General features: G+C 32.6%; 2 protein-coding genes and 1 pseudogene across 3 annotated transcripts; 2 read left to right on the forward strand and 1 right to left on the reverse strand.

The window, feature by feature from the left end:
• The first annotated feature begins 8006 nt into the window (after nucleotides 1-8006).
• Nucleotides 8007-9403, forward strand: LOC147396102 (uncharacterized). Its single transcript, XM_086449731.1, has one exon. The coding sequence runs from the start codon at nucleotides 8043-8045 to the stop codon at nucleotides 9120-9122; it is 1080 nt and encodes a 359-aa protein (XP_086305857.1). The 5' UTR covers nucleotides 8007-8042; the 3' UTR covers nucleotides 9123-9403.
• A 6850-nt stretch (nucleotides 9404-16253) lies between these two features.
• Nucleotides 16254-31286, forward strand: LOC147396103 (uncharacterized; annotated as a pseudogene). The gene is made up of 3 exons (XR_015180363.1): nucleotides 16254-16516; nucleotides 16779-16876; nucleotides 30399-31286. The product of XR_015180363.1 is annotated as an uncharacterized LOC147396103 (transcript).
• Nucleotides 31287-49751: 18465 nt separating this feature from the next.
• Nucleotides 49752-52962, reverse strand: LOC147396104 (uncharacterized). Its single transcript, XM_086451960.1, has 3 exons — nucleotides 52756-52962; nucleotides 52121-52250; nucleotides 49752-50805 (listed from the first exon to the last, which is right to left on the reverse strand). Exons 1-3 carry the CDS (start codon nucleotides 52886-52888, stop codon nucleotides 49905-49907), a joined length of 1164 nt encoding a protein of 387 aa, XP_086308086.1. The 5' UTR covers nucleotides 52889-52962; the 3' UTR covers nucleotides 49752-49904.
• Between the last annotated feature and the right edge of the window lie 19127 nt (nucleotides 52963-72089).

A 72089-nucleotide genomic window follows, 5' to 3' on the forward strand; every position in this document is an offset into this window, starting at 1 on the left:
ATAGAGATAGGGTTGCCTGATTTGTCAAAATCAAAATTTAATGTTGTTATAATTTAAAACTATTTTTAAATATCTTTGTTTCTTTCTCATTCACAGTTCACATTTAAACTTTAGTTAATCTTCATCATCTTTTTCATAACATTTGTTTATAATTTCATGTATGTGAACTTTCAAATATAATTTCAAGATAAATAATTGTAAATTTTGTATTTTTTGACATCCCACTGATCTTTATATAAGTCATTATCATTACTAAGTTATATAATGTTAATGAGGGATGAGCCAACCTGACTATGGTTGGGCTTGGGTTGAACATTTCATGCCCAAAGTCGGGTTAGGCGTGGGCACTGGTTGATGTTTTTCAAGTGTGGGTTGGTTGCAGGTTGAAAAAAACCCAGCCCAATCCTCCTAAGTTGCAACTCTAAGGAGAGTGATCAATGGAGGCCAGAAAGAAAGAAAAGAAAAAAAATAAAATAAAACAAAACAAAAATAGCATAGGGAAAACTATTTGATTGGGATGTCTATGTCACTTTCGGTGAATTATTTATAGTTTAATGATTTCTAACTCAACTCTCATAGGATAACTCAAAAACTCACTGACATGGCATGTGCAGGAACTGTAGATTTTTTCCTTGGGATACGCAATTGCACATGTTTATGGGGATGTACAGTTGTGTATATCCCAGGGGAAAAAATCTACGATTCTTGTATATATGCCACATCAATGAGTTTTTGAGTTATTCTATCAGATTGAGTTGGAAAATCAGCACACTTATATATAAGTTCATCAATTAGTTGGTTATAATAAAAAGATGGTGTCGTAATGCATATTTTCTAGCTTAATTAAAATGTATACTTTCCACACTACTACCACTTGTCTTCCTACGAACCATCGATCTTTTTTCAAGAAAATCTACCCCTCTTCAACCTTGGGTTTTGGTGAGAAGATATTTGTTTTTCTCATGATTTGCTTAATTATTCTATGTTTTCTATTATTTTATTTTTTTTAAATCACTAAGAATAAGATAATAAATCAAGGCTAAGTACGAGGGGCCAAAATTCAGAGTTTTTGAGGGGGAAGGGCCTAAAAATTTGAAGATGTTGAGAGTATGGATTTTTAAAATAGAAGTTTAGTGGCAAGAGGTTGGAGACAAGGGTACTTCAGTCATTTTGTGTACGTATATCATAGAAGTTATTAAGTCAGGGTGGGTATGTAAGTAGTTGGAAAATACGGGTTATCTCAACTATTTACCAAACCCAGAGGGGGGTATTTATCTAGATTGATGTAGATCTGCTCTCTACTCCCCGAGATAGTGCCACGTACCCTGCGATTAGACGCTTAGTTAAGGCCACGTGTTGCTAAATGGTCACACAAAGTCTAGTTTCCGCTCCTCTATATTTTACCGTTGTAAAATTCAAATATTTGAATTTAAAACAACAGTTAGAGAGAGAGAGAGAGAGATGGTGGGAACCAAAAGCAACCCAACCTCTGGTTTGTCTTGGGCAGATGAAGTAGAGAAAGAAGAAGAAGCTCGAGCTCAGCGCCTTCAACAGCAGAAACCCAACCCATTTGGCTCTGCAAGGCCTAGAGAAGTTATTCTTGAAGAGAAAGGCATCGATTGGAGAAAATTAGACAACAAACTACACGAACCCTCCAATCTAAGCTAATTTTCCTTCCAACCCACATTTTGAAATCTTCCCATCATCTCCTTTAATGTTAACAACCATCTAGATCTCTAGCTAGATAAGGAATTCTGAACTTCACTTGTTTGATTTATTTATATTTATATTTTTTAATTCAAGTAATGTGTTTAGCTTAAAGAAGGAGAAACAACTAAAGGAGAACATTCCTGCACCAATAGAACCAATCAGAGGAAAACAGCTTTACCCACAAAGGAATATAAATGGCTGTGATCGAAGCGGCATTCGATCAGTTTGTCGACCACTTCAGAGTCAAAATCTTGATCTATCCGTTCCACCGTTAAAGTATCCACCGAAAAACACCATAGGTCTGATGAAGGAGATACAGTGGTCTAATAATCCTCATAGGGTCGAGATAGGTCGACCTAATTTTCGTGAGTTCCGCGTGGTCGTCGAACGAGATAACATGGTTCGTGAACGTGGGATGCAATGGTCTCTCAATTCCAAGAGATTGGATTTCAGTTTCCAGAGTCATATCAATTGCAATATTGATCTTCAAGAACTTGACATTGAGCGGGAGAGAGAGAACGCGATTGGGCAAAACAGAGGAGCCCATTATATGAGAACCCCAATAATTCATGGAGCAAGAAATTGGGACAACATGAATTCCATGTATGATAGAAGGATAGGGCCCCTTACCAATCATGATATGGGGTGGAGATCAGTTGATGAAGAGTTTGATTGGGAGTACATACAAGATGAACATGGAAGAAGGAATGGTGTTAGGGATGGGTTAGTGGGCCCATCAAGGGGCCACCACAGACTAATATCACCAGCCATTAGAGATAATGTTGAATGGGTGAACATGGAATATGGGTCTGAAAGTAGGAGATTTAATGTTAGGGCATTTGTGGATCCATTAACAGGTGAAATGGGCAATGGGGGGAGAGCAGAAGCTCATCATAATGCAGACATCGCGGGCACGGGTCATGGCAAGAAAAACATGAAGAGAGGGATGAAATCAGGGACCAACAACAGTAACTACCATCAAAGAAGAGGAAGATAAACTCAAAAGAAATCTAAATTACGTTTTTAAGGATCAGTTTAAGATCGTTTTTATGTAATAGGACGCTTAGAAATGTGACTCCTAACTTTTTTTTGGGTAAGAGATATGAAAAATGGCATTTCATGTTTATTTTCTTAATTGTTTGTGATGAGTAGTGCGGGGCTCAAAGTGCATGTTTGTAGCCAAACATAGCCCAAAGAGAGAGATTAATGGCAATATTAGCAATAATAAGGGTGTTTGGATCTTTTGGGGCATGGAGATTAGTTTTGTAATGGTGAAAATTTGACCATTACAAAGACTTGACACACAAGTTGCTAATAAAATGAGAATTTTTAACTTTAAGAAATTTGTATGTTTTCATTGATTTGACTTAAATAGGAGTGTTGATGAGCATTGCTCTTATGTAAATCATTTTTATTATTCTTTTGTATCTATCTTACCCTTTTAAAATCTTCAACTTACATATTCCTTTTAATTGGAGTTGTAAAAAGCCTTCATTGCATTTGAATTAAATAAATATGGAACTTCAACAAGAATCAAATAGTGGAACATGATTTCGTTCAACCCCCTCGAAAAATTCAAAGATGTGGGTTGTGTTACGTAGGATGTCATGTATTCTTGATTTGATTTGTGGATGTAGGCACATTGTCAAATCACGTAAAATTTACCAAGTTAAGCCCATCACATCTAATAATTTACCAATCATTTCTCACTTGCATGGAGATAGTTAAGGTGCAATTCGATCAGATTGTATCGAAAAGAGTGTCAAAACCACTGGAAAGTGTTCCCACATCTTAGATTCAACTCTCTTAGAACCCAATTTCATGATTACCTTCTTTTTAATAAAACGAACAAAGAACTCTTAGTTAAAGTTCAACTGACTGTGGCATGGCATCATTTTTGGCTTCGATGTGCTAATAATCTCAAACCATGGATGCAAAATTTGATTCTTTGCAATCCTTTTGACTAGACAAGGTTTGGTAAATGTGAAACTATGAAACATCCTCGCTTATCAAAGAAAGTAAATAAAAGGAAAATAGAACCATTTTTGTATGAATGTAGTGCTCCATAACTTGTTATGGAGTGGAACTATGACAATTTTTTTCCATTTTATATTTCTTTCAAAACTTGATAATTGTCATACTAAAGCAACGTTTTATTTGAAGGCAATCCATTCAATCGGTAACATTCTAGGTTTTATCAGATTGTGTGAGCTCGAATTAATGTTTAGATTTGAGATGCAGAAAATAAGTCAATGGTTGCCGCAGAAGAGGGACAAAAGGGATGATGATGATGCAAAGAAGTGGTTGGCGAAGAAAGTCTAGGAGGAGATCTTAGGCTTGAGAAGAATGGGAGATTGGATGTTGGTTGAGGTTGTAGACAAGGACATGAGAAGCCATATTGGGACATGGGTTGAGTTCGAAATTTTGATGAATTTGAATTGAATGTTCTTGGTCGGTATAACCAAGGCATTTGATGCATCACACTTGATCCTTGTTACCCAATCACTCTGACTAAGTTACTATCAAATATCTCAACCGATACCAAGTTATCGAAAGAACTTCTATTGTTATTGAATCAAGCAAGCTGTTTCAGCAACAACAACGTTACAAAACAACATTGGCATATGTGGACTTAGTATATCTAGTCCGGATTAGGACCTCACGTCTATGCATATTACTCTTAGAATTAATAAATTATGTCTTTATAATGTTGATCGACCAAAGTGTGTGCTTAAATTCACGAGATTCCTATTTCAGTGTATTATTCATTTTAATTTCAAAAATGACAAATCAAATTAAATTTTATTCAAATAGGGATTTTTTTTCTATAAAGTAAAAAACTTGTTATCGATTTATCAGATTTTAAGAGAGAGAAATATTTACTAATTCTTATTCATACAATATATTTTAATTTGAAAAATGATAGATTTCCCATTTTCAAAACTAAAATGAATATAGTACATTGAAATGAGGATTTTTCACAATTTTTTCAAACTTATCAGATTCTTTTCTAATTTATAATGAGAGCTGCTATTGACACCCCAATCTTTTTACTTCTTACATCTCAATTAAAAATAAATAAAATAAGTGAATGGTTGATAATACATAAAAGTTGAGGTACCAATAATAGAAGCTCTATTGTTTTTTGTTTTTTTGCTAGATTTTTATTTTTTGGGTTCAAGATATTATACGAGCCTAATCATAATTATAAACAACTACTGAAATTGTTTGAATGAGTAGTATAATGTTATGTAATGTTGAGATTATAATTTGAGCCAAACCTTTGTAATGTTTGAAGAGTGTGTTTTAATATGAAATAATTTGAGACATTGGGGTGAAATAAGTAAGAGTTGGGGTCCCAATAGTAGCTCTCATAATAATAAATGTTGTTGCTTTGGATTTGTGCCCATTATTCTTTAGTTGAGATAGGAATAGATAGAATTTAGGGAAAATTATGAAAAAAATCCAAAAAAAAAAATTATTTATCTAAAGGATATAATTTTTGAAAAATTACAAAAAAGATAAAAAAAACTGGCCATTAAAGGGCCGGTATTTTTTTTCTCTCTCTTCTCTTCTCTCTCCTCTTTAACTCACCTATTTAAAAAAAATTCAATTTTTTTTTTAAAATTTGCTATTAAAGGACTAGTTTTTTCTCTCTATATTCTCTTCTCTCTCCTCTTTAACTCACCTATTTAAAAAAAAATTCGAAATTTAATTCATCTATTTCGTGTCATTGAGATCGAGGAGGGAGAGAGAAAAAAATGGGTGAGTTAAATTTTGAATTTTTTTTTTTTTTAAATAGGTGAGTTAAAGAGGAGAGAGAAGAGAAGAGAAGAGAAGAGAAATAGGTAAGTTAAAGAGGAGAGAGAAAAAAATTTGGCCCTTTAATGGCCAATTTTTTTCAAATAAAATTCAAATTTTTTTTCAAAAAATAGGTGAGTTGAAGAGGAGAGAGAAGAGAGAGAAAAAAAAATTGGTCCTTTAATGGTCAGTTTTTTTTTTAATTCTAATTTTTTTAAATAAGTGAGTTAAAGAGGAGAGAGAAAAAAATCGGCCCTTTAATGATCGATTTTTTTTTAAAAATTCGAATTTTTTTTTAAATAGGTGAGTTAAAGAGGAGAGAGAAGATAAGAGAGAGAGAGAGAAATATCAATCCTTTAATGGCTGGTTTTTTTTTATCTTTTTTGTAATTTTTCAAAAATTATATTCTTTTTGATAAATAATCTTTTTTTTTTGGATTTTTTTCATAATTTTCCATAGAATTTTCCCACGAAAATAAATAGAACTGTTACTAACACTCCAATTTTACTTATACACTCCAATTTCTTAAGTTATTTACTGTAGCCTAATTAAACCCCAATTTCTAAGGTGATAGGATCCTATCTCATTAAAGATTAAGAAAAACAAAGAGTTGTGCTGGAGTGTCATTGAAATTGACATTGTGGGGACATTTCTAACATGGATATGTGTCAGAATCATAGATGCTTTTTCACTCATATCTCAATTAAAATATCTATGATTTTGACACACGTCCACATTAGAAATGTCCCCCAAGATGTCAATTTCAATGTTACTTCAACATTTTCCAAAAACAAACTCTTCAAATATTACAAAGGTTTGACTCAAATTATTATCTCAACATTACAAAATATTATAACACTCCTTCAAACAATTTTAATAGTTATTTACAATTATTATTAAATTCATATAAAAGGAAATTTTTTGGTTATTTCAAAAGTGTTCACAGATTTATCGCACAATGTTGACACTTAGATGACTTTTTGTCAATACTATCTAATAACTTTATTAACATATGTAATACTTTTGGTATTTCTAAAATCTACGATAATTATTTAAGAAATTTCCCCATATAAAATCTTAAATCCAAAAAAATTAGAAGGAACTTCTATTGGCACATCCTAATTTTTATTTATTCTCAACCATTTACTTATGGGTAAATCTCTATTTTCTACGTTGAATATGATGAAATTTTGAGTTCAGTATACTCTTCATTTTAAATCCCAAAACATGTATTTGTCATTTTTAATATCTATGAATTTGTAGATATACCAGTGAATTCATTGATTATAAAAGTGATGAATTCATTCAAAATGCATGTTTTGGGAATTAAAATGAGTAGTGTACCAAAACTGGATTTTGGACATAAGCGAGGCACATTTTGGGAAAAATCCCGTACGGGATTCCAACAACAGTTATCAAAATAAGAGAATTGCTATTGACACCCCAACTTTTACTTATTACAACCCATCTCCTTAAATTATTTCACACCCCAATTATAGATTAAAAACACACCATTCAATAATTATAAAGGTTTGGCTAAAATTATTATATCAACATTAGAAAACATTACGACACTCTTTGGTTGTTTACAATTGTGATTAAGTTCATAAAATCTTTCAAAAAAAATCTAATAAAAAGAAATAGAATTTCTATTGGCACCCTAACTTTTATTTATTATAAATCATATACTAATGGGATATTTACGAAAACATGCATGACTTTTGTTTTAATTACAATTTTAATGTATTGGTCATTCCATTTATGAAAATATGCACACGGTACATTATTTACTTTTACGCATCTATAAACTTGTAAATTTAAAAGTGACGAACTTATAAATTTGTAGATGAGTAAAAAATGAATAGTGTATTACGTGAATTTCGACATATTCAATATATGACTAGGAGATTCACCCCTATACTTATTTTTTTTATGAGTCCACATTTTATGCAGTTAGAGTGAAGGATTGAACCCCTCTTCTTCTCACACCTCAACAAATGACACGTAAGTCACAATTCAAGAAATTATAAAAAAGAGATATTTTAGATATTTTTGATTTATGACTAACGTGGCTTGTGTTGAGACGTAGGAGGAGGACGAGGGTTTCAATCCTCCACATAGGTGTCGATTCTTTTTTTATTTTTAATTAGGGTGTAATAAGTAAAAGTTGGGATGAAAATAACAGCTCTCTTAAAAAAAATTAAACCCTAAACAAAAAATTTGGCTCGCAAAATGTGCGTAGAAGTCAGCGTCATGTAAGTTTGGTCGGTGAGAAGCAGCAGCAGAGCCAGAGTGTGGGCAGTCGTACCACTAGCCACGTGCGATCTCGCCCTACCTCCTCTGTCATCTATGCTTTTATATACCGAAATTACCCTTACAAGACTTCTTTCCAACAACTAGCCTTTAGTGCGAGAAAGGTGAATATTATTCATCAAAAATCTATATATATTCTTACAAGATTTCTACGATATTTATTTAAGCTCTGCTCTCGAAGAACGACCGAACTAGCTGCTACACTCTCTCACATAAAAATGGAGCTCCAAAACCCCATAAATGGCGATAACCAGACATTCAAACCAGAGCTTCGAAACCCTTGTAATGGCGAATCCGTCGATAATAATCAAAACCAGCATTTCTACGAAGAGATCGATAGCACTTGCTCTACTCCTTACGTTAGTGCTCCTTCGAGCCCCAGTCGAGTTCCTAACGGTTACTTCTTCAGCGCTCCAGCGAGTCCAATGCACTTTGTTCTATCTTCGTCTTCTAAATCCGAATGCTCTGTTTCTGGATCGTTCGAGTTCGATTTCTCGGCCAGGTTTTCTTCTACCGAGGCTGCGTCGATGATTTCTGCAGATGAGTTATTCTTGAATGGTCGGATCCGTCCTATGAAGCTATCTTCTCATTTGCAGAGGCCTCAGGTTTTAGTTCCATTGTTAGATCTGGAAGAAGATGAAGAAAGAAAGGATTCAAGAGAATTAGAGTTTGTAAATCGTGAGGATTCGATGATTAGAGGGAGAGATCTGAGGTTACGTGATCGATCTCTGCATCGAAAAACTAGATCTCTATCTCCTATAAGAAACGCTTCGTTTCAATGGCACAAAGAACATGAAGATCACGAAGAACGAGAGGGAAACGAGATTGAGATCTCTTCATCAATCGAAACTACACCTTCGGCCTCTGCTTCATCTTCTAGGTCTTCTTCTTCAAATAGAAACTCGAAGAGATGGGAGTTCTTGAAGGATTTTCTCAGAAGTAAAAGCGAAGGGAGAGGGAACAATAAGGAGAAGTTCTGGAATTCTATCTCGTTCTCTCCTAAATCCAAGAAACCTTCGTCCATAACTACTGAAACAAAGAAGCCTAAGCGAACTCAACCGGTTCCCGCCAAAAAGTCCATGACGGGAAAACCTGCAAATGGTGTCTCGAAGCGTCGGATACCTCCATCACCACACGAGCTTCACTACAAAGCAAATAGAGCTCAAGCTGAGGAGTTGAAGAAGAGAACTTTTTTGCCGTACAGGCAAGGATTGCTGGGATGCTTAGGGTTTAGTTCGAAGGGCTATGGCGCCATGAACGTTTTTGCCAGATCACTGAACCCTATTTCTTCTAGGTAAATTAATTTTCTTTCTTCAGTTTTTTTAAAAACAGATTATGTATATTTTTTTTTCCTTTTATTTTAATTAATGAGAGAATACTGCTAGTAATTTTTTCTTCGTCTTTTAGTGTTGGATAAAAGTGATGAGTATGGAATTAATTCCATTTTCCTTTAAAAAGAGAGAACACCAACTTTTACTAAAAGCACACCAATCATTTTGAAGTTAAACGGTGTTATAAGTAAAATTTGTTGCGTTAATAAAAGTTCTCTGGTAAAAACAGACGAGACCCTAACCTCAAACGTTGATAGGGGCTTTCCATATTTCTATTAGAAACAAATTGTCAAAATCGAAAATCGTTTATAGGTATTCTTATTAAATAAACGGTTTAGATGAGAGATTATTTCTAGGGATTCCCACATCTTTAGGCTGTCAAAAGTCGTTTATGGTTATTACACCGATTTTATTCGTTAACGTTGGAAAGTTAGAAAAGATGCAGTTTTGCTTTCTATTATAATTCTTCTCTCACACAAAGCCACTTTTTAGTTTATTTTAGGTAAACTAACTTGACGTACAATAGTTTTGATGGTTAAGAGTATCTGGCCCACAGGTTTCTTGGTAGGTGTGCGCTGTACAGCCTGTCTGACCAATATATTTATTATTATTATTTTTCTTCTATTTTTAATTTCTCAACTCCATTGGGTTCTTCAATCAATGATCTAAGCCCACATGGGGGGTAAGGTGTTTGACAAGGGAGGATCTTTTTGGACATGGACGTAAAGGTGTTTGATATTCTTTGACATGGACTTGATATTGATATATCTGTACTTGTTATTATTTGTGATTAAGCTAATCTCAGTTAGTAAATAAGCTATTTCAAAAGCTAGCTATGGTGTCACGTGACAGAGTATTCGATGTGATGTGACACTTGAAAATTAGTTCTGAAGCATAAGATTGTCCCATGGATTGGACCAAGGCCAATGGGTCATGGTCAGTCTTTAGACTTTGAGAAACTCTATTCCAAAAATAAAATAAAAATAAATGTTGAATCCTAATTGTTGCGAAATGTTCTTCCTCTTACTAACATTACATAATATTCTTGTGAATCTAATACTAGATATATAAGTAGTGATTTCAAATTTAAAATATAATCATTTTAGCAACTTTACATAAAATAGGATTTTGTGTGTGTGTGTGTGGATGCTATCCATATATAGTACCCAAGATTCACAAGCAAAAGAAGTGAAGTCCAAAAAAAATAAAGACATTAATGTCATTGTATGGAGGTGTTCACACAAATATATTGTAGCGAAAGCACAAACAGAAAGTGGTCGAAAGCATGGCTTAAAATATTGGAATGCATCATAATATTTCGCTCAATACGTATCGATATTGGTCAAGACTGATACGAAACATTGACCCTGAAACATTATGTGTTTTGGGAATGTATCGATTTTTTCATCAATTGATCGAAAGCATGGTTCTGCCTCCTCATTCCCCTTTACCAATGATGAAACTTGGCATGTTTAGCTAAGCTTTTTTCTCGCGGGGGAGGGGGGGTTGTTACTCTCCGTGACAATCTGCATACAAATGGGATCTTAAGCACCCCATACAAATGGGATCTCAATCACTAACTGAATACAAGACAACTGTAGACAAGGTATGACTTTATTGGTGTAGTAGTGTATCTTTTGATGATCTTGGTGGGAGCCTCGGGTTCTTGAATGTTAGTATTGATAAGTGGGCACACTTTGATAGCATTAAAGACCGGGGGAAATTTGGATTTAAAAAAGAGGGTTAATTTTTGGCCCATGTTTTGGCAGGGATTTCACATTTCCCCGCCAATAATTTTTATTTTCAATTTATTTTTGAGTACATTAAAGGTTTGCTTCTTATTTTGTAAAAGTTAAAATCCTTTGAGAAATGTGTAGGATGGAAAAAATAGATGGAAAATGCTGAAATGACACAGTATTTACTGTGACGCTTTGTGTCACCCCCAGCATGATTCAAAATAGATTTCCCTGTTTGGAAGTGAGAGGAGAGATTGGAAAAATGAATTCAGTCGAGAGTGGATTTTTAAATGAGGGATGAAAAATCATTTACCATGGAGAATATGCAATCAAGTACTAAAAAATACAAATTTTCATAAACAATACATTTTTTTTTGGTAAATTTACACGCTTGAGAAAACCACGCAAAGTAAAGGGACCATGTATGAAAGAAAAAAAATAAAATATGGACAACTGTCTTGAAAAAGGAAAATAAAAAAGTAAATGGAGGTGGGATTCATTGGAAAAGTACAATGTTTCCCCACCCCAAAAAATATATTTAGCTTTATGGTTTTTGTACTGATGGCATAATTTCTCATAACCAAAGTCTTCTCTTGAATGATAATTAGAATGATCTAATTTTTTTTTAGAGAAATCATAAAAGTACCACATAAATAAATTAGGGCAACCCACACTATAGTCGAATTGTTTTTTTCTTATATGGGTTAATCTTATATGGGTCAAACATTTTAGAATGAACTGATTTTTGATTAGGAGATTCATAAAAATTATCCTTACCAAAAATCAGCTAATTCCAAAACTTCTAACCCCATCAAAACAAGTTCAAGAATCGTAAATTGTCCATGTTTTTTGTTAATTAATTTGGATAGGGTTAGAAGTTTCAGAATAAATTGATTTTTGGTGAGGATGATCTCCAAACCATAGAGATCATCCTCACCAAAAATCAGCTCATTCTAAATTTTTTAACTCATATAAGACAAAAAAATTGACTATGGTGTGGATTGTCCTTATTAATTCATGGGATGCTTTTATAATTACCATTTCTTTTATGTATAATCTCGAGCTAAAACCCCTTGATTTTTTCTCCCTAAGTGACTTAAAAGTTTTTACAATCACCTTCCTTTTCAATTTACTATCTCGTTATTAACTTCAAACATCAAGAATTAGATTGAATTTTTGAAAAAATTTAGGAGAAAATTTATCCGTTGTTGAATTTTGAGGGAAAACAATTGTACCTATAAATGCAAAAAGCTTACACTACCTTGAGATCTGTGATGTTGCCTTGCGATCTCCTCTTCTCGTTTCCCTGGGTGTGTCTGCAACAACACCTTTTTGACGTCCAAATAATAAGTTTAGTACAAAAATAATATAAAATTTAGAGGGGGGAGAACTCATACCCTTTCAGTACCTCTATCCATCTATATACAGAGATGAAATCCTTTGATCCCTTTAAATCCTATTATTGATTTGACTCTTATCCGATTTAGAAGGTAGATCTTAATTAGTAATTTGGAATGTATCTAGTAAATATCCTATTCCTATACATTCCTCATTTTTTGGGATTTTCCCTAACAAGAATTTTAACCTCTTTTGATCTAATCCTTGATTTTCTCCAATCAAGACCCAAACCCATGGTTGGTTTGTAACCGAGCTGTTGAGCTTACCCTCATATCTCTGTACCAAACTTGAATCCTTAGGTGGCACATGTCACCCTTTGGTAAGTAACAAGAAATATCTTCCACAATACCCTATCTCGGGGGTTTGGACTTTTAGTCTAAGCACCTGAGAACTAATAAACATGTGGCATCTCGCTGTTAGACCACGTACCCCATAAATTTTCATTTCGAGGTCTAAGACTTATTCAATTAATGTTTATGTCATGCGTCATCCCATTGTTTTGACCTTCGAAAGTGTGATGATTATAATTATTTCGATTTATTTGAATTGTTGATTTTGTTTTATGTTTCGAGGTATTTTTCTTTCATAAATATATTGTCTTATTCCGCCCATTTTTTGTTATTTCCTTTTATCGATCGGGTTTGATGGCATTATGAATCAAAACCACTAAACCAATAGATATAACCCCTTATGGTCGGACTTGGAACAAAAATCAATTTAACCCACCTCCAATAGTTGGGCTTGGCTCCCTTATGAATTAGTCATTATTAAAAACATAACGAATTAACCCGACTCTCATTGGTCGAGTTTGGTTCCCTTTATGAGCCAAGACTTTCGTTAAACCAACCATCACATGGTCGGGCTTGGCTCTCATAATGGGCCAAGGCTTTCACTAAACCGACTTCCTTAAGGTCAGACTTGACTTCCATGACAGGCCAAGGTTTTCGTTAAACCAACTTCGCATAGTTGGACTTCGTTTCCCTAACGGCCTAAGATTTTTGCTAAATCAACCCCTTTAACAGTCTGGCTCAACTCCCATAATGGGTTAATGCTTTCGCTAAATGATAGAAGAACCAACTGAAATCTCATATTGGACTTGGATCCCAAAACAATTCAAGACTTTAATATATAATAGATGAATCAACTAAAATCATAGATCGAGCTTAGATCTGAAAACGATCAAAGACTTAGATAAATAATAGAATAGCTGACCGAAATCTTAGATCGGGTTTGGATCCCAAAATGATTCAAGACATTATAATTAATAAAAGAATTGAATAAAATCCCAAATCAGGCTTGAAACCTAGAACAATCCAAGACTTTGATTAATAATAGATGAACTAGCCGAAATCTTAGATTGGGTTTGGAACCCAAAACAATCCGAGATTTTGATAAATAATAGATGAACTGACTAAAATCTCAGATCGGGTTTGGATCCCAAAACAATCCAAGACTTGATAAATAATAAGATGAACCGAACAAAATCATAGATCGGACTTAGATCCCAAAATGATCTAAGACTTAGATAAATAATAAAATAATCAGTACCTTTGCCTTGTAAAAACTCGCTTCACTCCCTTTAGAGTGAAGTTCGATCCACGTAGAACTGACTTTCTTACCTTAAAAAAATTTATTTTACTCTTCTCGGAGTGAAACTTGATTCACATAGAGCCGACCTTATTGTATTTTTAAAATTTACTCTACTCCCCTCAGATGGAAGCTTAGTTCACATGGAACCGACCTTATTAAAAATCTTAAAGAAATTTTTTTTTAATACAATCCTTCTGAAAATATTTTTTTTGTACAATCCCAAATCCAAGTCCTTGATTATACTTGGACCAAATCCCCAAGTATGAATTAACCATTCACTGAGCCCCCTTGTATGCCTTTCATATCATGACCCTATTACCCATATGGGGTCTCAATGGAAAATAAAACTGCTGTACACCTAAGGCATCCAACAACCCCTAATTTATTTTGACAACTTATTTATTCTTTACCCATAATTTTTCAATTGAGGGAAAGGGAGTCAAATGTCAATCATGATGTATAGGCCAAACACCGAACTCGACCCAACCTTCACATGCTTCAACCAAGGGTAATATGTGTATTGAGTTTAAATCAATACGCATCAATCTTTGATGAGCATGCTTCACACCTTATTTTGACCCTTTTACATTTTTATTATTATACAATTTGAGCAATAGACATGAGTCCATCCATGTGCCCAACGATTATTTGACCAAACCACTGGATAGTGAGTTAAAAGATGTTACCTTGAGTAGTAACTGTTTATGATCTCTTACCATGTTGTTTCTTTTTCACTAAATATGAACAGAGAAGGGGTAACCACGTTTTCTATCTTTGTTCTTTATTTTAACCAAGGGCACGTGTATCCTTTTACAACTTACAACACCACCCATTCCCCTCCTCATACGTTACCCCAAACCTTTCCCCCCAACCTCGTCCTGATGTGGGTCCCCAATATACTTATCAATCCAATTGTGGTTACGTTGTTTACTGCAACCACCTCTGATTCTGCACGCTACCACACATGCATACCCACAGCACAACCCTCCTTCCTTCTTCCTCTCTCTCTCTCTGACTTTCTGTCATGGTAGCAGACACGCACACACACACACCTCATCTCACCTTATGGTGTACACCATATAACTTGTCACATACATCAAGAATGAGTAGCAAATCTAATTCAACCTCTTTAGCCTTCTGATGCCTGTATTTCTATTAAAAGATTTATCCATACCTTTTTTGTTTGCTGCTATAGAACAAGGACGGTGGACCTCACATGGAACTCCCAACGCGAAGGGGAAATCAATCACCATCTTACCTCTTCCATTGTTGATTTTGATTGTAGAGGAATAGACGTCAAAACACCAATGCCTCTAATCATTGGAACTCACAACATCTCATATTTGCTTGGTCAAAAATGGATCTAACCCTTTCTTCCACTTGAAACCCAAAACACTGAGTTTAGTCTTCCTCATCTTTTTGAGTAAACCTCATGATCAATGAACTGTATTGACCAATCTTGATCATCACATAAAAAAGGAAATCCTAAAACTGCACTGGTTGATATTGACAACAACCCCCAATTCCTGATTTGGAACCTCGATCACACCATGTGATTTCTCGTGATTCCTTGTTCGTACCCATAGATGACTCTAAATTGTAGATGTAAAAACTTACACTACCTTGAGATATGTGATGATGCTTCGTGATCTCCTCTCCTCATTCCCTTGGGTGTGCCTGCAACAAAACCCCTCTAATGCCTAAGTCAAAAGTTTAGTACAAAAATAGTATAAAAATTAGAGAGGAGGGGAGAGGAGGGGAGGGGTAGATAACTCATACCTTTTAGAATATCTATCTATCAATATATAGAGATGAAATCCTAGGATTCCTTTAGATCCTATTACTGATTTGATTTTTATCCGATTTAGAATGTAGATCTTAATTAGTGATTTGAAATGTATCTAATAAATATCTGATTCCCATATATTCATATTTTTTTTTGGGACTTTCCCTAATAAGAATTTTAACCCCTTTTGATATAATCTTTGATTTTCTCCAATTGAGACTTGAACCCATAGTTGGTTTGTGATTGAGCCGTCGAGCTTATCCTCATATCTCTATACCAAATTCAAATCCCTTAATGCCATGTGTTGTCCTTTGATACCTAACGAGAAATATCCTCCACAGTACCCATTAACGATCAAAAGCACCCATTGAATCCAGGCCATGATATAAGAGCAGATCTAGTGAGGTGTTACTAGGCTTTATAAACAGAACATATGTGGGCCTATGCCCATGGTGAAATACAGCTCAAATGAAATCTTTATAAATTACCAATCAGACTAACTTTCTAGGCTTGCAACCACAAATAAGATGCCAAAATTTTGGGGGCCCACCACTTGCTACACGTCCTATGGTTTGGAGGCCCACCACCTTCAGAGTATGGAACCGCAATTATGGGTTTTGATTCATTGTGTGTGCGTGTGTGAGCCTGTAAGGATGAATTTCTTCTTCTATTTTTCATTCTTCTGTAATTTTTTTATTATTTTATTTTAAAGAAAAATCTTTTTGTTGTCGATGAGAGGAGATATGGGTTGTGAATTGAGCTCATCATCTCCGAGTGGAAAGCGAAGCAGAGATGCTGAAGATGAAGTTTATCTCGACAATTTCCACTTTCAAAAACGCTACCTAAGCGAGGTTTCTCTCTTTTTATCTCCATCCCTAACAAACATATTTTGAAATTTCTCCCATAGATTTCATGGTATTTCAAGATGGGTTTTGTTTTTTGTATGTTTTCTTGAATCTTCCCAGTAGTGGTTCTATGGGTGTTTATCAGACATGTTTTTTAATGCAATTTTGGGATTTTTGGTAAAATTATTTTTCTCATCTTTGGGGAAGTTCAAATGATTTAATTTTTTTTTTTTTTTTACATTTGGATTTTAATGGGTTTCTTTTGCAGTTAATGGCGACCAGTTTGAATGGATTAACAGTAGGTGACACTCTACAAGAAACTCTCTTGGAATCTCCAGCCAGTTCTGAAAGCATGTGTAACCTCAGGTCCCATTATGTAGATTATCTCTTTTTATCTGTTTTCATTCCTATTTTTTTAAATTAATTTTTTCTTTTTAATAATGCTTATAAGATACTGAGAGACTGGTTCACTAAAATTATGGGGAAAAAAATTGGGTTTAAATTCATCATAAGCTGGGAAAATTTAGAACAATTAGTAGTCTTCATCTCAAAGAAGGCACACTATAAGGTATTCGGGGGGCCTAATTGTTTGATACAATTTAGTGGTTAGTAACGTTTTACGGGTAGAGTTATGTCCATGATCATGAGATTCTGCATGTGGTGCCATCAACGAATCAAGCCATTAGAAGTACTTAGATGGCAATGGTGACAAAGCTAAATATAGATGAGTGCACAAGCAATTCTAGTTGAGTCAGAAGATGCTTGGGTATGGACACCTTGTCTTGTTTTTTCTAATAATGGGTCCTGAATTCATGTTGACTATCTCCACTGCTACACATTAAGTATAACAGTTGTAGTCTAACTATATTTGTGTGTCCAAGTTTTAGTGTAGTTTTTCAATCCCCAACTGTCGATGATGCTTTGCCACATTGATTTGGTTGAGTATTTGTAGCAAGAGCAAGATTCTGCCACTAACTCAAGTACCCTCTGTGGACATAAACTCTTCTACCAAGCCCTTTGGGGTTGGTGGATGTTTGGAATCTACACTTTCTGAAGCCATATAAAGAATCATGAGAATAGGGATTTAAAATCAACCTATATAGACTTGAAGCTAACAAGAGGCTAAATTGTACTCTAAAATCAACTTTTATTCACTAAAAATTCAAAGCTCCATAGGGGTGGACATCCAACCCGTTACATAGGGGTCCTTGGACTCATTTAGTCTTATCCCTATCATTTCTTACATTGAATTTGAGCTCTTTATTCTCAATCTTTCTTACACTAGACTTTCTTATGATCTGATTGTAGACACCCCAATTTGTCTGGACTTAGCTTGAGCTCCCTAAACCCTGAAGAAGAAGGGCTTGGCCCAAGAACCTATTAAAAATGCCAAAGCCCAATCAAAAGCCTTTTGAAAAAAAAATGATGCCTGAAGAAGAAGGGCTTGGCCCAAGAACCTATTAAAAATGCCAAAGCCCAATCAAGAGGAGACCCAAGGCTTCAAAAGCCTTTTGAAAAAAAATGATGTTTACCTGGTCATGGGTAACCCGCGGACTAGGCTATTTTTAGCTTGGTTCCTACCTTACCCAAGGACCAATACAATTTTTGCTTGGTCATTCACTTACTCAAGGACCATATTTTTTTTGTTATTTTCTTGGAATTCTAATCCCATGTGTTACAAATTTTGTTAAGGTTGCAGATATGTGAGGTTTAATGGTTTAAACCTCATCTTCTTGGATTTGGGAGTTACCACCATTCAAAGAGTTTAAGGTATGAATGGACACCATAAAAAAAGTTTTGAAAATCTGTTTTTTAAAGAGTTGTTGACTTGAATCTGGTCAAACCTTAAAAGGTTCGGGTAAGAAGGTTTAGTTGTAACAAGGAAGGTGTTAGGCACCTCATCTCACCCATCAAGTTGATGATTACCAAGTATTAGCCAAAAGTGAAGATTAAAAATATTTTTTAAGGATTTTTTGAGTTAGAAGAAAAAAGATACATGTATGCATGAGAGAAAAGAGTGTGAGTGTGTGTAGATGTGTTAAAATGTGTCCTTAAGGGACTATTTTTTTATGCTTTGAGTTGTGAGTGCTAATCCATAAGGATAGCACTCATGTACTCTTTGCATTTTTTAACAAAAGATGTGGTGTGTGCAAAAGTGTATGCATGTAAGATTTTCAAAAAGAACTTATTATGGACTTAGAAAAGGGAAGATTGCCTCATATGGAAGAATTACGCTCTTCTTCCTTAGCCATTTGAAATGCATCCACTACATGCTATGCAAGTAAGTTAAAAAAGAAACAAAAGAACATTAGAAAGTAAATGTTCCTTAGGGAACTTATTATGGACTTAGAAATGGAAAGATTACCTCACATAGAGGAATTACTCTCTTCCTCCTTAGCCATGAAAAGTAACTACAATATTTGCTTAGAATTTAAATGAACTTGTGAGTAAAGAGTTAAATACAAGCTGTAGATACGCGAGGGTTTAAAATCTTTTGAGTTTTGATATCATTTCTTAGGTTTTTGGAGTTGCTACCATTCAAAGAGTTTGAGTATGAATGGGCACCACTAAAATGATTTTGAAATTTTCTTTTAGGCTTGTAGTGACTCACTTTCAATGGTAAAGGGGTCTACTTATAGAGTTAGGTAAGGAGGTTTGGTTGAGGGACAAAAAACGTGTTAGACAACTGTTCCCTCCCATCCATTGATGGTTACAAAAAATGACCATTAAGTGAAGTTAGAAATTTTTTTTTTTTGATTTTTTGAAGATAGAGGGTCTTATAGAGATTAAAAGAAAAAGAGTTGTAATATAGTTTTGCAAAACGATCAAAAGGAGGTGATGAGCAAACCCCTACTAGAAGTAGGTGTTTGCTGGATTTTTTTTGTGAGCTTGGGACTCTGATGAAAATCTATTTGGATTTCATCATTTGGAGTCCCTAAAATTCAATTTTAATATATTTGTTCACTTGGGAGTCTTTATTTATTGGTTTAGTCCAAAGATGATGTTCATGACTCGAATAACATCATGTTTTAAGCTTCAATTTTAATATATTTGCTCACTTGGGAGTCTTTATTTATTGGTTTAGTCCAAAGATGATGTTCATGACTCGAATAACATCATGTTTGAGCCAGAACCTTATGCATGAGGATATTGTCCATTAGAGGACTATTTTTGTTGGCTCTAAAGGTTAGGTATAGGTCCATAGGAACCTACACCTTAACTTGTGGCCTTTTTAGATGTGATTGTGTGCATGGAGGTGTATGCATATATGGCCTTATAAAGAGAAGATTACCTCCAAAAAAGGCTTACTCTCTAGCTCTTATGCCATAAGAAAAGTAAGAAAATAACACATCTACTCTAGAAAATTAAATTGCATGAAAAGTAAATGGAATAAAGACAACTAGCTACTTGGAATTGAAGTGCTTTTATGGAGCTTATTAAGGACTTATTCGGGGAGATTACCTCAAAGAGGGATTACTCTCTACCCCCAAGCCTTCAACTAGGAATTTAAATTTACATTGCTAGAAATATAAAGAAAAGCATGAAATAATATAACACTTAAAGTAAAGAGTAGGGAGGTGAGAATAGGGAGGTTAGAAGGGGATTATTGTTTAGCCCCACCTTGGTTTTCTTCTTATTCCTTTTCCTTCTTTTTCTTGGGTTTGGCTTCTTGGGAAGATGAGAGTGGTTATTTGGACAGAATTTTAGAAAGGCTTGAGAACTTTGAGAAGGGATTTTGACAAAGTTTGGAGCCCAAATTCTTTTTTTCTTTTGCCTTGGATAGGGGTCCTATTTATAGGCTTTTGGGAGACCTTTGGGGATAAATTTGTCCTAAATCCTAGAGTTCCCAATATTTTCAATAAAATAACATTGAATGATCTCAATTGCTCCTCATCAAAGAGTCCTTGATTGTCTTTTACACTCCTATGAGTCTAAGCAATCATGATGATCAAAGGATATGATTGTAATAGACAACAAGTTCTAGAGAATTCTTGAGGGAGGTTAAAAGAGTCATAAGATCTTGGCTTTGAGTCAACCTAGAGAGTACTGGGCTTGGTGGTAAGTAAATAAGTGATAGGTTTTTGGAGTTTTTGGTCACTTAGGTCATTTAAGTCTCTAACAAATTGATGATAGATAGGTCATTGAACACAAATTCTAGAGAATTCTTTAAGTAGGATAGAATGGTCAAAGGCTATTGAATTGAGTCAAATTGCATAGAATGCCATGGAATTCATTTAGTTCTTGAAGAAGGCTAGAAGGGTATGTGGATACCCCAATTTATCCAGATCGAGCCTGAAAACTCTCGAAATCTAGTTAAGAAATGCCCAGTACAGTCTTCGAATTGGATCGGGTGAGGCCCACTTCAGTGGAGTCCAACTCTGCAAAATAGTAATTTCAAAGCTTATTTAAGCTAGGCCTTGGGTAACCCATAGCCTAGAGGAATTTTCCTCAGGGCCGTGAGTTACCCACCATCTAGTGCCTTTTGCTAACAGAACCTTGGAAAGGTTATTTTTGCAAGCAATTTTTGCATTCCAGCACCCTCACCCAAGGCCCATTCGGTAGAGTTTGTTAGAACCTATGTGCTTATAAATATGCTTAGGGGAAATGTCTCCTTGAACCCTTTTCTTAATGACTTATTCTTCAAGAAAACCCTCTTCAATGACTTCAATACTCATGCATTAATTCTTCTCTAATTTTCCGCTAAGATTTCCATGTAAATTCTCCATTTCTTCTACAATTGACTCAAAGTCTAGGGTCTATGATCATTTTGACCCCCCAAAAACTCTCTAGAAATTAGTGGACTTTTACTAACCTATCCCTTGATCATCTTGATTGGTTAGACTCATAGGTGAGTGAAAGACCATCAAAGCCAATTTGATGAGGGGTAGATGAGGTCATTATATATAGTTTTCTTGTGAATTATGGGAACTTTAGGATTTATAACAAACTTATCTCTAAGGGCCTCCCAAAATCCTATAAATAGGAGACCCATCCAAGGCCAAAAAGGAGGAGAGTTTTGGTGATCCAAAATTCTGCCTAATTCTATCTCAACTTTCTAAATCCTATCAAAATTCTGTCTAATTAGTTTCTCACCTTTCCATAAGCCAAATTAGAAGAAGAAGAGGAAGAAGGCACCAAGGTGGGGTGCTGCAATTAAATTTATGTTTTGAGGCTAATTTCCCCATAAACCCCCTTCTAACATCTTTTTATTTATTTATTTCATGTTCATTTAAATTTCAAGTATGTAGTCTTTAATTTTATATTTAGTTTGATGGCTTGGGAGTAGAGAGTAATTCCTCTTTGGAGGTAATCTCCCCCTATAAGTCCATAATAAGCTTTTAGTGAGCATTTAATTTCCAAGTTCATGCTATTTTAATTCCATTTACTTTTACAAACTTTCATTTATGTTGGTTAGTTTAGTTTTTTTTTTCTTTCCATGGTTAAGGAGAAAGAAAGTAATTCCTCAATATGAGGTAATTTTTCCTTTAATAAGTCATGTAATAAGTTCCATTGGAACTCCTCATGCATACACTATGTGTATACACACCACATCTTTCTATTCTAAAAGGACTAAAAGTTAAAGGTGAAAATTTACCAAGATCTTCATCTAACTCTCTAAGCCAACAAAACAGTCCCATGGGGACAATATCTCATGCATGAAGGTTTAGTTCCACCATAGGTTGTGTCCAACTCCTTGGGCATGACTTAAGGACTAAACCAATAAATAAAGACTCCTATGGGAGTACATGAGTGGAAAAAAAGCTTTGGGGTCAAAAACTGGTGGAATCCATGTAGATTCCTACCATAGTCCTAAGCTCACAAAAAAATCTAGCAAGCATACACTTTGGTGTATGACTTGCTCATTTTCTTAATATCTCTAGTTTGTAAATCAAATTATAGTTCGTTGATCTCTTAACTTCTATCATATCCTCTACTTCTAAAAAAAAATAAAAAAAATAAAGAATTTTAAATCTTCATTTAATGGTCATTTTGGTAACCATCAATGGATGGGAGGGACAAGGTGCCTAACACCTTCCTTGTCCCTTAATAGAACCTCCTTACCTTAGTTCTCTAGGTAGACTTTTACCTTACCATTAAAGGTGAGTCACTACAAGCCAAAAATCTTTCAAAAAATCATTTTAGTGGTGTCCATTCACACCCAAACTCTTTGAATAGTGGTGATTCTAAGACCCAAGTAGATGAGCTCAAACCTCCCCAAAGGTTTCGAAGCCCATGTATCTATAGGGTATAAGTGTGAATCACCTCTAATGAGTCTCAACAAAATTGGGTTAGAGAGGTAATTCACCTTAAGTGGGGATCAAGAAGGATTTTAGGTCAATAATGGAAATAAAGGAAGATTACCAAAGAAACTTGGTTATGGATTTGAGCAAAGGTTGATGCATGGGTACTTGGGGAATTTAAGAGGGATTTAGTTGAGGGAAAATCGAACTTAAGAGGGTTTATGAGGTCATTTGCTTGGTGAGATCTTGTGCACATATGGGCTGAATAACTGCACAATTGAATAGATTCTATGCAAAGAACTGCCAAAAGAAATTTCCCTTGGATGTGTACAACCAAAGGCCAATGCAAATTTAATCTGTGCACTACACAAATGAAGGTCAAAACAACAATGGCTTGGCCATTTTGTGACCAATAGCCAGGCAAGCCTATGTTTGGCTGTTTGTCACAAATGGCCAGGCAAATATGTATATATATTTTTTATCATCTTTGATGGGGTTTGATTGGCTTAAGTGAGTCTCATTTATATGATCAAAAGGCTCTCGATTCGATCCTCATCATTGGATTCGATTGAGCTCTCGGGCTTATTCTAAATATTCCTTAGGGAACTTATTATGGACTTGTAGGGGAAGATTACCTCACATGGAGAGATTACTCTATATCACCTTAGCCATAAAAAAAGAACAAGAAAATAACTACATTATATTGCTTGAAAGGTAAATGAACTTGAAAGTAAAGAGATTAGAGTGAGGGGTAGAAGTGGGATTGGGGGTACAAGTAGTAAAAAACAGAAAATTAAAGGCATTCCCCCATCTTGATCTTTTTCCTTCTTTTTATTCTAAGCTTTCAAAGTAAGGAAAAAAGTATTTGAACAGATTTTGGAGTTTTAGAAGGCTTTAAGAAGGGAATTTGACAAAATTTTAAGAATATTTTTTCTTGGAGAGGTCCTCTATTTATAGGTCCTTAGGAGACCCTTTGAGATATAAAGATCCAAACTCCATGAGTTCAATTTAATTTCAACAAAACCTCAATGAATGATCTTGTTTACCATTTATCAAAGTGTCCTTGATTGTCTTTTGCACCTCTTTGAGTCTTGCTAATCATGATGAATAAAGAATAGAAGTGTCAAAACACACAAAGTTCTAGAGAATTCTATGGGAGGGGTAAATGTGTTTAACCTTTTAAAAGCAGTCAAACCTTAAAGAAAACAAGAGCGATAACATGTAATTAACATAAGAGAGTAGGGAATTTGTAGTCAAGGGCTTTGGATAGGCTCCAACAAACTTGAGGGTAAAAAGGTAATTGCTTTTAGGTTTTAGAGAATTCTTCTTGATGGGGAAAATTGTTTTAATCCCTTGAATTTGGTCAAATTGTAAAGAATTGTTGAGGAATGACCTTGAATTAAGAACAATGTGGGCTTAAAGGTCAATTACTTTATATTAAGTCTCAACAAACTAGGGATGGGAAGGTAATTAACACTTTGTGGGGACCATGGGTCAAAGCTATAGGAATTGCATAATTATTAGAAAACCAAGGTTGAAGGATTAGTATAGGCTTAATGCATAGGCTACGATGGAAAACCTTTGGGTTATCTTGGGGAAAAAGACATTAGGAAAGGGTTTAAGAGATAATTTTCCTAAGCAAATCTAGAGAACTCATTCCAACCACAATTGCCCTTTCTTGAGTGAAGGCCAATTGAAAAATAATGAAGTACATTAGGTTAATGAAGGCCAAAACAAAATTTTCATAGACCTTAGATGGCCAACGACCTATGGAAAATCAAGCTTGGAGGGTCATTGAAAGACCATCTCAATTGATTTTTTTTAAAACGTTGGTTATCTTTAGAGTGGGTCCCACTTGGTAAATTTGAAGTCTTTCGGGTTGCACCCTTTTTCACTGGATTCTTGTGAGCTCTCGAGCTAAGTCCGGGCAAATTGGGGTGTCGACAAAGATGTTTTTGCATCTTTACCCTTTCTAATCCTTCTTTTGCCAAGGTAACACAAGGTAAGTTCCCCCTTTATCTTCTCATTAAGCATGCATTAATTTTTTTTTACCCTTGGTCTTCTAGTAATTGTGCAAATCTTTTAACTTTGACCCTTGGCCCTCCCAAAAGACAATTACTTTCTTATCCTTTATTTGTTGAGACTTAATTCAAGGTAATCGACAATTGAAGCCCTCATCTTTTGGATAATTCAAAGTCACTTTTCAAGGGTTCAATGTAGTTTGACTAAGTTCAAAGGATCTAAACCCTTTTGTCCCTCAAAGAGAATCCTTTAGAACCTAAAGAAAAATTACCTCTCTATCCCTAGTTTGTTGAGATACAATCTATAAGGTAATTGACCATGAAGTTACCTTATTGTGCTTAATTCAAGATCATTCTTCAAGAGTTATTTACAATTTGACCAAGTTCAAGGCACCAAGATCATTTTGCTTATAAAAGAGAACACTCTAGAATTAAAGAGCATTTACCATTTTACCTTCAAGTTTGTTGGGATTCTATTTAAGGCAATTGACTCTTAAGACTCTACATCCTTAGACAAATTGCACGCCATTGCTCTTGTTTTCATTAGAGTTTGACTATCTTCAAAGGGTATGGATATCCTTACACTACAAAAGAATTCTCTAGAACCTTGAGTGCTTTTACACTTCTATCATTTGATCATTATGACTGGTAAGACTCATTTAGAGGTAAAAGATCATTAATGACACTTTGATTGAGGGTAAACAAGATCATTTATTGAGGTTTATTTGAAATTAAGTTGAACTTGTGGAATTTGGATCTTTATATCCCTAAGGATCTCCCAAAGGCCTATATAGATAGAGGAATTCTCCAAGGCAAAGGAAGAGGCAATTTACATTCCCAAAATTCTGTCAAATTCTCTTCTTCGAGCTTTCTAGAGTCCCAAAATTCTGTTTAAATACTCTTTCAATTACTTTGAAGCTTTATAATAAGAAAAGAAGGAAGAAGATCAAGGTGAGGTTGTAATTTAATTTTCTGTTTTTTACTTACTTGCTCCCCCCAATCCCTATCTACCTCCTCACTCTAATTTCTTTATTTTCTTTTAAAGTTTTACTTCATTATAATCATGTAGTGTAATCTTTGTCTCTTTAATGGCAAGTTTGAGTTGAGAGTTAATCCCCTTAGTGGGAGGATCCTTACTAACTATAAGTTCATTTTTGGTTTAAGTTTCTTTTGAAATTTTGCAATCATTTAGTGTAGTTTAACTTTCAATGGCAAGTATGGGTTGAGAGTTAATCCCCTTTGTGGGAGGATCCTTACCAATTATAAGTCCATTTTTACTTTAAATTCTTTTAAAGTTTTGCAAGCATGTAGTTTAATTATCTTTGACAAGTATGGGTTGAGAGTTAATCCCCTTGTGGGAGGATCCTTACCAACTACAAGTCCATAGTTCATTTCTTTTAATATCTTGTTCTTTGGATCATCATCAATATATAGTATAAGCATTTCAAATGGCAATAGTGGTTATAGCGTCATACCTCCATGTGAGGTAATGTCCCCCTCTAAGTCCATAATAAGTTTTCTAAGGAACATTAAAATGCATTCACCTTTGCACACAATCACTCATGCATCATTCATCAAAATGCTTGAGTCATTAAGAGTGAAATCTTGCTAGATTTATACTCCAAATCAAAGCAAACGAAAACAATCCTAGTAATGGGCACATTTCATAACACATGTACACACTCACATTCATCTCATCATACATACATTATTACCTTTAGCATTCTAACTTAAATTTTTTCTAAAAAAGTCTTAGTTTTCATTTTTGGCCAATACCATTATAACCACCAACTTAGTGGATAAGGTGGGGTGCCTAACACCTTCCTCATCTTGCAATCGAACCTCTAGGTCAAGACCAAATTTGAGCCACCAACTCCTTGAAAACTTGATTTTTAAAATAATTTTTATGGTGTCCATTCATATCTTAAACTCTTTGAATGGTGGCGACTCCGAAACTCAAGTAAATGAGGTTTAGCTACTAAACTCTCACCTATATCTACATTGATTACTTTCTAATCTTAAAACTAGCTACTAGTGGCTTGCAATTTTTTCTCCAAGCCACATAATACATTCTCACCTATATCAACACAAAACATTTTAATCAGATGGCTAATGTGCGTAGCAGAACCAATCACATTTCTTGGCTTAAGGTAAATGGAGAGTGGTGGGTGGGGGAAGAAGAGGTGCCTCACGGGATTGTGGATTTCTTTTCAGATTTGTATTCTAAGAACCTTGCACTAGACCAAGACCGAACCACCTTTAGTTTGATAGTATCTCTGAGGAGCAACGTGGTTAGTTAGAAAGGCCGTTTGAAGAGGAAGAAGTTTGGAGCACCATTATGTGCATGAGTACAATAAGGCCCTCGGGCTAGATGGTTTTCCAATTGAGTTCTACAAGGCTTGCTAGGAGATTATTAGGGTAGACTTTATGTTTCTAGTAGAGAACTTCTTCAGGGAGGCTTTCTTGGACTATGGGTCCAATTGATCGGTCTTTGCTTTGATTCCAAAGGTGTTGGGGATTGAGGACATCAACGACTTGAGACCCATTAGCCTAGTGAACACGTCTTATAAGATCATTTCCACCTTACTGGCAAACATGTTGAAAGTTGTTCCTTTGACTTTGATTGGGCTTAATCAAGGTGTTTTTGTTAAAGAGCGACAAATCTTAGATAGAGTTCTAGTTGCAAACGAATGCATTGATTCCAGAATGAAGTATGTGGTGTGTAAAGTTGATCTTGAGAAGGCTGACGACCATGTTAATTAGGATTTTCAATTGTACCTTTTGGGAAGGATGGGCTTTGGTAGACTGTGGATTCGTTGGGTCCGGAGTTGCATTTCCTCGGTTTCCTTTTCGGTGCTTGTAAATGGTTTGTCAGAAGGTTTTTTCAAGAGTTCTAGGGGCTTGAGGAGATCTTCTATCTCCCTTCTTGTTTATCACTGTGGCGGATAACCTAGGGCGTATGTTGGAGAGGGGTGGCGAATGGGAACATTAGCGGCTTTTCAGTTGGTGCGAATGGTCCGATTATCTTGCACCTCCAAGTCACATATGACACGCTTGTGTTCCTCGAGGCGAAGTTGGAGCAAACTAGGCAACTCAAAGGCTTTTTTTTTTTTTTGATAAGTAACTCGAAGGCTTAATCTGTTGTTTTGAAATAGTGCCAGGTATTCCTATGAATATGAAGAAGAACAAGGTGTTCGCGGTTGGGAGGTTGCCAAGTATGGCTCTTTTGGCAGCCTCGTTGGGTTGGAGCGTGGATAACCTTCCCACTACTTATTTAGGCCTGACTTTAGGTGCACCCTACATGAGTTTGTCATTGTGGGATCTCATGATGGAAAGAGTGACTAGAAAATGAGCCTCTCAAGGGGGGGGGGGCAAGCTGGTCTTGATCAAGAGTGTCCTTTCAAGTATTCTAGTTTATTTTCTCTCTTTACTTCAAATTCCCAGAAGGGTAGAGGTTAGAAAAATTGTTTCGGGATTTTCTTTTGCACGATAAGGAAGGAGTGCGTTCTCAGGGAAAGAAATAATGGTGGACTAGGGATTAGAAGGCTTAAATTGGTTAACTCAGCGTTGTTGGGTAAATGGATTTGAAGGTTCAATGTGGAGGTGGATAGTTTGTGGAAAAGGGTCATAGCTTCTAAATTTGGGTCAAGGACTTTTGGGTGGGAGAGTGGAGTTGGTAGAGGTCTTTACAGTTGTGGGATGTGGAAATGTATCCTGAAGGTGCTCTCGATTTTCGGGATGAGGACGAGGTTTAAGGCGGGCAAAGGAGACATGATAAGATTTTGGGAGAGGACTATTGGTGTACTCTGACTCCTCATGGATGAGTTTCCGGTGTTGTATTCCATTATTTCAAGAAGGGTCTTCCAATATCTAGTTTCAGAGGTTGGGTTGTCAGTCTTGGTCTTTGGATTTTGATTTTCGGAAGGCTTTCAATGATTGGGAAATCGAGTAGGTAGGAAGTTTGATCAGTTGCATTAGCTCTTATCCTTTTGATGCAGAGAGGGAGGATTCGAGATTATGGGGGAAGATTAAGAATGGGATGTTCTCGATGAGCTCTTTCTACAGATCTCTTCTTAGTGATGGGCCAAGTACGTTCCTGGAGGTTGCTATATGAGGACCAAGAGTACCTTCTAAGGTGGGCTTCTTTATTTGGACTGCTGTTTTGGGTAGAATCCAAAATGGAAATTTTCGAATTTCATTTATCTTAGCAAAATGGAAACTTAGAGAGTCCAAAATAGATCAATGGCCAAGCCCATTTTGGATAACCTAAATGCCCTTTTGTTCATCCTTTTTTTTTTCCTGCTTATGTCCTTTCCCTAAATCTCTATGTTCAAGGTGATATTTTATAGCCATATCTGTTTCTTTGTTCACATGTGTGGCTTCCTCATCTTCCTCCACACTCGTGGTTCATTGGAAAGACGCACCTTGAGTGAGGAGCAATGTTCCACTAAACCTGCCCTAAACCCCAACTTAATGCATACTTTATTCACTGGCTTCCTCTCACCAAAACCTGCCCACATTGTTTTACCAAAGAGTTGACCTTTTGGAGAGTGGTTTCCATTACTGAAAATTTTAGACTTTACGGTTATCCAAAATCGAAGTTACCTTGGTAAGCAATTAAAGTGGTTTGTCTCAAAGGAGTCAATGAGCAATAGAAATGAAGCATTTGGAAATATAGTCAAATATAAAATAGTAAGATATGCAAATAAAATTGTTGAATTGACTTGATTTACATTTTTTTTTCTTGCAGTAATTTTATTATCCAGGGAAGTTATTGAAAAGATAATATTTAGTTATATTTTTACAATAAATAAATAATAATTATTTGCAACAAAAACCTTCAATTATTCAAATTTAAAATATTTCTTTCTTGTTGAAGTTTAAATTAATAATATTTATATAGGTGACTAAAACTTAGAATTCGATTATGCGGATTCAAAACTTGAAAATTTGAAATATGTGACCTTTCCTATTTTTCAATATTAATTATTTATATTAAAAATTCTATGTAGTAAGGCTTACACCTTGAGGCATTGGCCAGCCCAATGTCTCGCTTCATGCCTCAGCATCTGAAAACATTGATGAGAACAATTGAATCTCATAACATGGTTGTGGGTTTTTCCTGTTTATATAGGAGTTTTGCATTTCTGGTTCATTCCCTTGTTGCTTTGTTTGCAAAGAAGAGTCTTAATATTAAATGCAATCTCTCTTTTGAGTTTCTTTCCACCAATGAACAATTCCTTAACTCCGACTAATTCTTTTGAAATCTAATTTTGGTCTACCTATAGCAAATAATAGCATGGTTTTGCTGCTCCATGATGAAGCAGCAAATATTTAAAGCAATCTTTGCATGTTGATGTTGATCCAAATCATCCAATTGTATCCCCTTTTTTTCGGGTTTAGCCCAAACTTTCTACAAATCAGATTCACCTCAACTTTCCAATCAATTTCTTTTCCATTTTGATCAGTCTTCAAAAAAATATGCACTAGTCCCACAAAAGGAAATTTTTTTTTGCCATTATTCCATCACTGTGGTTCTCCCTCCACTGAGACCCATTATTACTGATTTATCTTCTTTTTTTTCAAAAAAAAATCCCTATTTCTTTGGTGCATTTATGATTTCAGGGATGAAATTTCATTGCAATACTCACCAATGTCAGAAGACTTAGATGATGTCCGATACAGTGAAATCCCTCTCAACAATTCCATAACATCACAGCCCAACGGCTCATCCACCTGTCCAATTTCTCCTTGAAGGCATCAGAGGCCACTAAGCGGATTATCATCAACCTCCCCCACCACTCCATACCCTTCACTTGGTTCCAACCTCACCCAGCCTAGTCAGCGTGGTTCAGACACCGAGGCTCAGAATCAATCATCACCCAGTGATATATGCATTCAGCCGATTTAAGGCGGACTGCACTCCTGTGATCTGTGCAGATTAGAACACAGACACCACCACCAACCTTTGAGTTGTTGCCCCTATGCAGAATATAGAAACTGAAGAGCAGCCATACTCATCATGTGTGAAATCACCAGTTGATGAGACCAAAACTTATTCATTGAAGAGTGTTGTTGGAGTCTGAACTCAACCGAAAGAAATCTTTCACGGCGTATGTTAAAGATGAGTTCTAGGGTGCTGGTTGTTGTTCAGGAGATCGATGGCAAGTCTTCATTTCAAATGGACCCAATCCTCTTCGAGTGTGAATTTTTGTCCGTTCCGCACTTTGATTTGTGTTATTTTTTTACTACAAACTGACACTCCATTCTTGTAGTGCCGACATTTTGACTCAGAAGGAAGGAGTGCAATTCCTCCGTCGATGTGTGGATGACATTTTGATTGTGAAGCGGTTCACTGTAGATAACATGTATGCCTTTCTGTTGATCTCTCTTGAAAAGTTTTTTTTGACTTGCCTCTTAGTTTTTGGTGCCCTTCTATGTATCCTTCTTTTCTGTGTTTGTGTGTAACAGAATCTAAAATTTTGAGACTAAGATGGCCAATTCAAAGTTGTAGATTACAAGTGTTCTCATAAGAAAATCATAACAAAGTCAGTCGTAGTTCTTATTGTTCTACATTAGATTTTGACTTGGTTAATGCAGAACATACTTATAAATTGCAAAATAATAAGTAAATAGAATGAAATCAATGTGGCTTTCTTGCTTCCCATTTTATCATTGAAAAATGCTTTATGAACCTTCTCTCTCCATTTATGCCATGTTTTTTCTTCTTTTGTTGTTGTTGTATCCATGATGTATTGTTTGTAAGTTTTATATTGAAGCGTTCTCCGACTAAATACAAATACCACGAAAAGGGATCAAGATGGGCCGACCGATCACTTTCATTTGATATTTGCACTTTTATCATGGGCCAGGCCCATTTACCAAAATATTGGATTTCACTTTCATTTGATATTTGCACTTTATCATGGGCCTGACCCATATACTAAAATATTGGATTTCATGGACTGAGCCCATAGTTTAGTTATAGGCCAATTAGCAAGACATTGGCTTTCATGGGCTTGGGCTTACCACTCAGTGAAACTCAACATAATGCAACTTTTAGATTGTGGGTTCAAGTCCAACTTATTGGTGTGACAAACCTTAAAAAAAAAAAAAAAAAAAAAATTTCAAAAAAGGAATTATGAAGCAAACTGAAAAGCTTCAAGAAGAAATTTCAAAATAGTGCGATAAAATATATAGTATGGTTCACATCCAAACACCATTTTTAACTTCATTGCTTGTGTTACAAAAATAAAGTAGGTGGCAATAAAAATATCATTAAGACTGTCTGACCCTCCAACTAATTGCCAATTTGCAACAGACTTAGGCTAGCTTGACTAACTTAGTAAGATTTGAAATCTTTCCGAGGGTATTGTGGGGCCCATGAGAATTGTCTTGTTGGCAAAAAATAAAACCTAGCACTCTTAGAAAAAAATTCTAAAAGAAAAACTTTTTTGGGCTTGATCCGGGGCTTTATTTCATGGTCAAGTTAGGGAAAAATTCGTAACTTCTTTTTTTGGTGGGGTTGGTCCAAGAATTTTAAAATGGACTCCGATGCAACTCCCAAATTTAAAACTCAATAGCGAAAAATAGTTTTTTTTTTTTTTTTTTCTTTCAAAAGTTCTTAACATTTGTCATCTGCTTACACGTGGCATCCGATCATGTTGTTCGATGTCTCATGGAAATGTTGGTTGGTTTTTTAAAGATATGTTTCTCACATAAAAGTCAATATAGGATTTCACAGAATTTCAGATGATCAATAATAGGTACTTGAACAAGAGTAGTTTTTTAAAATTAGGATGCCCTCAATACATACGAGTTTGTGTGATTGGTCGATTGAGATTCCATGAAATGTTAGATTGACTTTTCTGTGAGCAATTTTTTCTCTCTAGAGTTTTCCTTACTAATTTAGTTAGTAAATTGTTTTTCTTTACAATATGTTGAAGTTTAGGTGTGTGCTATATACACCCACGTTTTTGCTTGATACACCCACTTATTGCATGCACCCGTTGTACTTGTAAGTGTATGCAGTAAAATCTTGTTGGCTACTTTCGCCCATCGATTTATTTTAAAACAAACAGTAACCTAGTGAACCTTTCAATAATTCTTGATAAATATATACAGAGCATTTTCAAAAAGGTTTAATAATAACATACCAAACGCTTTTCACATGTGATATTGTGTAAGTAGGGGCGGATTTAAAGTGGGGGCAATGGGGGCACTTGCCCCCATAAGAATTTTCAAACTTTCTTTGGAGTAATGAACTATTGCAATAGATAATAATGGTGAATAATGAACTATTGCTCTCCCAATTTGTTTTACATTCTTAATTGCCCTCACAAAATAGTTTCCATTGTTATGTTGCCCCCACAAAAAAAAATTACAATCTTCGTTGCCCTCACAAAAAAACTTCTACCCTTACATTACCCCCACATGAGTTAAATCTTGCCTTCGCCCCTGTGTGTAAGAAATTGTTTGGTATGTAACTATCGATCTAAGAATGATAAATTCGGTAGAAACATTTTGAAAAATACGATATTATATGGTAGGTACATACCGAACAGTGCTTTCCACGAGAATCCCATATGAAAAAAATGCATTCAGTATGTACCTATCAAAATAGTGTTGATGAGTTCAGTCCCAACTTACCGAACATACTGGAAATTTTGAAAGAAAAAAAAATTGATGCAAATAATAAAGATAAAATTGAAGTTTAATATGGTTCATTTGCAAAATGATTAAAAAACAATTCCAAGAACAACATATGATGAAAATAAATTCTAACAACGCACTTCCATCTATCAAAATGCTTAATTATATCAAATAATGATATATAAAAAATTAAGGGCCCGTGTGGATACATGAGCCAAAAGTACTTAGAACATAAGTATTTTTACAAGTACTTTTTGAAGTACTGTCTATAATAGGTGGATAATTGTTGTGTGTTTGGATGCAGGTTTTGAAAAGTATTGTCAGAAGTACTTTTGATAAAGTTTTGTGTTTGGAAACTATTTTGGATTTTGTTAAAATCATCAAAATGCCCTTATAAGTATTAGTTACTATTTTTAACATTATAACTCAACAAATTATTCTTCAAAAGAAATAAAAGTTATTGTTTTTATCCATAAAAATTAATATAAACACTCAACAATTATAAACAAATAGAAGATATTGTGAGCAAATATATACAACCACTAAAAATATGAAGAATATTTCACCACATCAATGGATAGTAAATTTGTGTGTAATTGTTCACATCAATCTTGCAATAAGAAAATTTCAACCATGGTTGGAATGCTTATGAATAAATCATTGAATGAGTAATTGGGAGAGGTAGAAATCCAAATTCAAATACTACACTAAAAGGCTACCACCATATCAATGGATAATAATAAAATATTATTTAATTGCATTTTTTGAGAATATGCTTGTAATTTTCAAAATTTATGAAGGACATACTTGTCCCAAATGCTACACCAAAAAGCTATCACCATATAGTACTACTGCAATTGCATGTTTGAGGGTATGCTTGTAATTTTCAAAATTTATGAGGGGTATACTTGTCCCAAATGTTACACCAAAAGGCTATCACCATATCAATGGATAGTAATATAATATTATTCCAATTGCCTTTTGGAGGATAGGTTTGTAATTTTCAAAATTTATGACGGGCATACTTGTCCCAATTCCCGTCATTTTAACAATGTTTTGTGGTTCCGTGCAATAATAGTTTAAAGAAGTAGTACTATCGGTATTTTGTGAAAAAACACTAAAATGACTCCATAGTAAAATAGTTCTTTCCAGGAGTTATTTATACAAACACCTTTAAAGTACTTCTAACTCCCCGTAAAAGTCAGAAGTACTTAAAAAAGTCAATCCACACAGGCCCTAAATTTTTAATGAATAATGTCCCCACAAATGGATCAAAACACAATCGTTTGATGAATCTTTGAAGACAAATCGGTTGGTTACGTGGATTCGACTAAACTTTGATAGGATTTTTCGATATGGATGTTTTGGTAGGATTTGATATCGTTTCGAATTAGTACAAAGTAAAAATTGCATTTTTCAGTGAATGTTAGGTAGGTGGGTGAATGAAGTAAAAAATAATAAAATCCAAAATGGTATTTACGTACTTACACATTATTGACATTTAACGTTTACGTGGATGTATATAGGGCTGACCTTAAGTCTATGATGTGTACCTAATCATTGACTTGAACTATTCAATCAGTGGGATTTATTTTAGGCTCATAGGAATGGGCAAATAAAATGAGTCAATAAGAAATAGGAATTGATCTATAAGAAACGTTTGTTTCACTTCTTATCTCGACCGTACAATTGATACTAAAGATTTCCTAGGGATTCATTTTTTCAAAGAAACCCGTAGGAAGCCCGATACCATTCACCGATTGGTGATTTCTAACGATTAGATATAATTAATTTATTTTATATTTTATAAACATCTCCATAGGTGAATTCTAAACCAACGGAGATTCATACTGAAATCATGAAGATATTGGTAAAAATTCATGATCAATAGGCCTTGAAAGGGTATACAACTGGCACATGGTAGAGATATCAAGTGGACTCAGAATTCACATCTCTAAATTAGATAAGTGGCACCCATAGTGAGAAAGTCGGGGTTTGGGAATAATTTGGAAAGAAAAAACTTGGCATAAATTTAAAAGTAAAAAATAATTATTTTATATATAAAAAATGTAAAATTTATATATCAAATGAAAAAATAATACTTAAAAAGGACTACAAACAAAAGTAATCCTTGATTTTTTATTTTTATTTATATTTTTTAAAGTTTGGGATTAAATCACAATTAATCGTTAAATTTTTTCATGATATTTTGAAAAAATTATGACTTAATCGACAACTATTAAAATCGTGATTTAATTGCGACTTTTTCAAAAGATCACAGATATTTGTCATTTTGGCGGCATCTCAATTTAAGAGTTAGTTGATACGACTTTATTGTGATTAATAGACCTAACCCATCTTTATTATTCTTGAGATTCAGAAAATTAGATAGTCCAGTGTTCATTTACGAATCTTACTAATTTTTTTTTTGGTATAGGATATCTTTGAGTCTAGCAGATTGACCATGATCTATTGGGTTTGTCCAACCCATGAGACAATCTTATCTATCAGAACTAATCTCTGAGTGTCACGTCTAATCCAACACCCTGTCACGTAACACCATTTAAGTAGATGCATTGTTGTGGAGGGACATATAAAGACTTGAAATCAAGACCTAGTGTCATAAAATAACACTCAAAGTAGCACTATGTATACAAAGAATCATTGATCCTCCTCAAGTGTATAATACTTATATCTCGAGAAAAAGCATGTATAGTCTTGTACACTCTCAAGTATGCTCATTGTGCTATTTCGTATGTTATTTCAAGTCTCTTTAGCATTTTTCTTCAAATATATTTTCAAGTCTAAAACCTTTAGCCCTAATCTGAATTATTTGCTTCAGAATTTTAGAACTATTCGATTTTAGTCCACAAGCATTCAAACTTGTCTCTATTCTAGTTTTGATAGTTTTTAGTGGCTAATAATTTTGATGAATTTGTGGTCTCAAAGTTTGGAATAAATCAATTGACCATTTTTATATCATGAATTTAATCAGCCAAAAATCTAACCCCACACCATGGAAGATCCACTCAAATTTGAGGGCCCAATTTGGATTCATAAGTCGTTTTTTAAGATCTTCTATGTGATTCATAAGAGATATTGGAATATTTTTTCAATTTTAATATCTATGTCCCAATCAAATTGAAGACAAAAAAACAAAAATCACGAGAAGAAAGTATAACTTGCTCAGTTTCTTAAAGCTGAACCTAGAAAAATTAATAAACAACACACCAAAATAGTCAATTCTAATAGCCGAACCCCAAGAGTATGTTGCAAAACAAATGCAATTAACAATAAAGAAAGTAGAGAAATGAACACAACCACAACACGAGATATACGTGATTCACTCACAATGGGGCTACATCCATGGGCAATCTGGCAAGTAGAAATCCATTACTCAAGAAAGAAATTATAAGAATAAAAGTTTATACTTACTTCCAATTCTCCAATGAAATCCATCAAATCTCTACACCCAACTCTAGTAAAAATCCAAACAAGAAATTGATCCCACTCTCGTTATCACCAACCTGCAATAACAATTTGTAGATCATCCTTAAGTATCTTAAACTTCTAAGTTTTACAAGAAATGAAAATTATATACATAGAGGCTCAATGCTTCCTCACACTTTCTAACAAAAGAAAAAAATCTCATTTTAAAGAAGTCTCTTTTATGTAAAACAACTACCATTTAGGAATCCTTTTTATTTATCATAAACTAATAAAAAGACATTACCCAAAATAACCTCGGATAAAATCCATTAACTTTAAAAAACAAAGGAATGGTGATTTTATATCACTATGAACTTGTTGAGATTGGTAAATGTATAAAATAAAATATCAATATCAATATCAAAATCAAAACATTCACGAAAATATATGACTAATCCCAAATCCTAATATCTTTACTATTATAATGAGAAAACACATAGTAAAATGGTTTGACACAAAAATTTCGAAGACAGAAAATGCTTTTATCCTTCCATTTAACCTTAATATTATCAAGGTCATTTTTATCAAAACATATAAAATTATAATCCCACGATCCCTACTGTTATTTATAGTGTCTTTTATCTCAGTAGTTGGATTAAGATTTAATCTAACGGTAAGGATGTTCCTCTTTTGAAACCTATAAATAATAATGTTATCAGATATTTTACTGAGAGTAAGATTTTTCTTATTTTATGATTTGAGAGATCGAGAGAAAGGTGTACAAGGGATTCAAGGCTCAAGCTTGGGATTAAAACTTAAGTGTTTGTTCTTTGAATTATTCTCCTTTGATTTTTTTAGTAAAGAATATTTAATTTATTCATCAACGTAGGCAATATTGTTGAATCACGTAAACAAACTGAGTGTTTTTCAATTTTCCCTTTATTTTCTTTGCTAATGGAATCTCCAAATTCGCAACACCTATAAGTATATGTACTAGTTTTCAAAAATTACAAAAATATGTCTTTTGATTATTTTTATTAAAAAATCACTTTAATTAAAATTTTAAATTATAAAATGATAATTCCAAAACCTACAGAAATCCTAACTTTTTAATACATGTGCATTTGCACATGCCCCGCACTACTGTAAGGAAACTAAATTAAAATTTATATTTTGATAGTTTGGCCATGAATGGTGAAAGACAAATACAATATTAATAAATAAATAAAAATTAAATAAAATATTATTAAAAACAAGAAAAACAAAAAAGCATGGATTGAGAAAGAAATTGAATATGTGAACACGCTCGAATTGCAAGGAAATATTTTAGTCAAAATTTTAATATAATATATATATATATATATATATATATATATATATATATATATATATATTTGTTGCAATTGATCCAATTTTGGGGATTTATATATTTATGACAACGATGCTTCAGATGTATAAAATATTGACACGTTTTCAGAGCTTTTATTTTATCTTTTATTTATAATATATATATATATATATATATATATATATATATATATATATATATATATATATATATATATATATATATATATATATTATATCTTATATAATAAAGACAAAAATGATTCTTTTTTATTGGGAAGACCTATCATCTGTAATTTTATTACAAAAACTCCCTTACTTTATCAAGTGTTATTGGAAGAATCCTTATTTTATGAATTACACTACCATGATTAAGTTAATAATATTTCAAATCTTATTAAGGGTCTTTTAAGCGTTATTGGATTATCAAATGAGTAATCCAACAACACAAACTTGTAAATTTCATGTAAAAACTAAGATTCAATAGAATTGTTTTTTATATTTTATTTATTTTATTTTTTTAATAACTTTTTTAAACTTGATTTGTAGGTGTTGAAAATAGGTGCTCATTGAACTCCTAAATTTAAAATTAATATTGAATGGTGAAAAATAACTTTGTTTTTCGTTTTTTTTTTTTTTTTTAATTCTTAGAATTTTGTCTTTTATAATCCTATTGTATAAAATCATGTTTTTGGATGCCACAAATTCATACAATTATAATTCACTCCAACGTATGTTAAGTAACAAATTAAGATCATAAAGTGAGGTTTGTTATGTAACAAACTTCATAAAGTTAGGTTCTCTTGGAATTGTTAGAACTCCAATAGAGTTTTTGTAATAAAAATGGAACAATTGGATCTGCCGGGTGATTCTCTCTTTTTTAATTGAGCCGCAATGTTTTGACTCCCCCTTGACATACTCTCCATACGTGACATGTGCTAGAACCATAGATATTTTTCCTCGGAATATCCAACTACACATTCTCATAAATATGTGCAGTATTGTATCTTGAGAAAAAACCTATGGGCCCATGTGGATATAGGAACCAGAAGTACTTAGAACATAAGTACTCCCAAGAAGTACTTTTTCAAGTACTATTTGAGTAGTTTTGATATAGAGTTTTGTGTTTGGATATAGGTTTTAAGAAGTACTTCTAATGGAATTTTGTGTTTTGATGAGTTGACGAGGGATATATCGAGTAAAATGTAAAAATCTCGTGAGGGTATAATTGTAATCGCAACTTATATTTGACGGACAAAATTACTTCACGCAAAAATAATTTTTAGAAGTACTGGTCTCGATACTTCTTTTAGAAGTATTATTTTTACTTTTTTACGAAATAACTTCTCCAAGTACTTATGTATGCAAACGATTGATATGATATTTCTAACTCCCTGTAGGAGTCAAAAGCAATTGAAGAAGTCAATCCAAATAGACCTATGATTTTAGTACATGTCACGTCAAGATAATAGGTGAGTATATCATAGGGGGAGAGTCTGAGCATCATTATTCTTTTTAATTTTAAGTTGAGTCGTGATGGACTGACTCATTAAAAAAAAAAAAAACACGTTCAACTTCAGTCGAGTATTTTTTTAAGAAAATTACTATGGCCACACCAATTCTTATCCAAGTAAATAATTGCACACAGTTGGTGTGGCCATAGTAGTTCTCTTTTTCTAAAGTCGTTTATTATTATTATTCTTTCAAGTCACATGTTGCTTTATTTTATTCATACTTTTCCCTGCCACCAAGTATACCTTTTCTTATGATGTGCTATGTCATAATACAGCATCTCTTGACATACGTACGAGCCAATGATTTACCTACCTACCCTTCTATAAAACAAAAGTTTTCTACATATTTTTCTCAAGAAACTTTGGATTCTTCTCTTTCTTCATCTTTCATGGCGTTACTGTTTGTGTGAAAAACATATAATTGCATCTTTAGTATTTATTGATTTTTAATTTTGAAATTATAATATATACTATTTATCTGAGTTATTGTATTATTTTTTTTATAAATATAATGAGAAAAGGACGAATATTATTGAGGTAAATTTATATTAATTAACATTTTTAAGTTATAAATAAATTAAATAGATATTAATACATCTATACTATTCTAATGAGAGAAAATCAAGTAAAAGTGGTTTTTCGTTAAAATTTGGATCTCACAAATGTTTTCATGTTTATTTTTAAACATAATATAATAAATGTCATTTTGATAAAAAAATCAAGAAATTACAATCTCACATGATAGTTAGTTTTCAAATTTATAAAAATATCATTCCCAATATGTAATCTTCAAAACCCCTTTAATTAATATTTTAAATTATAAATAAAATCTTATGATATTTTTACTAAGAGAAAGGATATTATTATTTTCATTTTTTTTGTCAATAAATATATTTTTAATGTGATCAAGCAACTCGGTACTCCAACCCAATTCTACGGTATTAACATTCATAAATTTTATCGAATAAGCAAGCTAGCAATTGTAAAATTAGGTATTGTTGATGTTGTGTAAATTAATATTTTCTTAAAATTATATTAATTGCCTTGGATAAATAAGCATCCAATATAATCTAAAACAATAGAAAGTTAAGTCATTTTTTTTTTTAAATTATAAAAATATCTTTCAATAAATAAATTAATGCATTTGATATATTCTATTTATAATAAGTAATATAAAATAAAATTATAATTCAATGTTTTAAATTCTACATGTAATAAAAATTAGAGTCATGTTGGAGTGACCCCAAGATTGATCTCATTTCGCACTTTTCTGACATGGAGGTGGGCACATAACTATAGATACTTTTCACTTGTATCTTGATGAAAATTATCTATGGTTATGTTAGCACATCCATGTCAGAAAAGTGCAACATGTGGTCAATCTTTGAGGCCACTTCAACATTATTCTAAAAAGACTAATGATAAATTGACACTCTAAAACTTGACGTTTTTTGTATAATCTTTGATATGGCTATGCATAGAACCATAGATCTTTTTTCTTGTGTATCTCAAAGAAATTTTTTTAAGTTTTAGGCACTGTCACATCAGGAAGCATATAAAAAACATGAGTTTATCACGACTCTTCTAAAAATTATGCAATGATAGCAACCCAATTTTCTTCCAATTGGATGTCAAAAACCAAAATTATTTTAAAGAGATTTACTTGGTAGACTTAATTATTGCATTTTATGATGTTTGCTACCCACCAAACCTTACTTTATCAAGTTCGTTATCCAACACACTTAGTAATGGAGATCCACGTCATAAAATTCACATTGACGTGGGTGACTTTGTTACTTAACATACCTTAGAGTGGATCCTAAGCACATCACTTTTGTGGAATCCTAAAGCATGATGTGATGCCACAATATTATTATAAAGGATAAAATTCTAAGAAATTCGAAAAAAAATAAAAAATAAAAAATTAATTTTCATCGTTAATACTATAAAGTCAGGTTTGTTCAAGTAACAAACTTGATAGAGTAAGGGAGTTTTGGTAATAAAATTACAATTGATAGGTTTGCCCAATAAATCTCTCATTATTTTAATATGAAAATTCAAATGATTGACAATGATAATAAAATCAAGACATCTAAAGGTCACGTTCGTCAATATTAAATTATTTTTCAATTAACTGAGATTTCAGACAATTAAATATGAAAGAGTTTGACTAGTCTTTCTAAGTTAGTAAGGATTTCACCCTCACTAGCCTTAAACTTAACTTGTGGCATCTAAAAATAGGATCCAATGCTTCAAGGTTGTAGAAGATAAAATTCTTGAAAAAAAAAAAAAAAATCTCAAAAAATTTATTTTTGTATCATTTAATTTTAATTTTAAGTTTAAATTTGGGAGTTATGTGGAAATTAGGTAGCCATCCATTTTCAAAATCTTGGATCAAATTCAAAGAAAATTATTTTTTGATTTTTTATTTATTTGTTAGAGGTTTGTGGTGTTGGATTGCTAAGGGGGTAATCCATCTAAGCAAAACGACTTTTAGTAACACTAAAATCTTTACTAACTTAAGTTAGAAAAATGCTTCTTAATGCAAAATCCAATTAATTATGTATCTTAAGGATGTGTCTTGTTAATAAATTGAAAATTAGATTTTGTATCGAAAATGCTTTTAAGGTATGCTTTTAAGGTTACAACTTTGGCTGTTGAATTTAAAATTAATTAAAGAGTCAATTTTCTTGACGCTATGGGTCCCAACCCCTTTAATAATTTGGTCGGAAGAATTTATTGTATACCAAAGTCATTTCACGTGGCCTTTTCAAGTAGATTTGACATTTCTGACCATTCGATTTGTGACCGAACACGTGTTGCTCTTTCATTTTATAGTCGAAGTACTATGCTTATCGAGTCAACTAGTTCGAGTTTTGACTCAACTCACCGAGTTTAGAAGATATTTATTTGCCTAATATCCAGTACCGACAAAGCTCCCAATTTACAACCGTCCAAGTATTTTTGTTTGTTTCCAAAAATCAGAAAAGATGCCGTCCGTCCTCGTGTATGTATATATATATATATATATATGGATAGTATTCTTTTGACAAAATCTTAGACAATATACAAGACAAAACACTTTATCTTATATGGATTAAAATTTTTAGAATTGATCGAGTTTTTGTGAGAATTATCTTTTTGGTGAGAAAATCACCTTTATAAAAAATCAATTAATTCTAAAATTTTTAACCCTAATTTATAAGAAGAAGAATCGTTAATCGTCAATTTTTATCATTAATTTGTAACCACTTTTCATGGAGTTAGAAGCTTCAGAATTGACTGATTTTTTGTGAGGATGATCTAATAACTATAGAGATTATCTTTACGAAAAATCAGTTCATTCCGAAACATTTTAGTCATATAGGATAAAATTTTGTATAAAATATTATCTAGGATTTTGTTAAAAGAATGCTACTCTCTCTATATATATATATGGGAGTGGTTCGGCAACCCTAAAGTTTGCCAAGTTTTATGCTAAACATTTTTTGTAAATCACTTTTGATGGGATTAGAAGTTTTGGAATAAGCTGATTTTTTGTGAGGATGATCTCTTCAACGTAGAGATCGTTCTCACAAAAAATCAGCCTATTCCAAAACTTCTAACCCCGTCAAAAGTGATTTACAAAAAATGTTTTGCACCAAACTTGGCAAACTTTAGGGCTGCCGAACCGCTCCCTATGTATATATATGTAAAATTATTTTTATATTATTGACAAACAAATATTTTAATATTCAAAATTTACTAATATACCTTTTTCAAGGTTTAAAGGATTTTTTTTAAAAGTCTAAATGGAATTGTGAGTGGATTTTTTTATAATAAATTTCCAGATATATTGTTTTAAGTCTTTAGGAAACTAATCATATTTTGGGAATCATATCTTAAGTTAGATTTGAGAATTTTTTTTTTTTTTTGAAATATTTTTCTTACTAACATAGTAAGATTTTAAGTATTACTAAGGGTCATTTTGCTCTAATAGATTACCACATCAGAAATCTAACATCTAAATTTCATGGAAAAACTCAAATACTAATAATAAATTCAAAAAACATTTTCTTTTGTACTTAATTAAAGATTTTAAAAATAGAGGACTATCGAATGTTGTCATAACTCACAAATTTAAAACTAAAATTCACCAGTAAAATTTAATTTAATTTTTCAAAGTTCATAGAATTTTATCCTTCACCATCTTGAAGTATGGAATAACATTTTAGTATACCAAAAAATCAGCCCAAGGACCCTCAGTAAGGGTGGAATCCTTACTAACTTAAAATGAAACATGTAAAAGATAATTTATTTTATTTGAAAATTAATATTTATGAGAATTTTACCCAAGAAATCTTGAGAGATCTTTTAGTAATAATATTTTTAAGTAACCCTTCCAATACAGACGTGTAAATATATAAGGGAGTCTAATAAGATTATTTTTTATTTTTTATTTCTATATATATATAGAAAATGCTTCTCAATTCCAACCTGTAAGGAGGTCTGTAATAAAAAAATTTAATAATATTATTTTTTAATAAAAAAAAAAAAAATTAACATGATGAGTATTAAAAAAAATTTGGGGACCAATCCAATTGGGGTCTTAGGCGTCCAAGTGGGCTTATGCTTGAGTCGGCCCGTAACTAATAAAATATTGACACGTGGACAGAATACGAGTATTAAAACACAAATGGACAAGTATACTAATTGTTGGACGTATTTGTGTCCAAAAATATATTGGACACCAAGATCAAAGAGGTGGTCCACTGGTATTTCAGTAAGATGTTTTGTCGTTATCTGCTATACGTGTCAACTTTTCATTGTATGGTCAGCATCATCCTCCATATTTGTTGGGACACACTAAAACCAATTCCAAAAATGGTTCAAAAATGGAGAATCCGAAATAATGGTGATTGTTATTCGCATACGTGCCACGAGGCTGACGTTATTTTGACATTACCCCAATGTGTAACACGTGATGGCCCACAAAATCTTTTATTATTATTATTATTTTTTATTAAAAGCTTCTTTCACCGTCTAAAGTTTAAACCCCAATTATACAAATGGAATAATGCTGAAGTGGTCACAACATTGACCTCCTTGCACACTTTTCAGGCGTGAAGTCTGTAGAAAGTTATTCATCGAGATACGAGTGAAAACATCTATGATTGAAAGTGCACTTCCATGTCAGAAAAGAATGAAATGAAATTAATTTAAAAATCATCGAGATGAAATGCAAATGAATTGAATTAATCACCATTTCATGTGCATTTAAGTGTCATTTATTTGTATACACAATGTCAACATGAAGAGCTTTCGAGATTGTCACACCCTGTTTGATCGAGGTGACTCATGAGTCATCTCGATCTCGTTCAACAACCATACCGATATCTGAGGTGTCTCAACATCCCCATCATCACCATTTAAAGTTTATTTAAATCTCAATTATATAATTAATAATATCGAAATGACCTCAAGATTGACTTTATTATACACTTTTCATATATAATAGTTTAGAAATCATGGAGATGAAATGAAAATGATTTGAATTAATCATCATTTCATCTCCATGTAAGTGTCATTAATTTGTACACAACCTTCATATAAATAGTTTTCGAGATTATCCCACCCTGCTCCACCATGTTCTAAGAACGCACTCCACTTAAACTTCTACTACTACTACTACTATTACTAATAATAATAATAATAGGGCCAATTGGTACTAGGTTGTCGAGTGAGTTCAATTTCCTCGATAACCTCTTATAGATTGGAGTGTCTTTTGAGAAACTTGGAGGTGGGGCAGGGGTGAATTGGTGCGATTAACGATGGACTGATGATTTATATAAAAGTGCCTTGAAGCATGTTACTTGCTATTGATATGACATTGATATAATATAAAAGAGATGCACTATAATATAAGTTAGAAAAGACTCGAGATTTTTTACAGAAGTTTTAGAAGAAAAAAAATGAGTAATATATACTTTTTTATTCCATGTAAACTATGTTAGAAATCAATATATAATAACTCATACATAGGCGATTGTCTTAAAATTGATATCTAATTATATCAACGAATTTTGAAAATCAATTGAGGTTCCAAATCTTTTGGAGGCAGATTTTGATTATGGTTATTGAAGTTATTGTTGCCAAATTCCCTAGTAAGGTTGAAAATCTTTAGGTACATCTGGCATTAATGGATTGGGTTTGGATTGAATCAAGGTCGATTTGGTATCAATCAGATTAAGTATTAGATCGGACTTTTAATGGATCAGGTTTTAATTGGATCTCAATATTAAGATCCAAATTTGAACCAATAACAATTTGATCAGGTTTGGATCGGACCAAACTCGATTTGATGTACAAAATCTAAATAAACTTCATATATTTAAATAAATATAATAGAAATTACATAATTTCTAACATTTTATCAGATCAGGTTCTTATTATAGATCAATCCAGATCCAATCCAATAGGATTCATATCCGAATTTGATAATTGTGCATATTGATAATATTTACCACAAATTCATGATGATTAATTAATGTTAATTTGATTAATATGGCCTAATTAACTGAATTTTCATTTTTGAAGGTGTTGGAGGTTTAAAATTGGAAAAAAAAAAAATGCTAAAGATGAATTTTTGGGGAAGAAAAAAGATGCACAAGGGTGGATGAATAATTATGAGACAAGTTAAAGAATGGCTAAAGAATTTTTTTTTCAAAAAGTGAAAATCTCTACACATACTCTCACTTACCAAACAAAGTCTTTCCTTCTATTTTATTTTATTTTAAAAGATCTCATACATCTCTCCCATATCTTTTTTTTATTTCTATTTTTTCTTTTTCTTCACATGTTAAATGTTCTTTCCTATCAGATCTCCCGCCTTCTATTTTTATTTATTTTCATGTTGTCTATTCTCCTACCATTATTTATTTTCTCTAGAACTCTCATTGTTTTTTCTTCCTTTCCAATCTCTCTCTTTAAATTTCTTTAAATTTATTTTTTTAGGTTTTTTATTCAATAATTTTAATGCATTTGTCTATAGAGTTTGTTAGCTAAAATCCTGGTAATGACTAAGGGTGAAATTCAAAGATTATAATTTTATTTCAATCAACAATAGTGGATTAATTTTTTGGATTGATTTAAGGTGAGTTGCTTATTTTGTTTAATATAGTATCTATAATTTTTTTTTTTTTTTGAGTTTTTCTTTATGATCATCATATTGAATACTTATAGATTTTCTTAATTCATTATAGATGATTGTGACATTGATTGATTAAAGAATTCATGTGGTATGTGAATGTGCTACACATGATAACCTTAGATTTTTCAAAATATTTTAGAAAATAATTTTTTAATTTAATTATTATATTATTTGGTTATGAAGAATCTTTATTCGAAATTAACTGAGAAAAAAAGTTGAATGAAATAAAATTGTGACTCTTGAATGGATCCCCAATGCCTTAGCGCTTTTAATTTTTGTTTTAAATATTTTAATTATTTTTGCTCATATCTATATGAAAGTGTGGAAAAATTATCTTTTTAGTAATTTAGGTTAAATCTTTTTTAATTATGTAGACACCCTAATTTTAATGGGCCTTCAAGGATCCAAAAAATCGACTTTTCTAATAAAATCCACCAACGGGCTTAAAAGTTCAAATCATTGAAATTCGGTATTTTGATCAAATCAAAGGTTCCTAAGACCCCTAAAGATCTAATGGACCTATAATGAGATTTTGCATGCTCCTCACCTTCTCCGTCTCTTACTGCTCCATTATCAAAATCGGAATCACCTTAAACCTATTTAAGGCCCACCAACTCTCAACTCCCTAAAAATCATTGTCTACCTCACCCTAAAATAAACTCAATCTTAGCCAAGGCTCAAACCTAATCTAACTCTAATCCCATGCAACCTAAACCCTAAATTCAAATCAATCCTAAAATCTAAGCTCTCATTAAGACAAAAATCAAAAAGACAAAGAAGAGAAGAAGAAGAAGGAAAGAAAAAAAGAAGTCAAGACCTCAAGGTGAGTTAGAGAAAACATAACTCCCCCCCTCTCCATTTCCTTATTCTACATCCCCTCTTACTTCTTTAATTTTTCTTTTAGAAAGTTTCTAAAACATAATATTCACCCTCCCCTATCTCCAGTAGATTGGATTTTAATTCGGTCGAAAGTGTAGGGGTTGTAAGCATTTTCAAAAGAAAGTCATTTTAAACCTTTAAATACCCATTGCACACACCTCACTCAACTTGTTTTAAGATAATCGATAATTAGGTCATTCTCAACCTATGAGAATGGGCTCATAAGTTATTAGCCAACAATTTTCAAAAGTTATGTTCCTAAGGCAAGATTTTGATGATGATTCATCTATTTCAACGAGATGATCCTTATAATTTGAGCTGATAACAAATCCCTTACCTTTAAGGATACAAGTCGTCGATAATTCAACCCTTTTTATTTATTTATTTTATTATAAAAAATGACCATATTATTAAGGTTACTATAATTTGATGGAGAGAGAGGGGAATTTAACACCTTCCCTTCTCTCTAATCGAACCGCTTATCTAGATCTTAGGTGGATCGATATCTTATCCGTACGCGAATCACTAAATGCCAAAATGACACTATTTTTAAAAAAATGCGCTCTGGGTGAGCATTCACACTCTCTTACAAAAAAGAATGGTGGCAACTCCAAACCCTCGTAGAGGTGATTTTCAGAAATAAAAAATCACACGTCTACAAGATCCCTACTAGAATCTAAATAGTAGATTCAAACCCGAAGGTATTGGAATGAAACATATCAGATTTTAGGTTTGATTCGATCCATTGAAAATCTTACTGTTAGGGGTCGTTTGGACTTTCTTTGGCTTGATAGAAAGCCCTTACTAGTGTAAATGTATTTTAAGAACTCTTAAAGAAAAAGAATTAATATGAAAAATGAAAGAAAATTATGCTTTACTTTTATAGTGTTTCAGGTGATGCTAAGTTGGATAAGGACTTCACCCATGTGCTGTGAATAATTATTATATGTAAAGGAAATCCGACAAATACCCAAACCACTAGTGCTGTAATTTAGACTTCGTTGTATACGTTAAGGGGATCAACCTAAATAAATCCGTAAGATGATGGATTCATGGGAAGAAAAAGAGAGGTCAATGAGATAGACATTCGATGATATCTGACATAACCAATTTTGATTGACACATGCATGTTCTATAGTTAAACACCATCGATGTCATACTAGGTGTTAATGAGGGTCTTTCGAAGATCCACCCTTTGTCGTTCCAAGGGGGAACGCTAGAAAACTACCACATGTCCCTTTCACACTGCCAGAAAGGCTGCCACATAGGCGTTCATAATTTTTTTATATTAAAAATAAACATCAAAATTTATACTAAAATGTGGGTGGAGGGATTGCGTAAGGAAGTGTGGAACTTTAGAAGTCGATTTATATTTGATCTTTAAACATCATTTTTGAAAAAATTGGTGTCTAAAAATTGCCTTTTTCATGTATTTTTTCATCCGAAGAATAGACTTAATTAAAAAAGTGATGTCTAAAGTCTTATTCTTAATACACTAACACGAAAAAAAAATTTATCACATGAAAGTCAATCCGAGATTTCACAAAAATTCTCAGATTGACCAATCATACGATGTCGTGTGTATTGAATGCGTCTTTAATTTACACAATTATCTTTGTGTGATTGTTCGTCCCGGATTGAATTTCCTATGAGCAAAATATTTCTCCACCACCAAAGATTCTCCCAAATCCCAACCCCAATGTACAAATGTGAAAATATTTTAAAAGAAAAGAAAAGAAAAGAAAAGAAAAGAAAAGAACGTTTCTAAATTAATGTGAAAATCAAGTTTCCCAATTATAGATCCATCCAACAAACCTCATGACAATGCATTAATGAATGTTTTTTATTTTTTTCTTCTTAATGTTTTTTGTTTTTTGTACTTAAAATTTCTCTTTGTGATAATGGAGATATTCAACTGTGGAAAAGGAATATTCAAAAGTGGAGTTGCTCACAAAGGAGACATGCATGGGTCCACCAAAATAAAAGTCCTAAAAAGACAATTAAAAAACACAATCTGAAAAAGAAAAGGTTCTAGCACTCACTCATGCACATTCACATTCACTATTTGGTGAAACAATAATGAAATTTAGTACAAACTTTTGCAATCTCTTTACATGCCAATCAAGAAAGTAGCCAAGCAGCCAAAGCCTTCTGCTTCTCACAATCCTCCATCATCACCTCTTCATCATTGTCACTCTCACACAACCAAGACAAGATCTCCTCTCCCTCATCCCATAGCTTAGAATCTCTATTTATCCAGTCATCTTCAAAACATGAAGCTATTGAAGAAGAAGAAGAATACAACTCATTACTATTCCCTCCATTTGATCTCAACCCACAACTTTCTCTCTCTTCACTTGTCCCTTTGTTTGTACCCATGGTGGGTACCCCACTTTCTCTTTCACTAAGCCCCATAAGCCCATTTTCTCTCTCCTCCATAAGTGTCAAAACTTCATCTTGAAAACACGAATTTATTGAAGAAGAAGAATACAACTCATTACTACTCCCTCCATTTGATCTCTCTTCACTTGTCCCTCTGCTTGAATCCATGACCCCATTTTCTCTTTCTTCCACAAGTGTCAAAATCTCATCTAAATCATGAACCCAATTGTTCCTAATGTCATTTGGACTCAATATCCCATCTTCTAGTCCTTCAAATGGTTCCAACATCTCATTTTCTCTCTCCTCTCCTTCAATATTTGGTTCCAAAACCAACATTTCTCTTTCCTCATCTTGTCCTGTAGACCCACTCTGCCTACCTAATTCATTCTCACCTCTATCAGGTTTCTTTGTAGTCAATTTTACATTTGTTGGGTTGTTATTGGTTTTCATAGCTGTCCGGTTCGACCGGCCGGTTTTTCTCTTGGACTCATTACCCATTTTTGTTAAGTCCATTTGAGCTATTGAGGATTCTCCAACGGGCCTCCTGAATGTCTGAATTCTTCTACTCAAATGAGAATTCCAGTAATTTTTTATCTCATTATCTGTTCTTCCTGGTAGGTTCCCAGCTATCAAAGACCACCTGCATCAACCCAAAAATCCAATAATTTATTAAATAATCAACATTAATTATTATTTTAATTTTCTTGTTAAAATTTTAATGTGGGACTCTGGGTCGCTCTCCTTGTGGGACCTTATATAAAGTGAACCACGTGACACATTATGGCTCTTTGCCCTTTTATTTAATCAACCATATATACATAAAATAAAGATATATATATATATATATATTTTTTTCTACTTCATCCATGTGATGCTGTGGGGGATGAAATGCCACGTGGTACTTTCTTGTAGGTCCACTTCTGAGAAAAATGGCACTCTTAATTAAAAAAAGAGAACTTCTATTGGCACCTCAACTTCTATTAGTACTTAAATTTAAAAGATTAAAAAAAAAAAATTAATAGAATGAGAATATCATTCTATCACTTAATTTGAAAAATAAAAGAGCACAAAACCAACATTAAGAGATCAAGAAAGATCATCATTGCTAATGTGAACTTAATTTATGACTTTCTTATCTTGTGCTACTATTATAAAGAAAATTTTGATGTAGAAATGTTAATTCATAATTGGGTTGTGTTAATTTTTATTTAGGGTGTGAAAAATAATTTATAAATTGGGGTGTCATAAATAAAAATTGAGGTTCCAATAGAATTTTTCTTTAAAAAAACAAAATTTGGCATTATCATTGATAATTTCTAACCGAGACCTAGTTGAGTTTAAAGATCAAACTCATAATGAAGTTGATTTTTGCCATACATGGTGGGCCCATCATGTTAAATTTAGAGGACTGATCTCTTCTCAAGTATAAACTAGTTTGTACACTTTCGTTGTACCCTATAACAACTCATAATATTGCATATAAATGGAGAAGTTGAGATGGAGCATAGAAACGAAAAATTTGTACTTCTTTTTCCATCATATAGAAATACTTTCCCTTTTCCTTCTTGTATGAACCGTTCAATGGACGAGGAGTGTCCAACGGTGTTGGACCCGATAAAAGTCTCATTAAACCTTTACAGATGGCAAATCCTTTTCTTCTTTTATTAAAAAAAAAAAGTAGAAATAAAAAAATATTTTTAAAATCAAAACGACAAAAGTAATATTTCTTTTCAAAGCTTAATAAGTTGATGGAAAAAGTTGGAAAAGTCAAATTTTGATCAATGGCACCATGCCCTGAAAAGAACTGCCCTTTTGGTTGTATAAGCGTGTTTGATAATGAAAGCAAATGATATTAACACACGTGTTTACAACTCCACACACACACACACACAAGCCCAGGTACACACAAACAGAGAGAGAGAGAGAGAGAGAGAGAGAGAGAAAGAGAGACTCACCTATTACCCAAAGAGTTGTGCAGCTTAATGATGATATTCTCCTCTTCAGCAGAGATGTTCCCTCTCTTTAAATCAGCCCTTAAGTAATTAATCCACCTTAATCTGCAACTCTTTCCACACCTTAACAAACCTTCAAACAAAAAAAATAAAAAATTAAAACCCATTTCAAAATCAACTTATTTAACAACAAAACCCACTAATCATTTGTATGATTGCATACAAAACTTAAAAAAAAAAAAAAAAAAAAAAATCCAGGGAAAATGATTTCTGTCATTTGCAAATAAAAAAAAAAAAAAAAACACAAAATGTAAAAGAAATTAAAAAAACAAAAAAGACAGAATGGGTTTTTAATTTTGGAGAGTGAGCAATATTCTCACCAGAGAATAACCAAGAAAATAAGTGGGAAAATATTTTCTGAAAATAAATGGTTAGCATTTTGCTTTGAAAACCCATTTCCCCTCTGCAATCTTTGAAAAAGAGAGAGAGAGAGAGAGTTGGTTTTTAATAAAAGAACAAATCATTTTTCCTCCAGAGGAAGTTATTAGTAAAATATTTTCTTGAAAAACTATTTTCCCTCTACAATCATAAAGATCCATAGAACTCCAATAATTCCTAGAAAAACATATTATAGAAACCTGCATTCTTGGGTAATGATCTCCATGATCCTTCACCATTAGCTTGGATGTATTTTAGCAACAAATCATCTTCTTCAGCTGTCCATCTCCCTTTCTTCAACCCAACTTTCTCACAACAAGGTGCTCTTCCCATCTTTCCAAACACTTAAGTCTGCTTCAGCTCTTTATGTTGTGTTGTGTTGTGTTGAGTTGAGGTGAGGGGAGGGGGTGATGATGAGAAAGTTAAAAATACCAATAATAAGAGAGAGAGAGAGTGTGTGTGTGTGTGTGTGAAGTGGGCCCAGTAAGGATGTTGAGAGATATACGGTGATGAAATGTGCCACGTGGTAAAATGAGGTACGTCATCGTCGTGGCTGATGGACATTCTAGAAGAACTCATCACGAGCCTCAATCTCCCACGTTGATGCGCTTCTTAACGTACGGAGCCTTTTGTCCCACTCTTTTATTTCCCCTTCATTTAATCTACCATTTCATCACACAGCTTTTATTATTTCATCTACCCAATCACATTGATCTGGGAATTACTTTTTTATTCTTCGATTCTCTCATTAATTTAAAATGTGTTCATCGCCATTTTTTAAGGAGTACATTTGTATTTTTAAGTGTCTTGGAGTTCAATCACACTCGTCAGTAGAATATTCAAATCTACTTGCGGGAGTAGGGGATCTATGTTTCCTTGTTTGTCGTTTCGAATTTAGATTCTTGATTCACCGCTCTAAAACGAACCCCATTAGGCGTTAGTAGAGTTGGTAAAGTGACTACAATATAAATATCACATAAATATTATATTATAATGTTATATTATACTATATTATAACATGATATTATATTATAAGATCTCTTCTAATACAACATTAAACGTATTATATTATGCCTTCTACAACTGGGTTTGTTGTCTCCCACGACCATCAACCATTTTATTTTGTACCTTGTGATTTGGTATAATAAATATATAAAAAAATAAATATGATATCGATCTTATTGTCTAAACTAAGGAGTTGTTTGTTTCTGATTAATAAAATCATATTCGTCTCCGTAATCTCAATCACATTGTAATCATCTTGATGTATATAAGTGTTACTCTAATAATCAAAATCCAAAATTAATTAAAATTAGAAATGAGGTAAATTTTGTTTCTTAGATACTTGTTACTTTTTTTTTTCCTTAATCTAAAAGTTAAAATTTTACACTTATTATATATATTTCAAAACATACTTATAGAAACTTGGTCAACAAAAGTAGATTTTGATTCTTATTTTTAAAAACAATAATAGAAACAACGTTGATTATAGTATATATATATATGTATGTATGTATAGTTTTCTTGCATGCTTTCCACGAGGATAGATTATGTTATGTTATATTATATTATATTAAATTATTCCTTCTAAGGTGAGTTAATTTTCTTCCAAATCAAATAATGAGGTAGATCATTTCGTACCGATTCATGATTCAAATTATATAAGCCTTTCTCCAATAGTTAGAATCCAAAATCAATCAAAATAAGAAAAATGTGGCAAGAAATTTTTTTCTTTCTTTTTATAGTTTGGACTTTAAGTGTTTCTTCTTCTTCTCTATTTTTTTTAATTTTTTTATGACAAGATGATTAAACTTACGTTCGACTAGGGGGACTAGATGAGTTAGGGTTGGGACCAAGGCTTATGGGACTTTCACTTGGGTACATGCAACACCCACACATCATACTCACAAGGTAGTGAGAAAATGCTCTCACAGGTGGCCCCAAGGAAATATTGCTCATAGTGGGTATCGAACACACAACCTAAAATTGCTTCTTCTTCTTTTTTGCCATAAAGTTCAATTTTTAAGCTTAGGCATGTAATATATTTTCCTATCATAACAATAGAAACTAGGTTAATTAACTAAAATATATTATTATTCTAGTGCCCAAATAAATATTAGAGAACATTTGAGGATTATTTTTATTTTTTTCTATTCGCTTGCTCGGGTCCTGCACAAAGGGAAATGACAATCAATTTGTACAATTTGATTTTGACATTTGGAAATCATAATGAAGAGTCATAATCTAACAATCACAACTAAACATCTCCCACCCTGAACGTTGCAATGAATGTTTAAAAATTATTTGGACATGTGAAAAAAAAAGGATAAATTTGATACCAAAGTCCATTGAATTTAGCCGATTTTTCACATAATATTAATAAGAGTCGTGACAAATTTACCCCTTTTTCAAGTGGTGTTGAGTGTCCAGAGAGAGTAAGATTAGACGAGAAATACAAGTCTCCTAGTGATCAACGTAAGTTCCTTTGAGGGAATAATTTTTCGAAGGAATCTCTAGGGATATCCTCGCATCACATCGTACAATAATTGGCATCTCCGTACAAAATCAGAGTTAATGATTAGAAATTTTTTTTTGTATGTACACTCATTGAATCACTAGGTTAAAAAAAATTAAAAATAGTAGAGTATGACACTACACTACTATAGGACAAATAACAAAAATGGAAAGATTACAAATTTAAAAAGAAAAATCATAAATAACAATAAATAAAAAAAACCTACCAAGATTCAATCCAGCCGAAGATCTAAATCAGGGACCTATACAGAATATGATTGATGTTAATGATCTTGATATTTGTGATCATACGTACGTAGAAGATAATAGTGAACGGTGGATATCAATGTGGTTTTACCACAAAATCTTCTCACATGGAAATAATGTTTTTATTGTTTATTTGGTTAGATAGAAAATTTGGATCCATTCGTAAACTTCCATTAATATTTTCTTCTGACACGTGGTCCATCATGGAATGGTGGGTCCACTTTGATAATACACTTTGTCATCTTTATTCAATTTATTAGTGTGGTCCCAGTATTAATTGAATACTTTTAAGTAGAAAATACAAATTTAAATTTTCTCAAATAATGCAATTTACCCTTTCAAGATTCTTAAAATCATTTTTCAATGCGGTTTGATGTTGAAATTATTGTTAAATATTTATTAAAAAAAAAATGTAAATTTTCTTATATCAATCAAACACCGCCACATTTTTAATAAAGATATTTTTAAAGTTTTCTTTTTGTGAGAAGTACATGTCCTCATGCAATAATAGAATAAATTAAAAGCTTCACCAGGTTTGTCATGATTTAATTATTTAAGATGATACTTAATGAAGCAATAAATTTACGATCTATTTAGGGATTTGTGATGGAATTTCACTTTTTTTTTTTTTTTTGATAATTTGAAATGAGACTAATCCCTACTGTCGCACACCTCAACCCAATTTTTTCAATCTGTAATAGATTAAATCACGATGCCAATCAATTTCGAACACCCGATTAGAGGAAACAAATCCATGTCACTAATTTTACCGTTGAGTCAACTCTTTGGATGTTAAGAGTTTCAATCTTAAGGGTTATATTGGACAAATAATATGAAATTCATGAATTATGTACAAATAAAATATATTGTAAGTGTGTATTAATAAAGAGAGAGAATAGTTTTGAGGGTAATTCTACATAGAAAATTTAATAACTAAAGGGAATAATTAATCTAATAAAAGCAGGCTGATGTTGAGCCATGGGCGCTAAGTCTAGATTCATAGTTTTGATCTTTGGTAGATGTGATGTATTTTTCTTCAAACTAAGAGGGGTATAATAGTCATTGTACTAACTATTCGTACCTCTTGAAAATACAGCTTGATTGATAATTTTATACCTATTTGATTCAAATATTTTTTCATAGTAGAGTCCATAAATAGGCCCATGGACGTGATGGAAATTGTCAAATCTAACGTTTAGAAAGCATCAATTGGAGCACGAGATCCATTATCCTCGTTTTTAATTATATATATTATTGGAAAAGACCTTAAAGATTGTATTTTTGATCATTTGAATCAAAAACTTATTTGACAGAAATCATAGACCCTTTGAAGTCCACTTTTCAGAACATTGCCTTTGCAAAGACCTTTTGCAGCTTTTTTTTTTTTTTTTTCATAAAAGACTAGTTTGGTATGGTGCAAATCATTTGCAAATACAAATAATTTAAAAATAATTACTTAAAGGATCCTTGTAGAGGGACTTCTCTCTAAATAGTCTTCATGTTTTGGACGGTCTCTTAATAATTCATTTAGTAAACTTTTCTTTTCTTAACAGTCCCTAGACCTCATCTACCACATTTCTCATGATTGAATGTCTTAATCGTTTAAACCCATCATTTTCATCAAATTTTGTTAGATTTTTTGCATCTTAATCGAGTTTCGGAGATTCCATTCTGTTGGAAAAGATTTAAGAAGGAAAAAAAAGTTAGTTTCTAATTTTTTTTTCAAATATTTTGAAGATACTTGTAAAAAAACCTAGGTTTTTTATTTTTATTTTTTCACATTTATCTTAATTTTTGGATGAAAATCGATCAAGAATGATTCTATTGGGTTGAAATCATCTAAAGTTAAACAAGTTGCTATCTCAAGTTTTTAGTCGACCTTTCTATGTATTTTGGTTTAAAAAACTTGAAAATTGCAAATGGGTGGCTTTTACTAGTGTTGAGTTCAACAATAAATAAAAAACGGTGAACTCGATAGTAAATAGTGGTGAGCTAGACAATAAAAATTGTGAACTCGATAGTAAATAAAAAGTGTCGAGTTCGACAGTAAATAAAAGTGGTGAACTCGAAATTAAATAGTAATGAGTTTGATAGTAAAAAGTGTTGAGTTCGACAATAAATGAAAATGGTGAACTCGACAGTAACTAAAAAAGCGGTGAGTTCACCAATAATAAAGGACCATTTAGAAAAGAAAAAAAAAAGTTTACAAAATATTTTGCCAAGCTATTGTAGAAAACCTAGGGACTATTTAAAAAGAAATCCCTCCGTGAGGTTCCATTAAATAATTTTCTAAAATAAATTTTACTGGTACTTTGTTACACAATGCAAATCATGATTTGCGGTACAAAAAAAATATTGCAAATTCTTTGCAAAATTATTTGACTCCAACTTATGCCTATTAAAATTGCTAAAATACCCCTAATCAAGGAAATTAATCAAAATAGTTCATATTTAAACATTCTCGATTCCTATTAGATCTAGTTCTCCATTAGTTCGTATTTTTTGTTTTTTTTTGTTTTTGTTGCTAACCGAGTGTCCGGGCCAGCTTGCGTGCACCATGACTAATGTCGGGGAGGACTATCATGACAACCCACTGAAATGGTCTCCCAATTAAATCATGAGAAAATCCAAGAGGGGAATCGAACCCATGACAATTAGAATTGAGATTTTCTTATTTCTCCGGAGATGCCTCAAGGGGAACTCTGAGCTATCGACTTTTACGATTAGTTGGTCCAAGCCGTGCAATTTTTTTTTTCAAATGTTTTATTTATAAAAAAGATTATGAATTAATATTAAAGAAATCACGAATAAATAAAATAGTCCAAGTGATTTTTGTAAAGGAAAATGCTGGAATGACACAAAGGTGACAAAAATGATGTGGTGGCGCACACATAACCATAAATGCTTTTTACTCGTATCTCGCAGAAAAGCATCTACAGTAATGTGGGTGACACCACATCATTTTGTCACCTTTGTGTCTCCGTTTATGTCACCCTAGCACACAAAATTTTACATATAACACATCAATCCTTTTGAAATTAACTTATTGTTTATAAGTAAAAGTTGGTGTGTTAATAGAAAAAAGCCTTCACAGTATACATTTTTACCATTTATATGATGTATGATTGGCCTCCATAGGACTAAGAGACCCTAAGAAATAGTGTGGACATCCTGTCCAACATTTTTGGAGACAAAGAAGTACTATTGGGATACAAATCAGAAATGTCCTTTGCCTTATATAAGGTTACATTGTCCTATTGGTGTCGTATATTTAGAAAAAGTCATGGATATTCCTCGAGATGCACGAGGAATAAATTGGTGGGGTCCATCAAATACAAAATAGTCCGGGCATAGGACTACAAGTTGCTCGGGTGTACAATATCATTTTCCATTATTTATTCAAAAGATCTAAGGACCACCATCTTTGCCACACAAGCTGCTTCCTTTGTCTAATATTTATACAGCAAATCTCTCTTTATTTAGGAAATATTTTCTTACAATCACATTTATTAAAATAGGGACTAACAGGTCCCTTGTTATAGAATATTGGACCTTTAAGGACCCTATTTTAGAAACATTTTCCTATAAGAGATTTTATGTAACATCCCCTACAATTTTTGTCCAAAACTATCAGAAATACCCTTCATCTATATTAAGTTATTAATTTGTCATTTACTATTTAATAAATTAGTGAAAATACCTTAATCCTTTGTATGTTTCTCTTCCCCTCTCTCGAATCCATTAAAAGAAGAGAGATGACATTCGCACCCCAACTTCAACACCCCCCCCCCCCCCCCCCCCCCCCCCCCAAAAAAAAAATTCTTAAATTATTTATCACATCCCAACTTTTTTCTCGAGCTGCCACTAGCACCTCAATTTCTTAAATTATTTATCACATCTCAACTTTTAAATGTTGATACGATATTGCTTGAGAAATTTTTTTAAAGTAAGATTTTATAATCCAGAATCTACTATTATTAATCAACAATTACAAATCTAACTCTTTCTATTGGTTATGCAATAGCAAATCTCAACATTACCAACCATTGTAACATATTTTAGTAGTTGTTTACAATTATGGTTAGGCTTGTAAAATCTTAAACCCCAAAAAAATATATCAAAAAATGAGAGAGCTTCTTATGGCACACCAACTTTACTTATTCTTAATTGTTCACTTAAAATGACTAAATCAAGAACTTGGGCCGATAATATTCAAATCAATTTTAATGATTAAAAAGAACCTTATAAAAAATAATGACTATTAGAAAGAGTTCTACATTACCAAGATTAAAAATAACCATATAAAAAAAAATAACGAATATTAAAAAACATCCTACAAAATCAAAATGATACCTCACAAAAATATAGTTCTTCAAAAGAAATTAATGGAAATATTAAAAAATAGACTTCAAAAAAGAAGAACGTCATAACTAAAAACCTATCTATATGAATGTTTAAATTGAAATTCGACATGTAAGATGATTATGCCCTTCTTCATGACAACGGCTGCAATGTATTGACAAATTTTTTTTTTTTAACTTCTTATGACTCAATATATCTCTTCTTCGATCTACTTGGTGAATGATGAGTATGTGGAGGTTGTATGTTAGTTTCCAAGGTTTTTTTCTATCCCATCACCTTCTAATTGTGACATGTCATGTGTCCACATAGATTGTATGTGATATGAATAAATTATACCTTGTGTATGTTTTTTTATAACAATCGACGACAAAAGGAGACACTGAATAATGTAATTTCAAAAATACAACATATGTATGTATGGACGGAATACCGGTAAACATCCAATCGTAACAGGAGCATGTCATGTCTTGTAGATTCACACGATGGTATAATGATCCTCGACATACCTCAAATTCAAATTGTGATGCTTAATAAGTCTCCAAACTCTCGCTCCATGTTGTATTTTTCTTTATTTTCAAATCAACTAAATGACCAACTATAGCACTCCATTGTTCTTCACGACGTCTATTGATCAAATTCATCATTTTCATTATAATCTTATCAACAAGTCCTAAAATTGGCATGTTATATGCTTTTATAATCCATTTATTGTATGATTTTGCATGATTGGATGTAAGCAAGTCATAAAGCTTGGTCGAGAACTTGCAATTCGCCCAATGTTCATGTGATAATGTTATCGCCCAATCATATGCCTTAAGTAAGATAAGCTTAACTTCATTCAATAGTTTTTTGTAATCTTCTTCAAACCTTGAATAAGCCATTTTATTAAGTAGATTATTTAAGGATTGTTGAATTTACTTCAAGAAGTGACATCCCACTAAGTGTTACATAAAATTTTACTTCAGATGGCGATAACAATGTAAATGAAATCTAGAACCAAAAGTATCTTTCACAACACAAAGTATATTTTGATTCCTATTTGAAACAAATATGATATCCTGATCACCATTCAATGCCATTTTTAGATTTAATTGAAACCACTTCCAATATTCATGTCTCCGAGCTAACAACAGAAAATGCTATTGGGAATATGCCATTATCGGCATCGACAGATGTTGCTGCAAGTAGTGTCCCTTTGAATTCTACCTTTCAAAAATGTCCTATCAATAAATAAAATGGGACGACAATCTGATAGAAAATCACGGAAGGATGTGTGGAATGCAACAAATAATGATGAAAATGTGAATCCTTTATTACCATATGTAGACATGAGATGTTTGTCGTGAAACCTTAATGCTACGTTATTCGGAGTCGCCACAATTTTTTTTGGAAATGAGTGTGAATGAACACTCGGAATTTTGAAATTAATTTACGTCATAGTGACTCTCATAAACGAAAAGGATATAGTCTATCTAAGATCTAGGTTCGGAGGTTCAATTAAAGAAAGGGGAAGGTGTTAGACTCCCCACCCTCTCCACCAAAGGTGGTTATCTTGAAACTTGACAATTCTTTTGGTAAAACTTAAGAAAACAAATGAAAATCCATTAGAATACATGCCAGAGGTAGTATGTGCATTGGGTTTTGATTTCAATGTGACATTATGGACATTCTATGAAAAATGATAATCCATGCAACCACATTGTTTTTTATGGATATGAATGTTGATTTGAGATTTTAGAGAGATTCCATGATGGAATTCCCTTGAGGCCACAACCTTGATGCATATATGCAAGGCTAGAAACTTAGTGCTTCACCCCAACAAGATGGTGGTACAAATTTCTTCATCATTGCTATGCATATGTGAGTGGGTGCACTGTGTACAACATGATGCATGAGATATAGGAAAAGAAAGCTTTAACCCCCATCCTTCGATCGAATCTTCGTCCAACTTATCGGAGATGGGAGATGGTGTGCATTGCATTCTAAGGGATTTCTAAAAAGAAAAATAAGAAGGTTAGAAGTAGAAGATGCAAACTTTGAATATAAACCTAACCTATACCCACATTGTTGGAGAAGTGAGTAGAAATTTTTGTAGAATTTGGGATAGAGAAATAGGGATTTGAGGGTATGAATTGTTTATAGAAAATAAATATATTTATAGAGTTTTTAGAAGATTTTTGGGGATAAAATGGTCCAACCATAAAAATAAAGAGAATGGACATGAGGTTTATGTTATTTTTTTTGGATTTTTTATTTGTATGAGGGTAAAAATGACATTTGTTAAGAAACTAAAAAAATATTATTTGATCTTTGATTTTTTGGTAAATAGAAGTGAGAGAACAAAAAATACTTTTGGGAGGGTGAGTAGAAGAGTAGCATATGTAAATGTGAAGTGGTAGGTGAAAAGTAAACATTAATTCATTTGTAAATAACTAAAAAAGTAAGGGTGGATGTATATTTTTGAAATAGATCAATGGGAGAACAAAATTATTTTTGGAAGGGTGAGTAGGGGAGTGACGTGTGTAAATGTAAAGTGGTAGGTAAAAAGTAAATCTTGATTCATTTGTAAATAACTCATAAAATAAGGGTGGATGTATATTTTTGAAATAGAATAATGGGAAAGCTCCATGTATGTACTTGAAGATTCTCACCTTTTGAGGGTATGATTAGAAGTTCTCTCAACTTTATAAATTATTATCAAAGACCAAAATATCTTCTTGGTTTGACTACACCTTTGAGAAAGATATTCTTGAATTTTCACAAGGAAGAGTTCACTCTCCAATTAGATTATAGCATTGGGTATTGGAGGCTTATGAGAGATCAACATGTGTCATCTTTGAAGGGGGTGTGAGATAATGGAGTTAGAATGAGCTTGGTATTAAACTTAGGGGATAGACTTGGGCTATGGATTTTGAGTTAGGAGATGGACTTGGTTTTGGGTTAGGAGATAAATTTGGGTTATGGACTTGGTTTTTGATTTTGGGTATAAATTTGAGTTATGGACTTTGTTTTGGATTTGGGTTAGGATATGAATGATGGATCAGTTAATGGAAAATGGATATGGATTCGGATTGGATTAAGGAGAAGGTAGGGGTATATAAAACAATATGACATTATGCATGTATGCATGTATGCATGGTAATGATGCCAAGTAGCAATGTGGACCTGTTGAAAGGCTTAATCTCTTAATTGAAATCAACTCGAGAAAGTTTTGAATTTTTCTAACGAGTTCGTGCAAATTGGGGTGTCTACACCATAGTTATAAACAAGTACTGAAATTGTTTGAATTAAGTATTATAATTATTTGAAATTGATTAAATATGAGCCAAACCTTTGTATTGTTTAGAGGGTGTGCTTTAATTATTTATTGGGGTCTGATAAATAATTTAAGAAATTGGGGTGTAATTAGTAACAGTGGGGATGCCAATAACAACTCTCTTAAATAATTAGGCCCGACATGTCCTACTAAAAAATGGGCTAGGACCTTGATCAAGTGAATTAAGGTTTGGGTCGGACTTCTGATTCACGACTTATTTATTGTCCAACATTTTAAAAATATGAACCAAAAGATCACTTCACAAAAATTATAGACATTTTGAGGTCTAATCTTTAGACTATTGTCTTCACAGGGACCTTTTGAAGTTTCATTTCATTGAGGTCTATCCTTTTTTTATCTCAACCAAAAGGCTTGGTGTTGCTCTTTGAATCAGAAGGTAGATATGAAAATCAGAATTAGAGAACCAAAGTTATGACTCCTTCAGTCATTAATGTTTGAAACCCCTACCACCAAATATTTAAAACAAGCATGAGGCATCTTGATCTAATCTAAGTATGACTTATCAAACTCTAGCGTAGAAGGTGTAAGGGTTCACTTAGCTTTGGTTCACTAGAGTTGGACAAGGCCTTCAAGAGAACCCATGTACATTAAAACAAGAAATAGAGGAGTTGAAACTAAATAATAGCAAAGTAAAACTTGCTCTAAATTTTTCCACTCTCTAATGGAGGGAAACTAGCCTAATGTCATAACAAGAAGACAAAATAGATAGAGAAAAGAAATATTTGTATTCATTGAAGGTCAAGTTACACTTTTTCTTCTCTCTCATTATCATTATTTACAAAAGTTATAGAAGAAAACAAAACTTAATCTAAAAATGAAAAATAAAAGAAATGGCTAAGTGCAAAAAGACTAAAGGAGAGGGAACTAATGATTCTTTCCATAATAGGCAAATATTTTATTTATAGTCAAAATTAGGGTTTCTAGAAGGATCATTTTCAAGATGCCGCCACAAGATGATTGTTTCATGCATGTAGATATGTGAGTTTTGAAACCTTTGGAAATGTTTGAGCTTATCTACACGAGTTTATGAGTCGCCATCATTTAATTAAAGTGTGAATGGACAATAATAAAAAATTTAAAATCTGTTTTTCTTGGCTTGTAGTGACTTACATATCTAAATGATAAGAGGAGAATGTATACTTAGAAAACTAAGGTAAGGATGTTCGATTGAGGGACAAAGAAAACGTTAGGTATATCTGTCTTTTCCATCCTAAGATGATTACCAATAAATTGACTAAAGATGAAATTAGAAACTCATTTTTTACATTTTAAAAATAAAGGAAATTATAGAGGAAGTTAAGGAAAATTGATTATTATTTTATTTTGAAAAATTAGCAAATTAAGACAATAAGCAAGCCACTACTAGAAATAGGTACTTGTTAGATTTTTTTGAGCTTGGGACTTTGATGGAAATCTATATGGATTTCATCATTTGGGATCCTAAAGCTTCAAAACTAGCTTATGTGCTATCTTGGTAGACTTTATTTATTGGTTTGATCTTTTGGTGACGTTCATGATTTAAACGACACCATATAAAAATCAAGACTACATGCATGAGATTTTGTCCATTTTGGACTATTTTTATTGGATTTAAAGATTGAAAATAAGCCCATGAAGACCTACGTCCTAACTTGTAGCTATTTTAAAAGTGGGTGTGTATAAAATGTATGCATGAGATGGACTTAGCAAGAGAAGATTATCTCCTAAAAAGGGTTAGCTCTATTGGCATCTAAGGAACAATCAAATAAAGAACTATTATTTTAAAAAAACTTAAAGTACAAAAAAGTAAAGAAAATAAAGCATCTACATTATAAAATTTAAATTGCATGGAAATAAAGAATGTAAAGCAACCAAATCTAATGCTCTCAAGGAGCCTATTGGGGGAGATTACCTCAAAGAAGAATTACTCTCTCTTCCCGAGCTTCTAACTAAAAAAATGTAAATCTACATTACTAAATTAGAAAACATATAAATAAAGTAAAATTGCTTGAAATTAAAGAAGGGAGAGTAGATTAGATGGGGGAAAAGAGGATTTAACCCCACTTGGTCTTCTTCTTCTTCTTGGATTTTTCTTTTAGGGATTTTGAGAGAATGGGATGCTAAAAAGGTTAGGGGTTTGGTAGAATTTTGGATTACCAAATAAGCTCCTCTATTTTTGCCTTTGATGGGGTCCTATTTATAGGATTTGGGGAGACCTTTGGGAATAAACTTGTCATATATCCTAGAGTTTCTAATATTTGCAATAAAATATTTATAAAAAAATCCAAACTACTTCTCATTTCCTTAGTTTGTATGACCTTTAACTCACCTATAGATCTCACCAATCATAATGATCAAGAAATAGATTAGTAAAAGCCAATAGTTTTTAGGAAATTTCTTAAAGAGGGAAAACCTTGGCTTTGGGTCAATTGTAAGAGAATCAAACTAAATAACATGTAAATAAGTGAATGCTTTTTGTCCTCTTTTGTCAATTCCCTTGAGAAAGTCTTTAACAAACTAGGGATTAAAGGATCATTAGGCACAAATTCTAAAAAAATTCTCTAGGGTAGACAAAAGTGTCATACGTCTTTAAACTTGGTAAAATCATATTGAATGCCATGTAACTTTTTTGAATTTTTAAGAAGGTTAGAGGGGTAGAAGAAGAATTTTCTTTAATGAATCTTAACAAACTTAGGTTAGGGAGGTAAGTATTCTTGAGTGGGAACCAAGTAAGATTAAAAGTCTTTGTTAGAAGATTTGAAAAATTACTAAATACTAGAGTGGTGGAATTATTGGAGAGTTGAAGAGGGGTAAAAAAGTGGAAAAAAAGAAAAATGAGGAATTTCTTGAAGGAAAAAAGTACTAAGAAGGGGGATTAGGAGGTAATTTATCTAATAAAATTCAAGCACTCATAGATTGTAACTACCTAACTGATTTGGTTGAACTTAAAGTTCTGTCAAACAAAATATCAACAAAAATTAAGTTTGGTCGAAGTTAGGTTCAACCAAACAAAATTTAGTAAAAAATTAAGCCTGGCTGAACCTAAGGTTTGGCCATACCAAAATTTTCCTCTGCCCTGTGTGAGATTATTCTAGGATTAAATATGGCCTAGCCGAAGGTAAGTTTGGCCAGACTTAAAACTTCTTCTCAAAATGTCCTTCGAGCCTTCGGGCCATACAACTTCTTGAAAGTTGAGCTATAAAGTCTTGTTTGAAAAATACCTTGGGTCAAGTCCATTTGAAAAGTTATTAATGCTTTCGAGCTTGGTCTAGGAAAAAATGGGGTGTTTACAATGCATACATAAAATTTTCATGTGAAATTAAGGCAATTTTTTCCACTTTTATCGTGAAGCTAGCTCATATGAGGTTGGGCTTTGGTTGGGTTTCTTCTTTGACTTTCTTATTTCCAATTCAAAGTCCTTCTGATGTGTTAATGTTCAATTTTGATCTTTTGACCCTTGATTTGCCCAATTGAGCGTGTGTATAATCAATTTTTTTGAAAAAATGCATTATATCATGCAATTATGACTATTAATATGATGGAACATGTAATAATATAATATGTGGTATAACATGAGTTTTGTGGTAGGTTGATATTTGCAATAAGAATTTTTTATTGTGTTTTCTTCTTAAAATAAAATGTGGAAACTATTTTAACTTAATTCAACATCATAAAAGAAATGATTCAAATTACAAATATAACCTTAATACTTATTACTTACATTGACACACATGAAATTACATAAATATCTCTATCAAAAGGTATAGCGACCTACATGTTGGAATTATAAAAATACTAATTATCAAATAAACTATTCAAATTACATAAATACCTTCAGTGCTTGTTACAATAACACCCATATGAATATAGAAAAATATCTCCATGATTAGGATATATTTGTACTATAATTAATGAGTGGTATTATTGTAAATTTCATATGCATATATTATTACAATAAGACTATTTTTATAATTTAAAAGTTTCTGTCGACGAGGGGTATTTTTTGTAATTCTTCCATAGCAGATCATTTTGGAATAAATCTAAATGCATACCGACCAAATTATGAGATCCATGGATCCAATTATTGATGGAGGGGCACAAATCAACAATCAACACGAAATTGATTAGAATGACTGGTCATGATTATTTATCAGAGGTAAGCACGTGTTTTCATCAAAAGAGAAATGAAAATCACGTGATGCAAGTGATGCTCAAATAATGGTATTAAAATAACAAGTGTGACCCCATATTACTCCATAATTCGTTTGGTCTCCTCTTTGAAGGCTAGTGGTGCCCAATTTGTTTTTAACCTTTGTTTAGAACTCATTGAGTTGACTCAAAACACGTCCACTGGATTGAATTTTGAGTTAATTCAGTCATAAACTCACTTGAATTAAAAGTTATATTTAATATGCTTGTTTTAGAATAAATATATTTGTATTTAAAATTGTTTTTAAGAAATTTAAACTTAAGCAAACCTGAGTAAAATCTCGAGAAAATCCAATTCATCTTCCTTATGGTCCTCAAGATACACAATAATAGCGATAATTATTTTATCATTTTAAGTTTTACTTGATCGAATGGTGAGTAAATATGAAGCAAATCAATTTACAGTACAATTCATACTATATTCATGAAATCGTGAACTAGTACAGAGTGAACTGATTTGCAGTTCATATTGATTAGTAAAGTACGACAAGCCCTTTTTAACTAATGGGTTTGGCAAATTAAAATAGTAAACGAACAATTATTTTACAACAGAGTGTCGAAGTAAAGATATATCTTAAAAGTACATCACATATGTCTAAGTTTTTTTTCTTTTTATCTTGATGATGAAGGTTCTGGATACATAGGTCCGACTAGCAAGAAGGAGGCAATTGGTCGTTTAGAGCACCACATCTCATCCAAATCTCCTGTGTATATATATAATAACTCACAAATCACAAATATCAAATAAGCATGAATAAATCTCCATGGATGGCCAACAAGAAGACTTGAACTTAAGATCTGAACCTTGAACCTGAATTCAAAGTTTCAAGTTCCTCAACCACGCTACATTGTACCATTAACATATCAGGGTACGAAGAACATTATTGGGTGATCAACGGTCATCATTAAAAGACTTGTTGGTAAGAAGTGATTGATCATGGATACAATAATTGATTCTGGAGCAATCTCTACCATTGGTTGTAGTGAATTTTAGTACAATTCCTTGAATCTTTATGTTGATTCTTTACAACTGAGAGCGATTTGTGAGAGCTACGATCACATGGACATCTAGAAGTCACTCAGGGCATATCCCTACATGTGCCAAACCTGCAATTGTAATTGTACGACACGATGTTACTCTCCCTCTCTCTCTCTCTCTCTCTCTCTTATAGATTCCTGTCAGTACGTTGGTCAGGTGGACCATTCTACTTAGATACAAACCATTGGATGGTCTTTATAACAAGACGTTAGATACGTTTTACAAAATATTTATTATATAGGGGGTGGATCATGAGACATATGTAAAAATAATGGTTTTTCAAAATCTGGGTTAGAGGCTATGGATTGAGTTGATTCTTCGTAAAAATGATATTTATGATGAGAAGATTATCTTCACAAAAAATCAGTTCAATATGAAATTTTGTAAGTCCATTAAAAATGATTTATAAATTATTGATAAAAAATCGACAATCCACATTCTAAATCATTTTTGATGTGGTTAGAAGTTTCGGATTGAACTGATTTTTAATTATTTAAATAATGATCTTCTTGTCATAGAGATCATCCTTACAAAAAATCAGCTCAATCCAAAACCTCTAACTCATATTTTGAAAATTTATTATTATTACATTATTTTTATGTATGTCCCATGATCCGTTCCCATTTATGTTATACCCATTTTCGTATTTAATTTTACCAAAATTTAACCCCATCTGTCTTTACTATTATAATAAAGAGAAAGTGGCCATAAATACCCCCACTTTTATATTTAAACTATAGAGTTCATCATCATTCTCTTTGGATTAAGGGGTAAAAGTGAGAGGATAGTAAAGTTAGAGGGGTATATTATAAAAAAAAATATAAAGAAAATAAAAGACAATAAAGTTGAAGATGATGAAAATAAAGTATTGTAAACCCACTCATTATGATTAAATGAGATGTTTATCCCTTACCAACAAAATAATAAAATGGAAAGAGAGAGGATAGAGGAAAAAAATAAAATTAATTGAAGGGATGAAGAAGAAGTAGTATGGACCCCACCCATTATAATTAGAGGGAACAATTACCCTCCACAAAACTATAGTAAAGTGAGAATTACAACTATGTTTTATTACATAATTTAATATAAAAGTCATGATAAAATGATGCCTTTCTCTGATGATAGAATTGTAGATCATATGCCTCAGGATACACAAGATTTTTTTATGATTATGTGTATCCCGAGGCAAATGATCTACAATTCTGTGATAAGGGTGTATGTTAGAGAGTAGCGTTAGAAAATCATTATGATTAATATAATAAAGAAAATTACAATGTACTATTTGCTTGATTTTCAAAATTACGAAAGTAACCTTTTCACTAGGAAAATGTTGGAGTGATTGTGTTCTTCACTACATTACACACTGCATAGAAATAGAGGTGTGAATAGAACCATAAATGTTATTTTTCCTCAAGATACAAGTGAGAAGCTCCAATCATTGCATCATGTGTGCACACCTCCACGTCAACTAAGTGTGAAACACAATGAATAATGCAGTCACTCCAGTACAATTCTTTTTTATTATGAAATCTTCAAAAACACTTCAATCTATATTTCAAATTAAAAAGAAGTCCTTTCTATGCATGTGTGTTTGGACATCAAAAATAAGAATAAATGAATAAAATATATCTAGGATTTTCTTTCAAGAAAAAAGTTTTGTGGAAGAAGAACCTCTTTTCTTCTTCAAAAATCATAGAGAAAGATATCTATTTTGTTATATTTCAATGCGTAATAATGAAAAAAATAGTGTGGCAATAGAAATTCTCTTATTGAATTGAAAGAAAATGGTTAAACATGGCTATTCTAGTGTGGGGCGATGTTGTACGATTCTCCAACAAACACTTAGCTCCTTATTAATGGCCATGTCGTCTCTCCTCTTTCAATTTGTCTTGCATTCTTGATTTGTCAAGATCCTTCACTCAGTCCAAATTTACTAACCCCACCTACCGAACAAGTTGGAAAGTCAAAAACATGTTGGGCTCTTTTCAAATAGAGAAATGGTACGTTTGAAAGAAGAAGGGTCCCTTTTTTGCACCGACCAATTGATGTAAGTACACCCCCTTGAGATAAAAAAAAGGATATTACTTCAATGTCCCTAGATTTTCAATAAGTGCACTAATCACTTTTAAACCCAAAGCCCTAACTTCTCTACCAAATTCACTTTCGATTATACCAATGGACCACATATGTATGGTAAGTGAGTTTGGTTAGGGTAGGGACACTTTAGGATCTCGACTCTTCTATTATTGGACGCTTTGCGTTATACAAAACTAAAAGTTGCATACAACACACAAATACTTGAGTAAGGCTAGTTTTATTAACTTAGTAAAATTTCAGATTTACAAAGAGTCGTTGAGCTCACCTTGTGCCATTCAAAAGTTGATCCAATGCCATAGTGTGAAAAAGGAAAAAATTCTACAAACTTCGAAAAAAGAATTTCAAATCTGAAGGGTGAAATTTCAAATTCGACTAAGGGTCGTTGAGCTCACCTTGTGGCATCCAAAAACATGATCCGATTGGCTGCCACACATTGTGATAGACAAAATTCTACCAACTTTGGAAAAATAAATTAAAAAAAAAAAAAACAAAAAAATTTCATCATTGTATTTTTATTTTAAATTAGAGAGATACACAGAGGTTCAATGGCTGTCTATTTTCAAAATCATTGATTAAACCCAAGATCTTTTTGTGTGTGTGTGTGTGTGTGTGGAGTTTTCCATGAAATCTAAAGGGCGGTGACTATAAATGTGGTGATCCATTTGAGCTCAAGATCCTTAGTAAGATTTAAAATCTTACTAAGTCAGTAGGTAAATTATTTTCCTTAAATCTTTCGAACCACACTAGCCTTATTAACCTAGTGAGATTTCAAATCTTACTGAGGGTCGTTGGGCGCTCATGGATTATCACATTGGAAATCTAGTGCCACAACCTTCTAGATCTCTTGGACAAACTCATATTTAAAAAATAAATTAATAAATAAAATCTTTTTGGAATGATACTAGATGTCTGGTTGTCAAAACTCTCAAACTCGAAATTAAATTTATATGATGAAAATTATTATTTTTATTAAAATTTGTTTATCAAATTTCTTAAAATTTTGTCCTCTACAACCCCATGGCAACAAGTCACGTTTTTAGGATGCCACAAGATGATATGTTTTGGAAAATTACTTTATCGAAGTTAGTAAGACAGTATTTTTTATATAAAGAAATAAGGACATTATGAGTATTTAACCTTTTAAAATGATGTGAGTCTCAATTCAAGATAAAATATGTTTTGTTTGGAGTTGTTAGAACTCCAAGGGAATTATTGTAATAAAAATAAAAAAAAGATAAGGTTACCAGATAAAATCTCTCAACTTTAAATTGACTGGATATTTCTAATTCCAAGTTCAAATATCAATGTGATGTCACTTCGAGGCAAAATGTACTAATGCCCAATTATTATAAAGAAATTTAAACTTCTGAATTATATATGTTAATGCTATAATATAACCATCAAAATGAGTCAATGGTTTATTTTTATGTATCAAACACACAAGTTCAATACAAATACATGCAATAGTTAGAATAATTTATTATTATTTTTTAATAATAAAGATTAACAACCCACACATTAAGATTCAAAACTAAAACTCTTTCCTACTACTATAAAATAAATAATTTTAAATAATAAGAAAATAGATAGAAAGATGCAATAAAATAGTTTCAAAGATTGGAATAAGTGTCATCATTTAGAATTAAGTCAATTTTTTAAATCAAAAGATTAAAAAAATAATAATAATAATTCACATGCATCGCATATGCATTTTGCTACTATTGTTATAT

This window comes from Akebia trifoliata, chromosome 8 (assembly GCF_017979445.1).
Source record: "Akebia trifoliata isolate Shusen 1 chromosome 8, ASM1797944v1, whole genome shotgun sequence".
Classification (NCBI taxonomy): domain Eukaryota; kingdom Viridiplantae; phylum Streptophyta; class Magnoliopsida; order Ranunculales; family Lardizabalaceae; genus Akebia; species Akebia trifoliata.

What these genes read in the sequence shown, in the direction of transcription:
- LOC147396102 (XM_086449731.1), top strand. Translation starts at nt 8,043, where the DNA reads ATGGAGCTCCAAAACCCCATAAATGGCGATAACCAGACATTCAAACCA.
- LOC147396104 (XM_086451960.1), bottom strand. Translation starts at nt 52,888, where the DNA reads ATGGGAAGAGCACCTTGTTGTGAGAAAGTTGGGTTGAAGAAAGGGAGA. An exon ending in ATCATTACCCAAGAATGCAG is followed by an intron (nt 52,251 to 52,755) that starts GTTTCTATAATA and finishes TTTTGTTTGAAG; the next exon opens with GTTTGTTAAGGTGTGGAAAG. An exon ending in CACAACTCTTTGGGTAATAG is followed by an intron (nt 50,806 to 52,120) that starts GTGAGTCTCTCT and finishes GGGTTGATGCAG; the next exon opens with GTGGTCTTTGATAGCTGGGA.